Source organism: Eleutherodactylus coqui, chromosome 1 (assembly GCF_035609145.1).
Source record: "Eleutherodactylus coqui strain aEleCoq1 chromosome 1, aEleCoq1.hap1, whole genome shotgun sequence".
Taxonomy (NCBI): Eukaryota; Metazoa; Chordata; class Amphibia; order Anura; family Eleutherodactylidae; genus Eleutherodactylus; species Eleutherodactylus coqui.
Genome location: NC_089837.1, coordinates 389,964,995 through 390,037,083, shown reverse-complemented (window position 1 = coordinate 390,037,083; position 72,089 = coordinate 389,964,995).

Here is a 72,089-nt window from a genome sequence, read left to right as displayed (position 1 = left end):
CATTGGTGGATGGGGCCGAGGACAGCGGAGGTGAGGGTGTGGGTGCAGGCCAGGAGACGGTAGCGCCTGTGTCCTGAGAGGGGGGTTGGATCTCAGTGGCAGGTTGGGGCACAGGGGGAGAGGCAGTGGTGCAAACCGGAGGTGGTGAACGGCCTTCGTCCCACCTTGTGGGGTGCTTGGCCATCATATGTCTGCACATGCTGGTGGTGGTGAGGCTGGTGGTGGTGGCTCCCCGGCTGATCTTGGCGCGACAAAGGTTGCACACCACTGTTCGTCGGTCGTCTGCACTCTCAGTGAAAAACTGCCAGACATTTGAGCACCTCGGCCTCTGCAGGGTGGCATGGCGTGAGGGGGCGCTTTGGGAAACAGTTGGTGGATTATTCGGTCTGGCCCGGCCTCCACCCCTGGCCACCACACTGGCTCTTCCAACCTGCCCTGCTGCTGCACTTGCCTCCCCCTCTGAAGACCTGTCCTCAGTAGGCGTAGCAAACCAGGTGGGGTCAGTCACCTCATCGTCCTGCTGCTCTTCCTCCGAATCCTCTGTGCACTCCTCCCTCGGACTTACTCCAATTACTACTACCTGAGTGATAGACAACTGTGTCTCATCGTCATCGTCCTCCTCACCCACTGAAAGCTCTTGAGACAGTTACCGGAAGTCCCCAGCCTCATCCCCCGGACCCTGGGAACTTTCCAAAGGTTGGGCATCGGTCACGACAAACTCCTCCGGTGGGAGGGGAACCATTGCTGCCCATTCTGGGCAGGGGCCCGAGAACAGTTCCTGGGAGTCTGCCTGCTCCTCAGAATGTGTCATTGTAATGGAGTGAGGAGGCTGGGAGGAAGAAGGAGCAGCAGCCAGAGGATTCAGAGTTGCAGCAGTGGACGGCGTAGAAGTCTGGGTGGTCGATAGATTGCTGGATGCACTTTCTGCCATCCACGACAGGACCTGCTCACACTGCTCATTTTCTAATAAAGGTCTACCGCGTGGACCCATTAATTGTGAGATGAATGTGAGGACGCCAGAAACGTGCCTCTCTCCTAATCCCGCAGCAGTCGGCTGCGATACACCTGGATCAGGAGCTCAGCCTGTGCCCACACCCTGACTTGGGCCTCCGCGTCCTCGCCTGCGTCCATGTCCTCTAGGCCTACCCCTACCCCTCAGCATGGTGTATTACCAGTAGTGCAGAAACAGAACGCTGTAATTAAATGTGCCGCTTATTGGCCTGTGGTTGGAGGCTGACTTCGCTTACGGAACGCACAGCAGAGCCAGGAAAGAATTTTGCGCAAGCCTGCTGTAACACTTAGCTGGCTGCGTATTAATTAGGACTACTACCCCCAGCAGAGACGCAGTACACTGAGGACGGTCACAGGCAGCCCAAATAGATTTTTTTTCACAAATTTTTTGGAAAAAGCCCACTGCCTATATAGACAGTATATCTCTTTCACCTTTTTCACTGTCCCTGCCTCAGCACTACTGGCTCTATACTATGTAAAATTACTGCAGACTGTTTCCCTCTGGACAAGATGACAGCGGTGATGTAACGGGCAACGCAGAGCCAGGAAAGAATTTTGCACAAGCCTGCTGTAACACTTAGCTGGCTGCGTATTAATTAGGACTACTACCCCCAGCAGAGACGCAGTACACTGAGGACGGTCACAGGCAGCCCAAATAGATTTTTTTTCCCCAAATTTTTTTGAAAAAGCCCACTGCCTATATAGACAGTATATCTCTTTCACCTTTTTCACTGTCCCTGCCTCACCACTACTGGCCCTATACTATGTAAAATTACTGCAGACTGAGGACGCAATGCTCTGCACGGCCGATATACAAAAAAAAAAAAAAAGTGCAACACTGCTAAAAGCAGCGTCAACAGTACTGCACACGGTCATATGTGGCCCTAAGAAGGACTGTTGAGGTTCTTGAAGCCTAAAATCACTCCTAACCCTCTCCCTATAGCAGCTCCAGCATCAGCAGCACTTTCCCTGAGCTATGTCAGAATGCATCTGTGGCGTGCCGCGGGAGGGGCCGATTTATATACTCAGGTGACACCTGATCTCGCCAGCCACTCACTGCAGGGGGGTGGTATAGGGCTGGAACGTCGCAGGGGGAAGTTGTAATGCCTTCCCTGTCTTTCTATTGGCCAGAAAAGCGCACTAACGTCTCAGAGATGAAAGTGAAAGTAACTCGAACATCGCGTGGTGCTCATCTCTAGTAACGAGCATCTCGAACACGCTAATACTCGAACGAGTATCAAGCTCGGACAAGTACGTTCGCTCATCTCTAATTATTACTTCCAGTTCATTGGCCTCATTGGTCAGACTTCTAGCATTAGTCACCAAACAATTTAGAAGTTTTTCTTTAATCTTAATTTTAAGTGTATCCCTATTAACTGTTCTGACAGTTGTAACTGTACTAACTTTTCCCACTGCTACAGCATCATTTTTAGTCTATCATTACTTAGTCCCAGATCACTGTCTATACTGTCTTCCCATCTACCTCTTTGGTTGCCCTCCCCCACAGTCTCTAATTTGAACAATCCTCCAACCTTCTAGTCATCTTCTCCCCCAGCAAGGCTGTATCCTTTCTATTGAGATGCATTGCTATGGTAGAATCTGTAGTCAACATCAAAGTCAGCCCATTTTACCAAGAAACAAAATTGCTCCTTCCTATACCAACTCTTAAGCCACTTGTTTACCTTTGTAATCTCCCACTGTCTTTCTGGTGTGACATGTGGTACAGATAATATTTCAGAAAATACCACTTTGGAGGTCCTTGCCCTAAGATTACATCCTAGGTCCCTGAAATAATTTTTAATGACCTCCCACTTACTTCTAGCTTTGTCATTGGTGCCAATATGCACCATGACTGCTGGGTCTTCACCAGCCCCTCCCAGTAATCTGTTAATGTGATCCACAATGTGTCTAACTAGAGCGCCAGGTAGTCAACATATTGTTTGATGATTCCTGTCTGTAATCCTAATAATTGAGTCCTGCACTACCAGAACCTATCTAGCCTGCCCTGCATCCCTATTCCCCTTTTTACTGGAGCAGACATCCCCCTGGCTTTCAGAGGGCATGTCATGCTATCGCAATCTCCTAATCTGCCAATATGCACACCCTATAACTAATGCTTTGCTATTGTGCCCTTAAACTTTATGACAGGATTCAGTCTTTTTGGGTAGGTGTCTATCAGCATAGGCCATCTTGGCATGGCAATCTTTGCCCACTCTTCCTTGCAAAAGTGCTCCAAATGTGTCAGATTGTGAGGGCATCTTGTATGTACAGCACTCTTCATGTCAATTTACAAATTATCAATGGGATTCAGGTCTGGGCTCTGGCTGGACCATTCCAAAACTTTGATCTTCTTCTGGAAAAGCTATTCTTTTATTTGGAGGCATGTTTTGGGTTATTGTTGTGCTGAAAGGTAAAATTCTTCTTCATCTTCAGCTCTTCAGCAGAGGTACGAAGGTGTTGTGCCAAAATGGACTGATAATTTTTCATAATTCCCTTCACCTTGACCAAAGTCCCAGCTCCAGCAGCAGAAAAACAGCCCCAAAGCATAATGCTGCCTCCACTGTCCTTCACTGTAAGTTATTTTATTGATGCGCAGTGTTGGCTTTGTGCCAAACATATCTTTTGGAATTATGGACAAAAAGTTTAATCTTGGTCTCATGAAACCATAACAAATTATCACACATACTGTTGACAAATTTTATGTAAGTTTTGGCAAAACATAGTTTAGATGCTTTTCTTTGTTAGAAAAGGCTTCAATCTTTCCACCCTACCCCACTGCCCAGACATATGAAGAATATGAGAAATGGTTGTCACATGCACTACACAACCAGTACTTGCCAGAAATTCCTGCAGCCCCCTCGGTGTTGTTGTAGGCTTCTTGGCAGCCTCCTGGACCAATTTTGTTCTGGTCTTTTTATCAATTTTTGAGGAACGTCCAGTTCTTGGTATTGTCACTGTTGTGCCAAATGTAATCCACTTCTTGATGACCGGCTTCATTGTGTTCCATGGTATATGTAATGCCTTGGAAATGTATTGGTACGCTTCTCTTGACTGATACCTTTCAACAATCAGATGCTTTTGATTTGTTGTTAGCTCTTTACGGACTATGGCTTTTGCTGAAAAATGCAACTAAGAAAATGTCAGGAAAATCCTAGGAGAAAAGCTGAACTTTATATGGGGTAAATTAGAATCACTTGAAATAATGACAGCTGTGTACGGACTACTATTTAACATGAATTTAAATGTGATTGGCTAATTTTAAACACAACCACATCTTCAAATATAAGAGGGCGTGGATGTGTTGCAACCACATTATTTTAGTTTTGTCCTTTTTATTTTCCCACCCTAAGGCCTCATGTCCACGGGGAAAATCAGGCCCGCTACGGATTCTACATGTAGGGAGATCTGCTGCGGATCTTAAATCATATTTTGCCCGTGGACATGAGGCCTAAATGATTTCAGTTTGATTTTTAACCCCTTAAGGACATGGCCTTTTTTAGGCTTAAGGACGCAACGCTTTTTGGCGGATTTTCATCTCCTTTTTACAAAAGCCATAACTTATTAACTTTTCTGTCGACGCAGCCATATAAGGGCTTGTTTTTTGCATGGCGAACTGTAGTTTTTATTGGCGCCATTTTTGGGTACATTGACTATATTGTAAAACTTTGAATTTTTTTTTTATGATAACAGGGAGAGAAAACGCATCAATTCTGCCATAGACTTTGTTGTTTTTTTTTACAGCGTTAATCATGCAGCATAAATGACACAATAAATTTTTTCTGCGGGCTGGTACGATTACAACGATACTAAAATTCTTATTTTTTTTTTAGCTTTTTCCACTTTTCTGCAAAAAGAACCCTTTTTTTGGAAATCTTTTTTTTTTCTAAATCGCTGTATTCAAAGTCCTGAAACTTTTTTATTTTTCTATGTAGGGAGCTCTGTGAGGGCTTATTTTTTATGAGACGAGTTGTAGTTTTTATTGCTACCATTTTGGGGCACATATGGCATTTTTGATCACTTTTATTGTGTTTTTAGGGAGGTAAAATGCTAAAAATTAGCCTTTTGCCTAAGTTGTTTTGCGTTTTTTTATGTTTTTTCCGTGCAGAATAAAGAACATATGTAACTTATTGCACACGTCATTACAGACGCGACGATACCAAATATGTGGGATTTTAATTTTTTTACCTTTTGTTATACTACATTTTTATTGTCTTTTTTTACGCAATTAATGTCCCTCTGGGGGACTTACAGCACAGCACTGCAATGCCTTATCGCTTATTACAGTGATCACAGGCACTGGCAATACAGAACGCCAGTATCTGGTGTCCTGTTGCCATGTCAACCAGCCGGGCTGTCTGCGATTATATCGCAAGAGCCCGGCAACTTCACAGAGGGAGCGCAATCCCTCTGTGAACCGTTCCCATGCTGCGATCTACATAGATCGCGGCAGGGAAGGGGTTAACAGCAGGGGATGCATCTTGCGCCATCCTCAGGATGTAAGTTTACACTCTGTTGCGGGAAGTATCCCGCGGCCAGGATGTAAACTTACGCCCTGGATTGGGAAGGGGTTAATAGAATTGTACAAATAATGAGTTATTGTGGAGTTGGAAAAAATCTGAAATGATTCATCTTTGTCAATTTTCTTAACATGACAAAAATCTGACATTATGTCCTGATCACTTCCATACTACCATACATCCCCACATCTATCCAAGTGAGTATCTGCTCAGTAAGCAACAAACTCCTTTTTATGTTGTCAATGGATCTCAGTGTTGAAAGCTGCTGATTTAGATCCAAGAAATTCAATAATCCAGCAGCATCAAGGGTGCTTAAAATCCAGTAGCTGTATCCTTAAATAGACATCTTCTTTATTGTTCCAAGAAATGGGACCAGGACTTGAACTTAGGAGCTCTTGTACGCTAGGCAGTGGCTCTCCCTGCTGAGCTAATCAAGCATTCTGGATAGCTCCTCTGCTGAATCCTGTTTTTGTTCCCTGCTCCTGTCCCTGTTTGTGTGGTTGGCTCTACCCTGTTCCTTAATTGGACTCACTATTTAAGCCTGGCCTTGTACCTCCTTCCCTTGTGAGATTATTGTGCTCTCAGCCCTTAGTCAAGCTCAGCTACCAACTGTATCTCTCCCTACAATTGCTGTTTTTGTGTACTGACATCTGGCTTCTCCCTGACTATGCTACCTGACTGCTCCTTTTGTTCCACAACCGATACTACCTGTGTACCGACCTCTGGGTTTCCCTGACAATGCTATCAGCTCACAGAGGTCACAACAAGTGACTCAGAACCTGCACCTGATCAAAACAACTGGGCTTCCAAATGTGCAACAGGCTCACGTCTCGTACAGCAGATGCACTCTTGAAACTGGATAGCATTGCCAATCTTTGAGACCATTCTAAATGTGGATGGTGCAAAAAAATAATCAAATAATACATGCATGTAAAAAATAGCAGTATATAGGTATTAGTGATTCTTTTCTGAAGTCACCCAATTTTCAGTGACACACAGATAAAACATACAACACTTTAAATCAAGCGACACTCGCAAGCTCCTACACTCACATTTTGGTTAAATATCTCTCAGCAGCAGTAAGGCTGGGTTCATACAAGGCGGATTTGCCGCGGAAATTCCGTCCCAAATTTCGCCGTGGTAAATCCGCCTGCGGCAGTTAATCCTGCGATTAACCAGCCATGTGGACGAGATTTCTCAGATTTCTTGTCCACACGGGATAGTGAATCAATCGCGGCAAAGCCGACAAAAGCAGCAGTGCTCTTCTCTATGGGAGCAACGGCTGCAACGGAAAAGCGAGCAGCCAGGCCGCTTCAAAACCCACGGCTAAGTGCCGCTGGTTTTGAAGCGGCACTTTCCCGGCGTAAATCTCGCGTTTTTTCGCTCTTGCCAAACCATAAGATTTCAGCCGAGATTCCGGCGTGTGAGAACCCAGCCTAACCCCTCCAATAAATTCTCTGTTCGGAAAGGCATTTCTGTTTTAACTAAAATACCTTTCAAGTTTTTCTTAAAGTTTTTGTTTGTCAAATAGTATTTAAAGAAATGAAGCTTCAGGCCTTAGTCAGACGGGCGTTTTTTTGCGCGATTTGCGCATGCGCCCGGCGATTTTTTAAAACCATTGCTTTGCAATGGTATCGGACATGAGCGCTTTTTATGCATTCGTCCGATAAATTATAGAACAGAAATCGCAGATCGCACCTATCTGCGATCTGCGATTCCTGTTCTCTTCTCTATATGCGCTCAATGGGGCCGGCGGCAGCAGCGCCGACCCCATTGAGAACATATAGAAGACAAATCATTCTTCTCTTCCACAGCTGTAACAGCTGTGGCAGAGAAGAACGATGTTTGCCCATTGAATTCAATGGAGCCGGCAATACAGCCGGCTCCATTGAAAGCAATGGGCTGCCGGCGATCGCGGGATGAATTGTCGGGAAGGGCTTATATATTTAAGCCCTTCCCGACAATTCATCCCACGCTCGCCCGCAGCGCATTGCTTTCAATGGAGCCGGCTGTATTGCCGGCTCCATTGAATTCAATGCGCTGGACAGCTCCGGCCCGTTTCTAATGAAACGCGGCTAGGAGCAGATTTTTCGAGCGATTTTTGGGCCCCGGTCACGCGATTTGCGGATGCGCATCCGTCATGCGATCCACAAATCGCGCGAAAAAACGCCCGTGTGACTAAGGCCTTAATGTAGAAAAAATTGTTGTCGCCGTTAATGGTAGCTGAAATTGAAAGGCTCAATGCTATTTTATCGATACACTTCTGTATTGAATCCCAGCACAAGGACATCTACAAGGTAGAGATTTTTTTTTTAAGTTATTCTACTTAACTTCTGGGCATTTTGAGGAGTTTATGCTTTCAATCTCTTAATTCTCATAGATCAGAACATCAGCATGTTTTAAGTTAATCCACACTAGCGCCCATTCACATCAGTGTCACAGGTTTCGTTCAGAACCTGCGTTGTTGCATTCTGTTAAAAAGCAAGACAAAAATAAGCTTGGCTGGAATTCAAGCCAATCACATTATAGCCCACTGGGCTCATATGGTGCTGCTGGTTCCATCATACAACTGGCTGCTGTTTTCTTTCCAATGATTTTTATTGGTATTTTCAATAACATAGCATACAGGTTGTGGACATCAGTATTAATTACAAAGGATAGATTATAAGAAATAAATCTTGGTATTTGTATAGCGCCAACTTATATTGCAGCGCTTTCAGGTAATTATTATTTATTACTCCCCACCAAGCTGGGTTCTCGTTTTACCAACCTCTGAAGGATGGAAGACTGAGTCAACCTTGAGCCAGCTGCCTGAATCAGCCGGCTCAAGGTTGACTCAGCCTTGCATCCACGAGGCTCTAATTATACATTCTTATACAGCATATGTTCCAAGTATGCAGATTTTTTTTACATAAAATCACTATTAATTACAAAGTAATTAAAAAATAAATGTTGGTATAGCACCAACTTGTATCGCAGCACTTTTAGGTAATTATTATTTATTACCCCCCACCAAGCTGGGTTCTCATTTTACTGACCTCTGAAGGATGGAAGCCTGAATCATGCGGGATTGAACTTGCAACCTTCAGGTTGTAGGTGAGAGCTTACACTCTGCACCACATGAGACTCTAATTATACATTCTTATACAGCATATGGTCCAAGTATGCAGATTTTTTTACATAAATTCAACTGTAGTCTCTGATATTCAGATTATTTTATTAATAACATTGTTAACATTTGAAATAACACTTAACCAGCGTGTACCATTTTGATAATTATTGAGTCTTGGGGTATTGATGGCTGGGGGTATAAGGGGAGGGGTTGAATTTTTAGATTAATGGAGGATAATGGCTAAGCCATACTTCCATAACAGAGCAGGAAAATGGAACCCAGAAGTGCCAATGTGAATGAGCCCTTACTTATATGGGTAAAGTTTTACCCAAAATTATTTCAATCATTGATTAAAAATTTACTATACGAATGCTATCTAAAATACACTGTAACTCTTGCTGATTATAAATCTGGCGCATCTATAGTCTGTCTATTCTAAATTAATATCACCTACTAGTTAGCTTAATTTTGCGACAGTGTTTCGACAAAATTTTAGCATATTTGGCACAAAAGAGCGCATTTAGGCCATGCCCAATTCCAACAAAGCCACAACCCTTGCCCATTAAGCCACACCCTTTTTTGGCATGTGAAAGGAATGTCTAAAAACGTCTAAAACACATTAGAAATGTGTAAAGCACACAAGACATTTTCTGGTGGAATTGCATTTTAAATAGTAAATTGCTATTTCCAGTAGGTAAAGTCTAAAACTATTGTGTTGCAAAGTGATAACAAATCAAGAAGACTGAAAGTAGATCAGGAAGGGGAGGCGTGGCTATGAACTTTTTGGAATCAAAATCATGAATGGTTTTGGTTCAGGTTTGGTTTCCATCATTATTCTGTAGAAACTCAAAAGAGCAATCACTAAATGTTTTATATATTTATTTATCAATTACAAGAAACAATTGCTTTAAGAATAAAGTACATTGTCTTATAATGGGTGACAGGTTTGGAAGCATTTAATAGTCCAATACTTATAACCAATGGCCTGGTTCTTCTTGGTTCACATAGTATTGTCATCCAGCAATTTCTCAGTAAAATGAAGTTGTCATGAAGCCAGATTTTGTAGTCATTACTATTGACAGGCTTTTTTGAGCTCATACACATTTTTCTTTTCCTCTATTTAGATGGAAAGTGACCTAACTAACCTTTTCTTCTCTATCTACCAATAGTAATTTACCATCTCAGTATTCACATTGTGAATCAGAGAGTTGCAAACACTATTTGATTAGACACTATCTTTGGTATGCTTCAAGTCCAAGCTGCTTCTTATAGATTTTGAGAATGTTATCACATTGAAATCTTAATCTGAGTTCATTTGGAGTTCATAATAACGTTTTAGGATAAAACACACAAAGAATGAATAAGGACTGTTACAGCAAAACAATGTCTATCAGATGCTAATCAACTCATATCAATGTAAGCCACTGGCAAAGGCGTAAATGGGAGACTTTAATAGACATTGAGGATGCCATGTTTGGTATCTGTAATTGAATTATTCTGATTCACAAAGAGAATATTTAAGCTATTTAAAATGGGCAAATTTTGTTTTATCATCCACCACTAGTTTGCCAGAGAAGATCTTTTTTCTGCATTTGATATCAACCAAAAGTTTGAAATTCAGTTTTGACAGCCAAAGAAATATTCAGATTTTCTATTAAATCTAGGGTTCAACACCTGTGCTAGGCATGACAAAATTCATGTTATGGCTAGTATTTCTATAATTTTACCATATATAGCATTTCAGAAGAGTGATTGGGCCATAGATAAGGGAATTGAACTGGTATTAGACACATAACCAATCAGTAATTCTAGTATATTTTTGGATGCCAGCATTGCAAACATTTACAGCTATGCACAGGCAAATGCCACCACTTGATGTCTGTAGGCAAAATATACTTCTGTAGGATCTATTCTGCCACTCTTTAGGCAATATCTATAAAATTACTGTAAAATACACGTAACACCTAACTAAGGTCAGAAACGCTATCTTTTCTCTTTAGGGAGAGCACCTAGACGGCAATTGAGGAGACTCAAAAGGCCATTTATGCTCCTCTGGGTAATATGCAAATAAGGGAGATGGAATAATACCTCCTTAGTGCCACCTGTTGGAAGGCAGCATTCCTTCAAGCCAAAGTTAGACTCTTTATTCCAGCCTTGTAACAATGACTGGGAATTAGAAGCAAAACTAACTAATGCACAGTTAACTAACAGAACACAGCAGTTAGACAATGCACACTAGATGGCCAGTACATCGCAGTGGCTCATGCTGGGTGATACATTTGGTACATCTTTGTCTAACTTTATACCAGCTATTTATTTGGGTCCTTTTACACTGAGCAATTAATTTTAGGAATGAGGGGACGAGTAGTTTCAAATAATATCCTTTTATACCCACAGATAATCATTTACATTTTTGTCATCATACCTTGTTGGTCTGTAAGGGTAGTCTGGAAATGACTGGGAATAGTTTGCGAACTGCTTAACAATTGCTTTTTACATGGAATGGCTGGGAAATGTGGAATGATGAATTTTATCTCTACACAAAATGAATGGCGAGCAAATTAACATTCATTATTCAATCATTGGCCAAGTTTAAACTGACCCTGACTGTCAGAAAGCTTTTTCTAATATCTAATTTGTGTCTCCTCCCTTTCAGTTATATCCCATTGCTTTTAGTTTTTTCTTGTACAAATGAGAATAGGGCTGATCCCTCTGCACTGTGACAGCCCTTCAGATATTTGTAGACCGCTATTAAGTCTCCTCTCAGCCTTCTTTTTTGCAAGCTAAACATTCCCAGATCCTTTAACCGTTCCTCATAGGACATGATTTGCAGACCGCTCACCATCTTGGTAACTGTTTTCTGAACTTGCTCCAGTTTGTCTATGTCTTTTTTAAAGTTGAGTGCCAGAACTGGACACAGTATTCTAGATAGGGTCTGACTAAGGAAGAGTAGAGGGTGATAATTACCTCACATGATCTAGACGTCCTGCTTCTCTTAATACATCCCAGAATTGTGTTTTAACTGCTGCATCACACTGTTGACTCATGTTCAGTCTATGATCTATTAGTATACTCAAGTATTTTTCACATGTGCTGCTTAGCCCAATTCCCCCATTCTGTATGTGCTTTTTTCATTTTTCTTGCCCAGATGTAGGACTTTGTATTTTTCCTTGTTAAATACCATTCTGTTAGTCGCCGCTCACTGTTCAAGCTTTTCTAGATCTTTTTGAATACTCTCTTTCTCTTCCCTAGTGTTAGCTACACTGGGCCTAGGACAGAGCCTCGTGATACTGCACTTGATACATTCTTCCACTTGGATGTGTAGCCATGTATGACCACTCTTTGAGTACGATCACTCAGCCAGTTGTGAATCCACGTAACAGTTGCCTTGTCAATCCCATATTTAGTCATTTTTTCAATAAGTATGGTATGAGATACTTTGTCAAATGCTTTACTAACGTCAAGAAATACTATATCCAGCGCATTTTCCTGATCAACCCAGTCAGTGATTCTGTCATGGAAGGAAATTAGATTCATTTGGCATGACTTGCTTGTTACAAACCCATGCTGGCTCTGGTTAATTACTCCATTCTCATCCAAATACTTGCATACATGCTGTTTAATAATTTGTTCAAAGATCTTTCCAGGTATAGAAGTCAGGTTCACAGGCTTGTAGTTTCCTGGATCCATCTTCTTCCCTTTCTTGAAGATAGGGACAACATTTGCCCTTTTCCAATCTTCTGGGACCTCTCATTTTCTCCAGGAATTATCAAAGATTATGTCGAGTGCCTCAGCAATTACCTCAGCTGCTTCTTTTAGTATCCTAGGATGTAATTAATCTGGACCTTGAGACTTGAATTTATTTAAGTTAGCTAAGTGTTCCCTCACCATTTTTCTGCTTATAGATAGCTTGCATTCTTTTATTCCCCCAATAGTACTGGGAAGTTCAATTGATGTTCCATCTATTTTCTGAGAGAAAACAGATATAAAATAGGAATTTAAAAGTTCAGCCTTCTGAACATCATTCTTATCCAATTCACCATTTTCACCTTGTAAGCATCCGATAGCATCTTTGACTTTTCTTTTGCTTTTGACATACCCCCTCCCCAAATCCTTTTTTATTGCTTTTGGCTTCTGTTGCAAGCCTCAATTCATTATTAGCTTTTTAGTTTTTCTGACACTTGTAGTTTCTGCAGACTGCATTATATTATTCTTTAGGTATTCCCCCCTCTTTCCATTTGATCAACATATATTTTGTTTCCTTTTTAACATGTGTGCAAGTTCTGTGTTCATCCATCGTGGTCTCTTTAAATGCTTCCCATTCTTCCTTCTTTTAGGGATTGTTAATGATTGTGCTTTGAGAATCTCATTTTGCAATACCTCCCAACCTTCTTGGACATTTCTGTCCTTAAAAACATCCAGCCATTGGATTATCCCTACCCACTTTCTGAGTTCACTAAAATCTACCTTTTTTAAATCCAACATTGAGGTCTGCGTTTTATCAGGTTTTCCTCCCCTTTTTATGCAAAATTGAAGGATAGCATAATCACTGCCTCTTAAGGTCCCAGCCACCCTTACTTCCTCAACCATTTCCTCCTTGTTGGTGAGAATTAGATCCCAGATAGCAAATCCCCTTGTTTTCTCTTCAACCTTTTGGAAGATAAAGTTGTCAACAAGAGCAGATAAGAATTTCTTGTATGTAAACGAATGTGGGACCTGACAGCGAACTGAGCAAGAAATCATTCATTAGTCACTCGTCACTTCGTTTCAGCTCACTGAAATAAAGCCATTAGTGAGTGACTTCTCCTTCAGTATAAATACCGTGTTTCCTCAAAAATAAGACCCTGTCTTATATTAATTTTTGCCCAAAAAGAGGCACTGGGTTTTATTTTTGGGGGATGTCTTATTATACTTACCTAGCAGGTGCCGTCTGGGTCCCTCCCGCTGGCTCCTGGAGTTCCGGCATGCTTGCTTGCAGTCCTCAGCCGCCAACAGAAGATTTCTTCCTAGTAACAGGCTCCGTAAACCCTACCTCGAGGAAGCAATGATTCTCAAGTGCCGCAACTCTGCCAATCAATGCAGTGCTCGAAGAACCAATCACAGCCATTGCATTGGTTCATCGAGTGCTGCAGTAATTGGCTCAGCCACGGCGCTCGTGAACCAATCAGAGCCATCGCTTGCTGGAGGCAGGGTTTACGAACCCCGTTATCAGAAAGTGATTTTTTGTTGGCAGCTGAGAACTGCAAGCAAGTGTGCCGGAACCCCAGAGACCAGCGAGAGGGACCCGGACCGCGTCTGATAGGTAATGTATTGATTTTTAAATAAATATAGTGTAGCTAGGGCTTATTTTGAGGTATAGCTTATATTTTAAGACCCCCCCCCCTCACATACTCTTAGTTTACACCAGTTTTTATGCCAAAATCTTAGCAGATGTTTTGGCACATTTACAATAGTAAATTTGTCCATTGTCTGTAAGTTATCAGTTATTTGCACAATGAGAGGCAACTGTGACAACAGTCAGAATCGTACATTTCAGCAGTAGTTTAAATGGATTATCCCTAAAAATCCACAGGATAAGTGATAAATATACAATCACTGGGGGTCCAATGACTGCAAGCCTTAGAGGGGAGCCTGATTAGTAGTATTTTTATCTAAAATATATATTATGAAATTTATTATATTTTATTTTAATCCTGAGTGATGCAATGTTTGTTTGAAATGACATTGATAATTTAAATACCTGGACAACAATACCACACATATCTTTCTTTAGGCACAGCTTCAGAGGTAGTAACTATACTGCATGCAGGATAAAGAACAAAGCCATTGTATAGCTATCCTGAAAGAGTATGCCTCTGCTGTCAAATATAGTACCATTATTTATCATTAGATTTTCCATGTAGTGGTTTTGCTATAAACAACAGTTTGATCACAGTTGTATGTGGTACATAGATACAAGAGCAAAAAAGGTTAATTTAACAAATCTAAAATATACAGGGTGGACCAAAGAAAAGTAGCCCGGCACCACACTCTTGTGAAAGCTGTATAAAAGGGAAATCTGTGTTTGTTGTCCATAGCCACCAATCACAGCACAGCTTTTATTTCTTATACTGCTAAAATAAAATGAAAGCTGTGCTATGCTTGGTTGCTATGCGCTCTATTCTGTTAGTCTTAAAAAAAGCTTAACTGAATCAGCTGATTTCCTTAGCAGAGGTATACATGAGATTGACACAGTTTGGTTATTTATTTTTGCAGACAATAGTTAAGTGCAAGCTGGGAGCTTTAAGGAAGTCTTTAGGCTCATAGCAGAGTCTCTACAACAAAGCCTCATGGAGGCTAAATGCCCTCCGTTTGCTGCTGCTATATAGTACTGTATTAGGGCTTAGTCAGATGGGCGTTTTTTTGCTGTGCATGTTTTTTGCGTTTGTGATTCACATCTATTAGAACCAATGCTTTTCAAGCGGTCACATGTCCGATTTTTTTCACCTGTGCAAAAAATTTGCACCGGTAAAAAAAAGGCTAGCAAATTGCAAAACGCAACTAACTGTGGCATCAGGATTATTTGAGTGTAGCCAATGGGGCCAGTGGCAGCAGCAGTGGCCTCGTTGGCAACACACAGAGAAGATTGGGGCCAGTGGCAGCAGCAGCGGCCTCGTTGGCAACACACAGAGAAGATCGCGGTTCTCTGCCACAGCTGTGACAGCTGTGGCCGAGCATTTCTTAATCTCCGCGTGGAGTCTCTTCATCATGGAACACTGTGACAGCACCAGAGCTATCCTGTGGTATAAATACTGAAACCTATTCCAATTTTCTAATTTGTTTATACCCTGTTTCACCGGAAATAAGACATATAGCTGCCCGGACATTATTTAAATTCCCTTTTTTATTAACTGTAACTAGGGCTTAATTTTGGAGTAGGGCTTATAGTTCAAGCATCCTTAAAAATCCTGAAAAATCATTCTGCATCCTCAAAAATTCTGAAAAATCATGCTAGGGCTTATTTTAGGGGTATGTCTGTTTGCCAAAAAAAAATTTAAGGTATCAAACAAAAACAATTTAAAGAGCTTAAAACAATTTCCAAGGCAGTCTTCTTACAGCATCTTCTACTCACTGATCTTCTCCTGGCTCCTGCAGTCCCGGAATCATTCTCTTCTTTGCAGATATTTGCAATGTTTGCCTCATATGCAACCAGGATTCAGAAGAAATTGGAATACCTGTATGATTAGGGTCAAACCAACCCATGTCTAGTTCTTTGTATTGATTTATAGTGAAATATGCTGTGTAGAGCTTTGCAATATACAGCAAAAATACTGTGGTACTGTAATAGCCTACACAAATTGATTTGATGTTAGGCTGCTTTCACATCTGCGCTGGAACCACCCTTCGGAGGTTTCATCATAGATCCGGCACAAAATGCCAGAAGAAAAAGTCTTACGTGCAAGCCTTTTTCATCCAGCAAAATGCTGGTCAGCTGAATATAGTCAATGGTGGATCCAGTTGGCCAGGGGATTCCCCTTTCTTGATCTCATAATGGAGCAGAAAAACAGAACAACCAAGCGCAGATGTAAAAGCAGCCTGAAATACTCTTGCATAAAAAAGACAGAAGTATTACAGAGGTGATACCTTTATTGGTTAACCGAAAAATATATTTGGAAGCATCTGAAAGCGTGCGAATATAAATTTTCTGGTTAGCCAATGAAGACATCTCATCTGTAATACTTCTGTCTTTTTTATATGGGTATTTAACATCACATATATGTAGAGCTTTAGAAATGCTGTTTATTTCAGTTAGCCATGCACACTGTCATAGTTTATGTATTTTGTTATTTTGTTCATTATTTGTGTGCAGCATAACAATTACCAACATTTGCACATGTTCACACACTGAATTATGGTCCTCACAGAGTTATGAGAAACACATAGGAACATGGCAATAATTTTTTCAGTAATCACTTAGAATTCTTTGCTTTTGTTCATAGATGCAAGGTTTTCACAGAGATTGATTGAATGATTGTATCTAAAAAAAAAATCTGTTGCACTTAGAGATGAGCGAACGTACTCGGTTCGGGTGTTTTTGGACTCGAGCACCGCTTCTTCCGAGTAACTGACTACTCAGACGAAAAGATTCGGGGGGCACCGGGGGTGCGTGGGGGGTTGCAGAGTGGAGGGGGGGGGGAGAGAGAGAGAGATCCCCCCTGTTCCCCATTGCTACCCCCCCCCCCAGCGGCCCTCGAATCTTTTCGTCCGAGTAGTCAGTTACTCGAAAAAAGCGGTGCTCGAGTTCAAAAACACCCGAACCGAGTACGTTCGCTCATCTCTAGTTGCATTGGAGTAACTTATGGATAACTTAACCATGTAGACATTCATTTTGCACACTCTTCTGTCAGCAAGTTGATGGGTTTTAAAGGGAATATTTCATCAGAAAATGACCTGCTGTATGAATCAATTTTTTAATGCCAAAAGTTTTTTTGTGATTTTTAAAAATGTTTTATTTCACGGTCTATATTTAATAAAATCCTAAAATCCTGCAGTTTTCACACTGAAACCTAAGCCTAATCATAGGCTGACACTTCCTGTTCTGTGTAGAATACTCTGCAGCAGTCATCTCATTATCATCACAGGCAGGATTACACTGAAAGATTATATAAATACAGGTATCTTTACATGGAGTGATTATCATCCGAATAATCGCTTCAGACTACAATTTTTGGTGATAGTCGTCCTGTGTACACACAACCACCGACAAGACACTGAGTGAAGAATGAGTTAGTGGTCGCTAGCCACTTTGTTTTAGCTCACTGAAACAAAGCGACTCAGTGTAAACAAGCAACCATTCAATCTTTGAATGACTGTCTTTTCAATATGAATCAAGGCAAGTGGCCAGAGGAGATCTCTGGCATGCTCCAGCTCCATTCATTGAATGCCTTTCGCTACTGTGTAAAAGCATAGAAATAATAATTTTTGGGATAACTGTTACATCCAACAGTAGTCCTGTGCCATGGTACCTTAACACAGGATCCACCATTCACAGTAGGTGATGGTTACAGCTTATCTGCTCCTTCTTCCTGCACAATGACCTCCCATATAGGCCACAGAACATGCATAGAACAGACCCATACAAGTCGATGAGTCGATGTGAATGGCCCATGAGGCTGCTGTAAAGCATCGCTCCAAAAGCTTTAAATGCTGCTTAACCCATTCCTGCTCCAGGGCGTAAACTTACATACTAGGGATAGCGCGAGATTGTAAGTGATCTCTCGCTATCTGGCAGCAGGAGCCGGCTGGCAGTGCAACAGCGGGGGTTTATCGGAGATGCGCCCCTTGCTGTTAATCCATTTCCTGCCACGATCTATGTACATCACAGCATGGGAAGGATTCACAGAGGGAGCGCACTCCCTCTTTGAAGTTGCCGGGCTCTCGCGATATAATCGCAGAGAGCCCAGCTAGTTGCCATGGCAACAGGACGCCAGATACCAGCGTCCTGTATTGCCAGTACCTGTGATCACCATAATAAGCGATAAGGCATGCCTTATCACATCGATCATCGGTGCTGTGCTGTAAGTCCCCCAGAGGCACACAAATGGTGTAAAAAAAATACAATAAAAATGTACAAAAAAGAAAAATGTAAAAAAAACCCTTTTGGTGCTTTTTCTCATATTAGCATAAGAAAACGTTAAAAAAAAAATTAAAATCCCACGTATTTGGTATCGTCACCTCGATAACGATATGTAAAATAAGCTGCACATGCTTTTTATTCTGCACGGAAAAAAGTGTAAAAAAGCATTTTGCCTCCCTTAGGCCTTATCACACGGGCGTTTTTCCCCGCGATTTGCAGATCGCATGACGGATGCGCATCCGCAAATCGCGTGACTGGGGCTGAAAAATCGCCCGAAAAAACTGCTGCTAGCTGCGTTTCAATAGAAACGGGCTGCAGCTGTCCAGCGCATTGAATTCAATGGAGCCGGCAATACAGCCGGCTCCATTGAAAGCAATGGGTTGCGGGCGATCTCACAATGAATTTTTGGGAAGGGCTTAAAAATATAAGCTCTTCCCGGAAATTCATCCAGAAATGTGTAAAAACAAAAAAAATATATATACTCACCTGGTCCCGGCAGACGGAGTTCAGCGCGGCCGGCCGGCAGTTCTCCTGAACTGCTCTGAGTAGTATTCAGCAGCCGGGGATTTAAAATCCCCGCCTGCTGAATGAGCTGCCTCTGATTGGTCACAGCCTCACCAATCAGAGGCAGCTCTCACTTACCCATTCATGAATGGGTGAGTGAGTGCTGCCTCTGACTGGCTCAGCGCAGGGACCAATCAGGGGCAGCTCTCAGCTGAATGACAGCTGAGAGCTGCCCCTGATTGGTCCCTGTCCCTGCGCTGAGCCAATCAGAGGCAGCTCTCAGCTGAATGACAGCTGAGAGCTGCTCCTGATTGGTCCCTGCGCTGAGCCAATCAGAGGCAGCACTCACTCACCCATTCATGAATGGGTAAGTGAGAGCTGCCTCTGATTGGTGAGGCTGTGACCAATCAGAGGCAGCTCATTCAGCAGGCAGGGATTTTAAATCCCCGGCTGCTGAATACTACTCAGAGCAGTTCAGGAGAACTGCCGGCCGACCGCGGCTGAACTCCGTCTGCCGGGACCAGGTGAGTATATATATATTTTTTGTTTTTACACATTTCTGGATGAATTTCTGGGAAGGGCTTATATTTTTAAGCCCTTCCCGAAAATTCATCGTGCAATCGCCGGCAGCCCATTGCTTTCAATGGAGCCAGCTGTATTGCCGGCTCCATTGAATTCAATGGGCAAATATCATTCTTCTCTGCCACAGCTGTTACAGCTGTGGCAGAGAAGAATGATTTGTCTACTATATGTTCTCAATAGGGTCGGCGCTGCTGCCGCCGGCCCCATTGAGCGCATATAGAGAAGAGAACAGGAATCGCAGATCGCAGATAGGTGCGATCTGCAATTTCTGTTCTATAATTTATCGGACGAGCGTATAAAAAGCGCTCATGTGTCCGATACCATTGCAAAGCAATGGTTTTATAAAATCGCCGGATGCATGCGCAAATCGAGCGAAAGAACGCCCGTCTGACTGAGCCCTCAAAACGCAATAAAAGTTATCAAAAAAGCCGTATGTTCAGCAATATAGTACCAATAAAAACTACAACTTGTCTCGCAAAAAATAAGCCCTCACAGAGCTCTGTATATAGGAAAATAAAAAAAGTTATAGGACTTTGAATGCAGCGATTTAGAAAAAAAAAGATTTCTAAAAGAAGGGTTTTCATTGTAGAAAAGTGGAAAAACCTAATAAAAATATAAGAATTTTGTTATCATTGTAACCGTACCGACCCGCAGAAAAAAATGTATTGTGTCATTTATACTGCATGATTTAACGCTGTAAAAAAAACAAAACAAATCTATGGCAGAATTGATGTGTTTTCTCTCCCTGTTATCATAAAAAACATTATAAAAGTTTTACAATATAGTCTATGTACCCACAAATAGCACCATCAAAAACTACAGCTCGCCACACAAAAAACAAGCCCTCATACGGCCGTGTCGACTGAAAAGTAAAAAAAGTTATGGATTTTGAAAAATAGAGATGAAAATCCGCCAAAAATCGTTGCGTCCTTAAGACCAAAATAGGCCATGTCCTTAAGGGGTTAAAGCAGTTCAGTCAAAGTATCAGCTTGCATAGTCATGTTCAGATAATAGAATTAAAAAATTAGAAAAATTGAAGGTGTGTCATTATCTGGTTTTAACCCCTTAACGTTACAGGATGTAAGTTTATATCTTGGCTGCAGGGTACCTTAACGCAACAGGAGGTTAACTTACGTCATGTGGATGGCCCGGGATCAGAAGATGAGCTTGTGTCATCCCACAGCGGGAGCCAGCTGTTACCAATAGTAAGGCCTCCCACTGCAAGAGCAGGAATACATAAGGATAGTGTTCCCAGCTGTTAACCCCATACTTGCCGCTAGGGAGGGAACTCAGAGGGCCGACGGGTTGCCATGGCAACAGGAAGCCAGGACTGCCTATGATTGCTATTGTAAGTGATAGGGCATAGCAAGACAGAAGTCCTGCAAGGCATTATCATAGCGATCATAGTTGTTATGGTTCAAATCCCCTGCAGGAATCTAAAAAGTAAAAAAAAAATTTAAATTAGTATGAAAAAATAACAAGAAAATTTTTGTTGTGCATTTTCCCCTATTTGTATAATAAAATACATAGAATAAAAAACAAACACATATTTCATATCATCGTTTCCGTAATAACCTGTACAATAAATTGAAAACACTATTTATCCTGCATGGTAAAAAGAGTTTAAAAAAACCCCTACAAAATGAAGGCAAATTCTTATTTTGTTTGTTTTGCCTCTCAAAAACATGATCAAAAAAGCTGAGTGTACCCCAAAATGGTGCAAATAAAAACTACAGCTTGTCACGCAAAATTCATGCCCTGACATAGCTCCCATCATGGAAAAATAAAAATGTTATGGGACTTTGAATGCAGCAATGTAATAATAGCAATAATTTCCAGAAGGAAAGGTTTCTTTGTTGTGGAAAAGCCTGAAAAATTATAGTATTTCTGGTATTTTTGTAATCATACCAACCTACAGAAAAAAGTTATGATGTTATTTATGCTGTATGATTAAAGTTGTAAAAAAATGGTACCAATATAAACAGTTCGCCTTGCAAAAAACAAGCCCTTATATGTACATATCAATAGAAAAATAATGTTATGGCTTTGGAAAAGTGGAGATGAAAATTCCCCAAAAAATCATTACGTCCTCATGGCCAAAATAGGTAGTGTACTTAAGGAGTTAAAGAAGTTATATATTCCTCTTTAGGGTCTTTAAAATGGAGCAAATGTCCCCAATCATTGTTCAATGTAAACACGTGAAGCAACTGCAGGAAATGAGAGATTTTGCTTGTTTGTTGTTTAGTGAACCTTTTATGATAACCTACATTTCCCAGCATTACAGAATACCCCTTCATGTAAACAGGTATCTGACAGTTATTAGCTTAGCAAACAGGTAGAAAGACAAGCAACCTAAAAAAGAGATCAAAATTATGAAAAAACACACTGTGATTGTTACATAGTTACAAATAAATGCATGTTTTTCAGATCATAAATCTCTATATTGTTGATTGTTGCTCATTTCTACAAATCATCTTCATGTATAAATCCCCCCCTAAGGCCCTTTTATGTTTCAAAAGCTTTTATTGAATTTAAACTTAAAGTTGGCAACACTCTGCCTCGGTTACCCCACGCAGGGGGATATAGACAATTCACATTCTGAGAGTACAGAGATCCCGTACTTCAGACGGGTATGCATCGTTAGTAATGATGAAATATGAGGGTAGGGGTAGGAGAAGAAAAGGAGCAAAGATTTCTTAGAAATTTAGTAGTTCTGATGGGGGGGGGGGGGGGGGCAGGAAGGGGGGAAAAGAAGAGGGGAAGAAAACAAAGGGGGAACAATAAACAATGAAACAACAATAAACAGGGTACAGTTTTCAATTGTATGTTTAAGGATATCACCATCTCATTTTACCTCATTTTTGTAGGGAAGGAACTGATCTCGATGTCTCTCGCCCATTGTTGTATTATAGATTAGGGACTGAGTGGGGGTGTGGGGTAGCTCTTAGGTCTGTCTTATTATTTTTGAGGTGTGTCTTGTTCATTTTCCGCCTATAGTCTTACAAAGTAGGTTAAGTTCGGTACATTGGTGTAGGTTATCCAGGGGCTCCACACCTTTTTGAATTGCTGGACCTTGTCCTGACGTATGGCAACGAGCTTCTCATTTAAAAGGGATTTGTTAATGTGGATTTCTAGGCGTTCATAAGGGAGTGTCGGTTTGCGCCACTGCTGCACTATTAAAATTCGTGCTGCCATTGTAATATATTGTAGAAGTTTGAAGGGGGTGTTACACATTCCAGCTGGTTTGTTTCCTAGCAGTAACACAAAGGGGTCGGGTCTGAGGGTCGTCCCGATCACTGAGGCTATGAGGTGGGAGACTCTTTTCCAAAAGGCCTGCGCCACTGGGCATGACCACCGGATGTGGAGTTGGGAGCCTACATCGTTACATCCTCAGAAGCACTGACTGGAGGTCTCCGGGTAGACTGCGTTTATTCTTTCGGGTACTAGGTATGTCCTACGTAGAACCCTTATGGACGCCTCTGTCAAGAAGACTTGCCAGCTGTTCTTGCTTATGGTCTCGCAGCAGTGGTGCCACCGTTCTAATGATATAGATGAGTGTAGGTCAGATTCCCACTGTAACATGAAGGGGTGTTTGGCATCTTGTAGTGACTTACTCAGCATGTTATAGAAGTGGGAAAGAGTGCCTGGGTGAGTGGGGCAGAATTTACACACTGCCTCCATATGGGTCATTTCAGTCTTGGTTGAGGAGGGTAAAATAGAGGACCAGTAGTGAAAGACTTGAATTTTTCTCCACCATTCTTGTGGAGGTGGCGTATGTTGATTAGTGAAGGCAGACATCAAGATCAGTTTGTCATGTATTAAAAAATCATACAAAGACGTCAGGTTGTTTGTTTTCCACCACGTAAACTGAGTCACATCTAGGCCTGGTGAGAACTCTGGGTTGTGTAGTAAGAGGGTGAGTGGGGAAGGGCTATTTGTGGGGTTGAGCTTGAATCTGACTTGTCTCTATAGTAAAATGGAGAAGAAAGTGAAGGGCAAACTCGATCTGAAACGGGACGGGAGAGGGGCTTTTGTCCAGAGTAGGGCTGGCCAGGTGTGCGGAGAGAACTGGGTTTCTTTGATTGAGGTCCACAATAAGGATTGGTGACCGGCGTAGACTGCACCAGGCGGGCGGCTTTGTAATATTTCAGAATGCAAGGTACTGACAGGCCACCATATTTCTTGTGCAGACACATAATGGATTTGGGGATTCTGGGTCGTTTATGTGCCCATATAAAGGTAAATGTTTTTTTTGAAACGCTTGGAGGTCTTAGGCTGGGACAGGGATGGGAAGAGTTCTGAATAGGTAAAGCATTTTAGGTAGTAGGGTCATCTTGATGCTGTGGATACGGCCAATCCATGAGAGATATGAGCAATCCCATCTCTCTAGATCTAGTCCTAGTTGGCGAAAGAGCGGATCGTAGTTACACTTGTATAGTGAGTCTAGAGTATTTGTGAGCTAGATCCCCAGATAGGGTAGATATTGGCGCTGAGTTTTAAATTGAAAATTGGTTTAAATTAGTTTTTGTGTGCTGAGAGGGGTATTGCAGTGGAGGATTTCTGACTTTGTCTGGTTGATTTTAAGTCCCGAGATGAGGCTGAATTTTTAAAATAATTCTATCATAATCTATGTTAGGTAGGGATGTTAGTGGCTTAGTTAAAGTTAGGAGTAGGTCATCGGCAAATAGACTCAGCTTATTGTTGGTGGTGCCTACTTGAATTACCGTGATGTTGGGATTTTCTCATATGGCAATTGCCAGTGGTTCCATTGCCAGCACGATTAGAGCGGGTGAAAGTGGGCATCCTTGTTGGGTGCCTCTCAGGATTTGTATTGGGGCTGGCTGGGTCGATGGAATTTTAAGGTATGCTGCAGGTTTCGAGTATAATGCTGAGATTATTTTTAAGAATGGGCCTGTAAATTCCACTTTGTTAAGGACTAGTTGGAGGTAGGACTATGAAAGGCAGTCGAAGGCTTTCTGTTTGTCTAATGCTAATAACGACATGGGGGTTTTAGTATTGTTTGCGATATGAATGAGATTGAGAATTTTTCTTACATTGTTGGGGGCCTGTCTACCTGGAATGAAGCCTACCTGATTCAGGTGCACTAGTGAGGGGAGTAGCCTGTTAATCCTATTAGCTATTATGGAGGTAAATAGTTTTAGGTCTATATTGAGGAGGGAAATGGGCCTATAATTAGAGGGAAGAGTATGATCTTTTCCTGGTTTTGGGATGGTTGTGATCAGGGCTTGTAAAAAGTCTGGATGGATGTGACCTTTACGGAGAATGTAATTAAAGAGTGTGGTTAGGTGGGATTTTAACCCCTTAGTGACAGCCCTATCGTAAAACTACGTCCTGCTGTTGCAGGACGTGTATGGAGGGAGGTAGCGGCGCTATCTCCCTCCATACAGCGCGGGCATCAGCTGTTTATTACAGCTGACACCTGCGGGCAATAGCCGCGCTCGGCCGTTCGGCCGATTGCGGCTATTAACCCTTTAAATGCCGCTGTCAATTCTGACAGCGGCATTTAAATCCCCCGAACGCTGTTCGGGGGTCCCGCACGGCCCCCCCGCGGTGAGATCGGGGGATCCGTGCAGGTGTCATGGCAGCCGGGGGCCTAATGAATGGCCCCAGGGCTGCCTTAGCAGACTGCCTATCAAGCCATCCACACAGGGTGGCTTGAAAGACTGCCTGTAAAAAAGCAGTATGACGTAATGCTATAGCATTACGTCATACTGCAGGAGCGATCAAAGCATCGCATGTTAAAGTCCCCCAGGGGGACTTCAAAGTAATGTAAAAAAAATAATCAATAAAGTTTTTTTAATTGTTAAAAAAAAGTTATAAAAGTTTAAATCACCCCCCTTTTGCCATATCCATTATTAAAAAATCAAAATCATAAAATAAAAATATGTATTTGATATCGGCGCGTCCGTAAAAGTCAGATCTATCAAAGTAGTGCATTATTTTTCCCGCACGGTGAAGGTCATCTGAAAAAAAAAATAAAGAACACCAGAAATACACTTTTTTAGTTACCCTGTCTCCCAGAAAAAACGCAATAAAAAGCGATCAAAAAGTCGTATGTATTCCAAATTAATACTATCATATACTATAATAACTTCAGGACATCCCGCAAAAAATGAGCCCTTGCTCAACTACGTCGACAAAAAAATAAAAAAAGGTATTGCGCGCACAAAATGACCGCAGAAAATAATTGAAAAAAATTAAATATCTTTAAAAAAAAATTAAAGTACTACAGCAAAAAAAATACTATACAAGTTTGGTATCGTAGCAATCATACTGACCCATAGAATAAAAATATCAGGTCTTTTTTGTTGCAATTTGTGTGCTGTAGAAACAGGACGCACCGAAAGATGGTGGAATGCCGTTTTTTTTTCCATTTCTCTCCGCTAAGAATTTTTTAAAAGTTTTTCAGTAAATTATATGGTACAATAAATAGTGCCATTGAAAAATACAAGTCATCCCGCAAAAAACAAGCCCACATACAGCGACGTCGATGGATAAATTAAGGAGCTATGATTTTTTTAAAGGGAGTAGGAAAAAACAAAAATGGAAAAAAGCAAAAAAGCTCCGTCACTAAGGGGTTAATATTGGGGCAAATTTTTTATAATATAGGGGCGTAAAACCGTACGTTCCTGGGGCCTTGCCTCGTTTGAGGCGTTTAATTGCCCAATCAATATCTTCCTCAGTTATGTTGGCGTTAAGGTCTGATAAGTCGGATTCTGATAAATGGGGTAATTTGAGTTGGGAGAAGAAGTTGGTGATGTGATTCTCTGCAGGGGTTTGCTGGTCTTTATATAATTTTTGATAGTATTGGTGGAAGGTTTTGTAGATCTTGTCGGGGTTCGACGTGAACTGGCCTTGCTTTGTCTGAATTTTATGGATTGTATTAATGGTTTGTTTTTCCCTGAGTTTTTTCGCTAAGAGTCTGTCCGGTTTGTTCGCGTATTGAAAGTATGTTGCCTGCGTCCCGGCCAATGCTCTTTCTGTTTTGTGGGACAGTAATATGTTTCCCTAAGGCCCTTTTATGTGGGCTGAAATCAGGCACAAACATTAGTTAGAAGCTCATTTGCCTCATCATCCAGCCATGTAAGGCCTTAGTCAGACGGGCGTTTTTTCGCGCGATTTGCGGATCGCATGACGGATGCGCATCCGCAAATCGCGTGACCGGTGCGCGCAAGTTGTCCGCAAATCGCCCGAAAATCTGCTCCTAGCCGCGTTTCATTAGAAACGGGCCGGAGCTGTCCAGCGCATTGCATTCAATGGAGACGGCAATAGAGCCGCCTCCATTTAAAGCAATGCGCTGCGGACGAGCCCGGGATGAATTGTCGGTAAGGGCTTAAATATATAAGCCCTTCCCTGCAATTCATCCTAAAATGTGTTAAAATAAAGAAAAATTGTATACTCACCTTCTCCCGGCAGCCGGAGCTCCGAGCGGCCGTCCTGCAGTGGGTGTGAAGGGGGTGTGAGTCACACCTGCCCCCTGATTGGCTCAGCGCTGAGCCAATCAGAGGCATGCCTCACTCACACCCATTCATGAATTCATGAATGGATGTGAGTCAGACCTGCCCCTGATTGGCTCAGCGCTGAGAGGCAGCAGTCACTCACCCATTCATGAATTCATGAATGGGTGTGTGAGTGAAACCGGCCTCTGATTGGTCAGGGCTGTGACCAATCAGAGGCAGATCATTCAGCAGGCGGGGATTTTAAAGCCCCGCCGGCTGAATAGTGCCGAGAAGCAGTTCAGGAGAACTGACAGCGGCCGCGGCTGGACTCCGGCTGCAGCGGAAAGGTGAGTATACAATTTTTTTTTATTTTAACACATTTTAGGATGAATTGCAGGGAAGGGCTTATATATTTAAGCCCTTCCCGACAATTCACCCCGCGCACGCCGGCAGCCCATTGCTTTCAATGGAGCGGCTGTATTGCCGGCTCCATTGAATTCAATGGGCAAACATCGTTCTTCTCTGCCACAGCTGTTACAGCTGTGGCAGAGAAGAATGATTTGTCTTCTATATGTTCTCAATGGGGTCGGCGCTGCTGCCGCTGGCCCCATTGAGCGCATATAGAGAAGAGAACAGGAATCGCAGATCGCAGATAGGTGCGATCTGCGATTTTTTGTTCTATAATTTATCGGACGAGCGCATAAAAAGCGCTCATGTGTCCGATACCATTGCAAAGCAATGGTTTTATAAAATCGCCGGACGCATGCGCATGCGCAAATCGCGGCTAAAAACGCCCGGCTGACTAAGGCCTAAAGCTGCACTTTAGCACCCGTTAAACAAGCAAAGGAGCAAGTTCAGAGAAGAGTTACCAAGATGATGAGCGGTCTGCAAATCATGTCCTATGAAGAATGGTTAAAGGTTCTGGGAATGTTTAGCTTGCAAAAAGGAAGGCTGAGAGGAGACTTAAAGGGGTTGTCTCGCGCCGAAACGGGTTGTTTTTTTTTTCAATAGGCCCCCCGTTCGGCGCAAGACAAACCCAAGGGATGGGTTAAAAAAAATATATATATATTACTTACCCGAATCCCCGCTCTGCGACGACTTCTTTCTTCCTTCTCCAAGATGGCCACCGGGATCTTCACCCACGATGCACCGCAGGTCTTCTCCCATGGTGCATCGTGGGCTCTGTGCGGTCCATTGCTGATTCCAGCCTCCTGATTGGCTGGAATCGGCACACGTGACGGGGCGGAGCTACGATTACGACGCGGGACCAGCTCTCTGGCACGAGCAGCCCCATTCACCAGGCAGAAGACCGGACTGCGCAAGCGCGTCTAAAAACGCCAGAATACAGCGAATTTAGACGGATCCATGGCGACGGGGACGCTAGCAACGGAGCAGGTAAGTGAATAACTTCTGTATGGCTCATAATTAATGCACGATGTATATTACAAAGTGCATTAATATGGCCATACAGAAGTGTATGACCCCACTTGCTGCCGTGAGACTACCCCTTTAATAGCTGTCTACAAATATCTGATGAATGTCACAGTGCAGAGGGATCAGCCCTATTCTCATTTGTACGAGGAAAGACTAGAAGCAATGGGATGAAACTGAAAGGGAGGAGACACAGATTAGATATTAGATAGTGAAGGTGATCAATGAGTGGAACTGGTTGCCAGCGGGAGGTGGTGAGTTCTCCTTTAATGGAAGGGTTCAAACAAAGGCTGGACAGACATCTGCCTGGGATGATTTAGTGATCCTGCACTGAGCAGGGGGTTGGACCTGATGACCCTGGAGGTTCCTTTCAACTGTACCATTCTATGATTGCATCTTTTTGGCAGCCAACAAAAATGATCATTCTCAACATCACATCTCTCCTTGGAAATGGGGGATGTGCTGCCAACAGCTTTCAATCTCTATAGGTCATGGAGGATGAAAGATTATTCATACCATATGAACTCTGAATTGGGCCATGTAAAAATCAGGCAAACAGATGCCTAACAGCACTTGTTTAAACATCTAGATCGGTCTGTGTAAAAGTGCTCTTAGGTAGGCTCTGTTTGGGAGGCAGCTTGCTAAGAAAGACACCCCACTCACTGCTTTTTTTTTTTTTTGCAATGAAGACCAAGTAAAGATATGTTTTGCGCATTGTTCTAAGCCGAATCACTTGTACTGCATAGGTTATTACTAGAGATGAGCGAACGTACTCGTCCGAGCTTGATACTCGTTCGAGTATTAGCGTGTTCGAGATGCTCGTTACTCGTGACGAGTACCACGCGATGTTCGAGTTACTTTCACTTTCATCTCTGAGACGTTAGCGCGCTTTTCTGGCCAATAGAAAGACAAGGAAGGCATTACAACTTCCCCCTGCGACGTTCAAGCCCTATACCACCCCCCTGCAGTGAGTGGCTGGCGAGATCAGGTGTCACCTGAGTATAAAAACCGGCCCCTCCCGCGGCTCGCCACAGATGCGTTCTGACATACTTTAGGGAAAGTGCTGTCTTGGTGGAGCTGCTATAGGGAGAGCGTTAGGAGTATTTTAGGCTTCAAGAACCCCAACGGTCCTTCTTACGGCCACATCTAACCGTGTGCAGTACTGTGGAGGCTGCTTTTTGCAGTGTTGCACTTTTTTTTTTTTTTTTGGTATATCGGCCGTGCAGAGCATTGCGCCCTGCAGTAATACTCCAGGGCCAGAAGTGGTGGTTAGGCAGGGACAGAAGACATATTTATTGAATATAGGCAGTGGGCCTTTGCAAAAACATTTGGGGAAAAAAATCTATTTGGGCTGCCTGTGACTGTCCTCAGTGTTCTGGGTCTCTGCTGGGTGTAGTAGTCCTCCAAATTCATACGCAGCCAGCTAAGTGTTACAGCAGGCTTGCGCAAAATTATTTCCTGGCTCTGTCTGGGCTGTTAAATCACCGCTGTATTGCAGTCCACAGTGCAACACTCTGCAGTTCTTTGACATACTCCAGGGCCAGTAGCGGTGAGGCAGGGACAGAAGACATATTGATTGAATATAGTCAGTGGGCCTTTGCAAAAACATTTGGGGAAAAAATCTATTTGGGCTGCCTGTGAATGTCCTCAGTGTTCTGGGTCTCTGCTGCGTGTAGTAGTCCTCCTAATTCATACGCAGCCAGCTAAGTGTTACAGCAGGCTTGCGCAAAATTATTTCCTGACGTTCCGTAAGCGAAGTCAGCCTCCAACCACAGGCCAATAAGCGGCACATTTAATTACAGCGTTCTGTTTCTGCACTGCTGGTAATACACCATGCTGAGGGGTAGGGGTAGGCCTATAGGACGTGGACGCGGGCGAAGACACGGAGGCCCAAGTCAGGGTGTGGGCACAGGCCAAGCCAGTGCGGTGGCGAGGGGTAGAGGCAGGGCCAGACCGAATAATCCACCAACTGTTTCCCAAAGCGCCCCCTCGCGCCATGCCACCCTGCAGAGGTCAAGGTGCTCAACGGTGTGGCAGTTTTTCACAGAGATGCCTGACGACCGACGAACAGTGGTGTGCAACCTTTGTCGCGCCAAGATCAGCTGGGGAGCCACCACCACCAGCATGCGCAGGCATATGATGGCCAAGCACCCCACAAGGTGGGACGAAGGCCGTTCACCGCCTCCGGTTTGCACCACTGCCTCTCCCCCTGTGCCCCAACCTGCCACTGAGATCCAACCCCCCTCTGAGGACACAGGCACTACCGTCTCCTGGCCTGCACCCACACCCTCACCTCCGCTGTCCTCGGCTCCATCCACCAATGTCTCTCAGCGCAGCGCCCAGACGTCGCTAGCGCCACTGTTTGAGCGCGAGCGCAAGTACGCCGACACGCACCCGCACGCTCAAGCGTTAAAGTGCACATAGCCAAATTGATCAGCCTGGAGATGCTGCCGTATAGGCTTGTGGAAACGGAGGCTTTCAAAAGCATGATGGCGGCGGCGGCCCCGCGCTACTCTGTTCCCAGTCGCCACTACTTTCCCCGATGTGCCGTCCCAGGCCTGCACGACCACGTCTCCTGCAACATTGTACGCGCCCTCACCAACGCGGTTACTGCCAAGGTCCACTTAACAACAGACACGTGGACAAGCACAGGCGGGCAGGGCCACTATATCTCCCTGACGGCACATTGGGTGAATTTAGTGGAGGCTGGGACAGAGTCAGAGCCTGGGACCGCTCACGTTCCAAACCCACCCCCCCGAATTGTGTGCCCCAGCTCGGTGGTGGTATCTGCGGCGGTGTATGCTTCCTCCACTAAACCACCCTCCTCCTCCTCCTACACAACCTCTGTCTCGCAATCAAGATGTGTCAGCAGCAGCAGCACGTCACCAGCAGTCGGTGTCGTGCGGCATGGCAGCACAGCGGTGGGCAAGCGTCAGCAGGCCGTGCTGAAACTACTCAGCTTAGGAGAGAAGAGGCACGCGGCCCACGAACTGCTGCAGGGTCTGACAGAGCAGACCGACCGCTGGCTTGCGCCGCTGAGCCTCCAACCGGGCATGGTCGTGTGTGACAATGGCCGTAACCTGGTGGCGGCTCTGCAGCTCGGCAGCCTCATGCACGTGCCATGCCTGGCCCATGTCTTTAATTTGGTGGTTCAGCGCTTTCTGAAAAGCTACCCACACTTGTCATACCTGCTCGGAAAGGTGTGCCGGGTCAGCGCATATTTCCGCAACTCCAAGACGGACGCTGCCACCCTGCGGACCCTGCAACATCGGTTTCATCTGCCAGTGCACCGATTGCTGTGCGACGTGCCCACACAGTGGAACTCTACGCTCCACATGTTGGCCAGACTCTATGAGCAGCATAGAGCTATTGCGGAATACCAACTCCAACATGGGCGGCGTAGTGGGAGTCAGCCTCCTCAATTATTTACAGAAGAGTGGGCCTGGTTGGCAGCCATCTGCCAGGTCCTTGGAAACTTTGAGGAGTCTACCCAGATGCTGAGCGGGGATGCTGCAATCATTAGCGTCACCATTCCTCTGCTATGCCTCTTGAGAAATTCCCTGCAAAGCATAAAGGCAGACGCTTTGCACTCGGAAACGGAGGCGGGGGAAGACAGTATGTCGCTGGATAGTCAGAGCACCCTCATGTCTATATCTCAGCGCATTGAGGAGGAAGAGGAGGGGGAGGAGCATGAGGAGGAGGGGGAAGAGACAGCTTGCCCCACTGCTGAGGGTACACATGCTGCTTGCCTGTCATCCTTTCAGCGTATATGGCCAGAGGAGGAGGAGGAGGAGGGGGAGGAGCATGAGGAGGAGGGGGAAGAGACAGCTTGGCCCACTGCTGAGGGTACACATGCTGCTTGCCTGTCATCCTTTCAGCGTGTATGGCCAGAGGAGGAGGAGGAGGAGGAGGAGGATCCTGCAAGTGATCTTCCTAGTGAGGACAGCCATGTGTTGCGTACAGGTACCCTGGCACACATGGCTGACTTCATGTTAGGATGCCTTTCTCGTGACCCTCGCGTTACACGCATTCTGGCCACTACGGATTACTGGGTGTACACACTGCTCGACCCACGGTATAAGGAGAACCTTTCCACTCTCATTCCCGAAGAGGAAAGGGGTTCCAGAATGATGCTATACCACAGGGCACTGGTGGACAAACTGATGGTAAACTTCCCATCCGACAGCGCTAGTGGCCGAAGGCGCAGTTCCGAGGGCCAGGTAGCAGGGGAGGCGCAGAGATCAGGCAGCATGTACAGCGCAGGCAGGGGACCATTCTCCAAGGCCTTTGCAAGCTTTCTGGCTCCCCAGCAAGACTGTGTCACCGGTCCCCAGTCAAGGCTGAGTTGGCGGGAGCACTGTAAAAGGATGGTGAGGGAGTACGTAGCCGATAGCACGACCGTCATCGGTGACGCCTCTGCCCCCTACAACTACTGGGTCTCGAAGCTCGACACGTGGCCTGAACTCGCGCTATATGCCCTGGAGGTGCTTGCTTATCCTGCGGCTAGCGTCTTGTCAGAGAGTGTGTTTAGTGTGGCTGGGGGAATCATCACGGATAAGCGTACCCACCTGTCAACCGACAGTGCCGACAGGCTTACACTCATCAGGATGAACAAAGCCTGGATTTCCCTAGACTTCTCTTCTTCACCAGCGGACAGCAGCGATACCTAAGCAATACGTAGGTTGCACCCGCGGATGGAAGAATCGTTCTCTATCACCATCAAAAACGGGGACCTTTTTGCTTCATCAATCTGTGTCTAATATTCCTCCTCCTCCTCTTCCTGCAACCTCACATAATCACGCCGAACGGGCAATTTTTCTTAGGCCCACAAGGCTCAGTCATATAATTTTTCGAAACAATTTTTATACGTTTCAATGCTCATTAAAGCGTTGAAACTTTCACCTCAACCAATTTTTATTTTAACTGGGCTGCCTCCAGGCCTAGTTACCAATTAAGCCACATTAACCAAAGCGATTAGTGGTTTTCACCTGCCCTCTTGGTTGGGCATGGGCAATTTTTCTCAGGTACATTAGTACTGTTGCTACACCAATTTTTGGGGGCCCTCGCCTACAGTGTAATCAAATGAATTTTTAGCCCACCTGCATTACAGCTGACGTTACATCAGCTGTGTTGGGCACTACAATGGGATATATTTATTCCTGGCACCCACCCATGCTGTGGGTCCACAGGGAGTTGTAAATGCATCTGTGTCCACTTCTAAAGAACCCCAGTCTGACTGGGGCATGCAGTGTGGGCCGAAGCCCACCTGCATTAAGCACGACATTACCTCAGCTGTGATGGGCAATGCAATGGGATACATTTATGTACCGCCGGTGGGTTCCAGGGAGCCACCCATGCTGTGGGTCCACAGGGAGTTGTAACTGCATGTGTCCACTTCTAAAGAACCCCAGTCTGACTGGGGCATGCAGTGTGGGCCGAAGCCCACCTGCATTAAGCACGACATTACCTCAGCTGTGATGGGCAATGCAATGGGATACATTTATGTACTGCCGGTGGGTTCCAGGGAGCCACCCATGCTGTGGGTGCACACGGAATTCCCATTGCGGAGTTGTACCTGCCTGTGACTATTTATAAAAAACCGCGATCTGACTGGGGCATGCAGACACCTTGACAGAATGAATAGTGTGTGGCACATAGGTTCCCCATTGCTATGCCCACGTGTGCAGCTCCAGATGGAGGTGGCACAGGATTGGATTTCTCATTGCTTCTGTACAGCATTGTGGACTATCGCCCCGCCCCTTTTAAAGAGGGTCGCTGCCTAGCCATGCCAACCCTCTGCAGTGTGTGTCTGCGGTTCCTCTGGCAGACGCACTTATAAATAGACATGAGGGTGGCGTGGCATGAGGGCAGCTGAAGGCTGCGCAGGGACACTTTGGTGTGCGCTGTGGACACTGGGTCGTGCGGGGGGGTTGGTCAGCATGTAACCCAGGAGAAGTGGCAGCGGAGTGTCATGCAGGCAGTGATTGTGCTTTGTTGGAGGTAGTGTGGTGCTTAGCTAAGGTATGCATTGCTAATGAGGGCTTTTCAGAAGTAAAAATTGTTGGGAGGGGGGGGGGGGGGCCCACTCTTGCCGCTATTGTGGCTTAATAGTGGGACCTGGGAACTTGAGATTCAGCCCAACATGTAGCCCCTCGCCTGCCCTATCCGTTGCTGTGTCGTTCCCATCACTTTCTTGAATTGCCCAGATTTTCACAAATGAAAACCTTAGCGAGCATCGGCGATATACAAAAATGCTCGGGTCACCCATTGACTTCAATGGGGTTTGTTACTCGAAACGAACCCTCGAGCATCGCGATAATTTCGTCCCGAGTAACGAGCACCCGAGCATTTTGGTGCTCGCTGATCTCTAGTTATAACCCTTTTTTGCTGTTCAGAATATTTTTAGAATTCCTTTTTAACAGACAGAACATTTTTCTCATATCAATGACCTCTTAAAGTACATTTCTGCATAAAGATTGCTTAAAATCTGTGACCTATTGAAAGCTACAAATGTGTGGAATTTTGAATAACATACAACTTAGGAATATGTACTTTATAAAAAATGTTCATCGTATTCCAAATCTTTCTATGCACAAAAATGTATACAGTGCTGATTTACATTGTAATCAATGAGAACAGCACATCACTGACCAGTACAGAATAAATTTGGCCATGCAACTGGTCATAATGCAGAAGTGGTACTTGGGCGGGAGTTAGGTAGGATGGCTTCTTCGGTGCCACATACATAATGGGGCTCACCTGGCGCTATAGGAAAGCCCTACACTCAACTGTATCAGTCTGCAAACCTATGGCAGAGCCAGGAGACATAAGTTCCTACAGGATGCCGAGCTATAGACTGAGTGTCAGTGTACTTACACAGGCAGCAAGGTGATGTAACTGCATCGCACCACCTATGCCGGGTGAGAAAAGGATTCATCATGGATAGATAAGTATGTTTTACTTTTTTATTGTATGGACTTCTGTTTGGTGGCACTCAGTGGACACTATTATGTTTAAGGTGGAACTAGGAGGCATCATAACTTTAATGAGGCCACTATTACATTCAAGAAGGGACTTAGGGGTACTCTACCTTTTAAGGGGCACTCGGGCATTATTACCATCTGCGGCAAACAGAGGACATTATTATATAATAGCGAGCAAAAAGGGGGCATCATTATTTTGTAAGAGACTCATTATGAGCATTGTTACCATGTGGGGCCACAAAAAGAGTATTTTAACTGTGCATAAACATAAAGGGGACCTGAAAGTGACACTTCCACAAAAATGAGCCCTTGCATGATTTTTCATGATTTTTGAGGATGATTAAGGATTTTTCAGGATGCTTGAACTATAATCGCTATTCCAAAAATAAACCCTAATTACAGGTTTTAAAAAAGGCAATTTAAATAGTGTCCAGGCAGCCTATAAGACCCTGTCTTATTTTCAGGGAAACAGGATATTACTGGATGGGTCACTAATAGGAGCATTATTACTGGGTGAGGGAAAGTTCTAAAAAGTAAAATAAACTTAAAATATCACCATCCCTCATGGGTTAGATCCAAGAGGGGAGGTGAAAATACTCACCCCTGTCCTCTGCGTAACCTGTGGCGATATGGTCCTTCCAGGACCTTATGTCGCAATCTGCACATGTGCGCCCAACGTTTCCGTGCACAGAAGGGCCCGCTCCCTGGGAAATTTAAAATCCCTCTGCTCCCGGCCAGCATGTGCAGCCTGGAGCAGAGAGATGTCACCAGTGACCGCTATAAACGGTTCCCGGTCACAAGATCACTGTAATCCAATCAACTGTTATAAACAAAAAAAAAAGTTTAAAAAAGTGTAAAAAAAAAGAAAGAAAAAAAAACTTTTAAAGTTAAAAGATCATATCCGTAAGGGAGGATGGAATTCCATAACTAAGGCCCCCAGATTTATCCATGGACCTAACCTGGCTTCTGCGCACCCGCCCATCGCCAAAGTGGCGGACGCATGCGCAAAAGCCACAGATTGCCCAGGTAATTTAAATTTTCCCTGCTCCTGGCCACCAAACATAGCCGAGAGCCTGGAGATTTCATGGGGTGCCGCGGCAAATCACCTTTAAGCAAAATGTCTGTTGTGAAAGCCACCGGCTACTCCTTTTGGTTTGGGCTCCGTTGTGCATACAGACATAAGACTAGGGCACAATGGATATGTTTCTAAACACAGGACAAACAGGTATCCATTTTGGGGTGTACATCCTCATTTTCCTGTGTACCATAGGAAAAAAATATGTCTTTAAAATGACATTTGCAAAAATTTGAAATTTTATTAATTGCACTAAATTGCATTAATTCCTAAAAAGAATTAATGCAATTTAGTGCAATGGTGGTGTCAAAATACTCATGACACCCCTCAGTGTATACATTAAGGGGTGTAGTTTTTAAAATGACATCATTGTGGGGGTATCTATCATTCTGACACGTATGAGCCTTTGCAATCTTGGCTTCGTGTAAGAAAACAAAGTGTTCCTCAAAATGTTGATCAATGTTAAATTTTTACATCTCCTAAATGGTTAAAAAACCCAAAGTTTCCCAAATAAAGTAAACAGATGGAAATATATATCTTAGCAAAAATGTGTACAGTATGTTTGCACATATTTGAGATATTATAGTTGAAATTGTGAAAAAAAAATTTTTTTTCCAAAATGTTCCCAATTTTTGCATTTTTAATAAATATTCACAAATTCTATCGGTCTATCTTTATCACCTAAATGAGGTACAATATGTGGCGAAAAAACAATGTCAGAATCACTTGGATATGCAAAACTTTTACGGAGTTATTCTAAGTTAAAGTGACACATGTCAGATTTCCAATATTTGGCTCTGTCACTAAGGCGCAAACAGGCTTCGTCACTAAGGGGTTAAGAGACTTGGTAACTGGGAGAGACCAGAAAGTGAGATGCTGCAAGGGGTGCTGATACAGAAGCCAAGAAGGAATGCTATTTCTGTCCTGGGATTGATTTCTGAAGCATAGCAGAGTGCTTAGGACACTGTCCAAGATGGTTTAGGCCGCTTGCCCACGGGTGTTGCGTTTTAACACTCCTGATTACCGCTGCGGGAGAACACTAAAGTCACCGTGATTTTCCGCAATGAACCTATCATTATGATAGGTTCACCACGGAAAATTGCAGCATGCCGCAATTTTTATACGCATGCGGAAAATCGTGGTGGATTTCTGCTCATGTGCATCGGACTGCGCTTTCCATAGTTATCCTATTGAAAGTGTTTCATGCGTTATCCATATGCGGATTATTGCCATGGATAACGCAATGAAATAGCGACCGTGGACAGGAGGCCTTAAGAATATAGCATTTGCAGTGGAGGAACTTCTGGTGCTGTGTGGAGTCTGCTGGTGTCATGAAACATAGAAGGACAGACAGACTGCAGAGGGGGATACAAGTGCTGAAGCAAATGGGCCCTGTGATAGTGGATTGAGAAATGAAGATTAACTAGGGAATATTTGAACAATGTTTACTTCAACTTGTACTTGTACAAACCGGGAGTGAGGTCGATCTCTTTCGAGATAGTTGGTGTGCATCCTAGGGATTCAGTCAGCCTTACAGGCCTGTTATATAAATCTATATAGGAACACTGCAGCTGTTATTTATAAAAGGGACATTGCTCACTGAGTTGGTACAGAAGGCACAAGGCTGATATAAAGTGATAGTCAGATTGCTTGTTTATTCTCATACTAGGACTTATTTCAATTCTGTCTTCAAAATAGTTTATGTACTCCATCCATGGTCTGTATCGTATTCCTTTAACCTGAGTTGCATCTGCCATGATAGATTGGTAAAATAGTAGGGTGCTGGAAAAGTGAAGAGACAAAGATGTGTGTGTTGAAATCTTTGCAGAGAGATGTTGCTGCTCAAAGAAGTCATCATGGACATCTGGGCCAGATAGAAGAAAGAGAAAGCGAATAACTCCAATCAGAGGGGACGTTGCCTGTGAGTCACTGGATATAACTGTACTGTAATCACTTATGCAGCTTGCAGAGTGCCTATGTAGATGTGGTATTTACAAATATATAGTATGTTCACTATGTGGGGGTAATATTGGTCTTTAAAATGACTCTGTCGGCAACTTTGAGCGTCATAAACTACGTTATGCGGCTCAAAGTTGAAAGAACGGGGAGTCCAGGGAGGTATGTTTCATACTTATTGAACGCCCTCACTCCAGCGTTGCGTCCCCGTGAAGTCAGCACGTGTCAACAGCTTGACTCTTTCATGCATTACCTAGGTTGAATGCCCACTCAGTATGTTTTGATGCTTAGTTGAAAATGGCAACAAAGGCAACACATCGGGATTTAGCTATGGATTTTGGTGCAGATTATCAATCTGGTTTCACGTCTTGTATTTTATTCTATGTGTAAATTAAAGCAAACAAGGTGATTTTACAGGCAAACCATAGTAGCCCTTTTCCTAAGAAGTTCATGCAATATCACTGCATAGAAGCCGACTGTTACCTAAAATCTGTACATGATTAGACCCAGTTGAGTAAGATTTGGGGAATGAAAGTTTGGTGTTAAAGAGATATTCAGAATTAGGCAAATATGTTTGTTTTCTTCCAGAAACAGCACCACAGCTGTCTATGGGTTATGGCTGGTTTTTCAGTTCATCTGCATTGGAGTGAATAGAGCCACACACACATTGTGGACTTTGCTGCTGCTGTGATACACTGCTGAAGGTCTACAGTATATCTGCCTTGTGTGAACTTGCCCTTAACACCTTAAGAACCAGCTCTTTTGGTCCTAAAGGACCAGACAGTTTTTAGAGATTTTACCCATCTGGTGGTTTTACTCCCCGATTTTTTTTCCTTCACCTACCAAAATTACTTTTGCTGTGCTATTTTTCTGTGATATGTAAGGCCATTTTTATATATATTTTCTCACTGACTTTTTCCACGTTTTTTAGTTTTATTGGGAGTAAGAGGCTAAAGAAAAAGATTTCTTTTGAAGTTCTAGTTTTTTTAAAAATCAGTATATTTATGCTAAAATCAAGTATTGGAATGAGTTCCTTATTTTGATATAGAATTTGTATAGTTTTGGATTATAGGGAGTATATGGTAACTGTTTTGGTTGGCGGTGGGTCGTTTTCTTTTTTATACATATATTTTCATTTTATTCTGTGATTTTTTTTAACTTATTTTTGTAACTATTTTGCTTATCATCTATGACCCCCATATAAGACCTCTGGAGGTCATCCACATTGTCTTTTTCTTTTATCTCACTTTTCCACTGTATCCATAGGAGCACCAGTTACGAGGAAAATATCCTCCTGTAGTGACAATAGTCACTGGCAGAGCTGATCAGGGTCTGCTAGGACTCTGCAGCTCTGCCGTGCCAGGGGATCCGGGCGGCTACAGGAACGCCAGGTCATATAGTGGAAGTAATACTTCCAATTTCCCTTTTTAGTCTATAGCGCTCATTGAGCACTATTTAGCCTGGAAAGAGAAGTGGTTAAAAACGGCTTCTCCTTACTTCTCTGGGTCCTCTGCTGTGTCTGACAGCTGAAAACCCAACCTGCTCCATTGTAGGAAAGCAGAAGCTTTAATCTCGAGCTGTAAATCTGCTATCAGTGGGGATTAAAGCCCAGGACCAAGCACCGTATATTTATGACGCTTAGTCCTTAGGGCTCAGTCACACGGGTGCAACCAGGCCGTTACTGAGCCCTGAAGGGGTTATGGTGTTTTTGTGACCTTTGTGGTGTGCATTTTTAAAGTTACAAATCAGTGAGGCAGATCTTAAAGTGATATTCCCAAAGACAGACCTTTATCAGCTATCCATAGTCTGAGCGGTGCAGGTCTCACTGCTGAGACTCCCATGATCCTGATAATGGGGGTCCCATTTTCCTCTCTCCTCCACGCTCTGGACTCACTGCACCACACACAGTTAGGAGGAGATTAAATGGAGTGAAAATTAGAAAAGTAAAAAATTTAGAGATGAATATAAAGTTTGAATAACCCTTTTTACACACACATTCATTTTTTTGTAAAAAAAAACAAGCCAAAAACATATTTGGTATTAATGCATCATTAAAGACCTGTAAATATATTGAACACACGTTTATCCTGCATTGTGAACTCTTTACAGAAGAAATAGTTATAAAAAGTCAAAATACGTTTGTTTTTTTCTCCCCTAAAAAAAACACAATTAAAAAGATCAAAAATGGTAGCAATAAAAATTACAGCTCCTCACACAGAAAATTAAAAAGGGTTATCAGTTTTGGAATCCAGCAAAGCTGAATATAAATTATTTTTCCAAAAAATGTTTTTTATTGTGTGAAAGGGGAAAAACCTAAAAGACAATATAATATCCAAAGTTTTTTAAGAATATCCTTGAAGAAGTTTTCAAGGATGAACTATAGATGACCTAACTTCAGGCAAACATCACACGCCTCTTCAAGCAAAGGAAAAACCATACAGCTGCATGAGGCCCCCTGGAAACATCAAGCCTTCTGGCAGCAGCACCACGTTGTATCTGCATCCTGAGGCCTTAGTCAGACGGGCGTTTTTTTTTTGCGCGATTTGCGGATCGTATGACGGATGCGCATGCGCAAATCGCGTGACCGGGGGCGAAAAATTGCAGGAAAAATCTGCACCTAGCCGTGTTTATCGTCGCAGCAAAACGCCCGTCTGACCGGAGTAAAATTGCTGTGCACATCAAAATGCGCATGAAACTTAGACTGGTCGGAACTTAGTTTTGCGGGACTTTTTCGCACCATTTTCGCCGTGCATGGATAAGATGTTGCCTCCATATTACGAGCACCTTGTCAGCCTTTGCCATTTCATTCAAGCTCTCACATCCTAGAAGACTATGCACTCGCCAGATGACGGTAGTACAGTGCGGTGTGCTCGCCAGCGAAAAAACGCAGCTAGCTGCAGTAAATGATTTTGGTGCTCACATAAAACGCAGAACGCAGATAGGCGCAATCTGCGATTCGTCGTGTCCTATGATTTATCGCATATCCGCATAAAAAGCGGACATGTGACCGATACCATAGCGAACCATTGGTTCTATATATGTGCGAATCGCATATCACGCGAAAAAACGCCCGTCTGACTAAGGCCTGAGGGTAGTTGAAAAATACTCAAGAGCTTAAAAAATAATATAACAAGATATATCCACCTTTTGCAGTTAATATAGGGGAAGATTTGAGAGAAAATGGTGAGAGTGGGTCCATTTTACTATCCATGTACTTTGACCACTAGAGTATTAAAATGGCCCTACGGATCGGCATCTTGAAATTCCTTATCTTTCACATCAAACTAAAACAAAATGAACCATGGGTCATATGTAGAGATGAGCAAGCGTACTCGCTAAGGCAAATTACTCGAGCGAGTATTGCCATTTTTGAGTACATGCCCACTCGTGCCAAAAGATTCGGGGGCCAGCGGGGGGCGGTGGGGGAGAGCGGGGAGGAACAGGGGGGAGATCTCTCTCTCCCCCATGCTCACTCCCGCAACTCACCACTAACCCCCGCCGGCCCCCGAATCTTTTGGCACGGGCGGGCATGTACTCGAAAATGGCAATACTCGCTTGAGTAATTTGCCTTAGCGAGTACGCTCGCTCATCTCTAGTCATATGTGATCTTAATTCCCATTATGACATAAATAAGATTAATCACTTCAGCCTCTTTCTCAATTCTATATTCTTTTCACATTGTAGGGGTTGTCTGGTTACTGGACAACATACCCTCTTTAGTGCCCTTTGTACTAAAATAAGAAGAGGACTTACCTTTCAGTTCACATCTATCCCATGATGAATCAGTTAAGGTTATACCATTCTGCCTGCTGGGGGACAGTTTAATTATCATTACCTTCATATTCACCTAAATAAGCTACAGACCATAAGTATAAAGTCAGGAGGATGAGCTGTGATCTACTTGATTATATGGCTTTTTTCACACGGGTGATTTGTTTTTCGGCCAGCTGCATCATGCCCGAAAATTGCATGAGCGAGGGAAAGCTGTGACCAAATCACAGCTAAAATTTGCGTTTTCTTGTCCATTCACATGGCTGGGTTCGGCGTATAGCTGCTGCAGCCCAGAATCCCTTCGGCCGGCATAAATACTCAGCGTGGCTTCTATTATTTAAATAAAGCCAGCTGACATAGTTTAGCAGCTCTAGCTACTAAACTCCCTCCCCTTGCTGGCAGCTCCCATAGAAGCCTATGGGTGCTGTCAGCTGATTGAGGACGAAAGATAGGGCAAGACCTATCTTTTCTGGCCTCGTCAAAACATCAGCCAGCATATTCAGCCGCCAATGTCCTATCTTCGCCAGGCGGACATTTTTACTAAGCTAATAATCGTCCATCTGAATGAATGCATTGGAATCCAATACTTTCATTTGTTGCGATTTTTTATCATGGCTAAATTAGCAAATGCTTGAGTGAAAGTGGGGTGGCTGTGTAACAAAAGCTGTGTAAGGAAGGTGCAATCCGCTGCTTAGAGGGACATTCGAGACCTGGAATAAATTTAGAGACTCCCTAGCTCCCTGCCCTTCCCCTCTCACTCCATTGTGCGCATTGCATAGAACTCTAGGACTTAGGTTGGACGCTTGCTCAGTCAGCACATGGCTGCTATTTAAAAACAAGACTATCTCGGAAGTCCACGCATTGGCCCACGAACCGACCTCTGCAATAATTGCGGAGCCGCTCCCCAACCACAATCTCACATTTCTAGCTCTAGCACATGTGAACAAAACGATTACGGACTTCTTGAAGGTGCACAAAACATCTAGACCCACCACCTTATTTGAGACTGCACTAGCTGAAAGAAACCCAAACAAAAGGAAGGTGGCGTATATTCGCAAACAATTTATTGCTCCCCCAACTCATACAAAACCCACCTTTGTTACTTCCTGGGAAAAAGAGCTAGGGATCTCCCTCACCCCCAGCGAAACGCAGCTCATACTGAGAACATCATATGGGTTATCCCCTTGTGTCACCTCACAGGAGTCGCATTACAAGTTATTGGTGAGGTGGTATAGAACCCCTCAATGGTTATACGATCACAAACTGGCCTCGCAGGACAAGTGTTGGAGATGTGACTCGCACACCGGGTCATTCCTCCATATCTGGTGGGACTGCCCCTCTCTGCGACCTTTCTGGAACAATGTCGGATGTGTGCTGAAAAAGCTATCTCCAGGTTTAGCCCTTTCCCCCAAAGTGGCTCTCCTTTGGAAGCCTACAGCGGCTTTCCATCCCCTAAAACACAAATTAATAGCGTTCCTCATTGACGTAGCTAAGTCTCTCATCCCACTTAAGTGGCGCCAACAAGACCCACCCACTATGATTATGTGGAAGGATAAAGTAGATCTTCTCATGAATTTAGAAGAACTCTCAAGTTGGTCGAGGGGTTCTCATGAGACTTTCCTAAAAATTCGGTACCCCTGGAGGTTAATTAGAGACGAAATTGGTTAAACATGCAGATAATATGCCTCCCTTCTCGGTAGGGTAACAGAAGTGTGATGTCGAAGCCCTGGGGGCCACTGAGACAAATCCGGTGCCAGTGCACATTCCGTACTCACAATAGCAGACAGGGCCAGTGGTCGGAGTATCTTTCGGACTCAGTTGGGAGATGCTCTCCCCCCCCACCTTTGAGCAATACAACTTGCTAACTTCCCCTCCCCCTCCCCCTTTTCCCTCACCCCTCCCCCCTTCACCCCCCCCCCCCCCCAGTATGTCTTGTCTACACTTTAGGTCGCCTTTATTTTGTCCAGGGTTAAGCTCGCTCCACGGGCTGCCCCGCGGGTGGAGCTGACCCAATCGATATGCAGTATTATGTTTGTTTTCCATCGGGGCGAGGAGACTTGGGTATTACTATGTGAGTAATGATATGTAGTATACTGTCAATACCTGTACCTTTGTCTGCCCTCCTTAATGGATTTTGTTTGTAATGAATCCAAAAATTTTTCAATAAAAATTGATTGAAAAAATAAAAAAAAAATAAAAAAAAAGCTGTGTAATCACCATCAGTAACTGTGATAAGAGTGCCTGTGCCTCCTGCAGGCAGTTTCAGTGGTAGATCCATTAACAGCATCACCCAAACTAAGAATCTAACTAGAAAATTAATACATAACCCAAAGTAGATCTGAGCTGCTCAGAACTGGCATCACATGACAATCTGAGAAAAAAGGGCTGGGAGGTTCAGGCAGAAATAACTAACTAACCAAGATAATACTAGTCTCTATAGTATATATTGGGAGATAGCTACATAATTAATTAATTTTTAAAAAATCATCAGAGTGGCCCTTTAAGTAAATAACATCTTTAGTTTTCTTTTGTTTAAACTGAGTGTTCTGAAAATTTCCAAGAAATTACAGCAATAGCTAAAGGTTTAGGGCAACTGTGCATTCTTGGCTTGTGACTATGAATTTTAAGACTTGCACCCATGGCTTTATTATTTTCCAGAACTGTCCTTGGGCGGATTTCCAAAATACACAGTTTAGACAGAAATGTGTTTGCTGTGGCTGCACAACAGAAGTAAAAGCTATCTGTACTTCACTCTGTGTTGTTTATTAATGTGTAATGCTAGACAGACAGCAGACAGCAAAATATGCCTATTTAAGAGTTTTACTGATATTTAGATTTAGCTATTTATCAAAAAACGATTTCATTACCAAACTTTACTTTAAAAAGCAAAGTTTAGAAACCCACTATATGTCCTGTTCTTCATTGACTTACACAAATAGATGATAATGTGTTGTGTGTGCTTTCACTTGGGAATTACTTGTGCTAGTTACAAATGGCATCCAAATGACCCTACTGGCATAAGGTGCTTTCACCTTAGGGCTGATCCTTCAACTTACATCTGATTATCAGAGCAATTTAAAAGAAATTGCCTATTACCACAATTATTTGTATCTTATCAAGCGGCTCTATATTACAAGGACTTTTATTGAACCAGCACAAAAGCAGGGCAAGCCGTGGCATCCTGCCAAATAAAAGAGTAATGTTCTGGTGAATTTAGCCTAAATAAATTTACTGCAGAATAACAGTGAGAAAGTGGGAGGTAAACCCCTTTGACCAATAAATCTCTTCTGCATGTGAAACCCTTATCTTGTCCCCTCCAATATATCCCACACTAGGAAGCCATCATCATTGGCTCTGGTTTGTTATTTGTAAACCTTGATCTTCTGCACTTGGTGTCCTAAATATGGATAATTAGCATCGGTTTATCACGTCTCTGCATATTTCCTCTGCTCTCCAAACATGCAATGCTTCTATTGGCTGCCATTCTGTCACAGAAGATTATGGAGACAGATTGCACAGAATGAATGTGCTAAACGAGATTAGAAAGGAGTAGAAATAGCAACTTGGCCAATAAATACCTCGTGAGAGCCTTATCATACAATTACACGTTGACTTGTTTCACACTCTCCCAGCCTCTTAATCCAGCACCCCACCACGTATGAAAATTCACTAATTTCTGAATTACTGCATATCCATGCGACTTGTCACTGAGAATATTTGGAAAAGGTAATATTGACACAAATGAAAAATACACAATCTAGATTGCCATCCTGCAATGGGTTTTGTGTATTTTAGCTCAACATACAGAAAAACATTTGCATTTATATAACTTGTTACAGAGAATCACTGGTTAACAGTCAGCTTTGCAACATCGGTAAACAATGTATCTCTTTGCAAACTACTCAGTTCTTTGCTACAATTAAATAATGTTAAATAAATAACAGCATTAAATGGATCAATGGTAATAAGTCCTTGAGGGGAAATACTGATACTAGTGAAAGCTACAACTAGGATTTAAGAGTCTCAGATGTAAATGAATATAAATTATCCAGGGGGAGGGGGGAAAGGACCTTAAATGAAGGTGAATTGTATCCGACGAAGCTTCTAAAAATATTCAATTCTCATTTCAGGAGTTTTGACCATTTATCTTATTAGATGGAGTGATTCGTTATATCGCCCACATTGAATTATGTCTCATTTCTGAGACAAATGGGATGTGAGTAACCCTTTTCTTCCCAGATCACTCTTTGCATGGACATTTAATTATGTCTGATCCCAACACTGAGTTAACCGCTCTCATGTTTGCATCAGCAATGCTGGTTGACCATTAATATGGGAACCAACTGCTAACCTCAGGGATTGGTATTTTAGCTTTTCTTTTCTAACTTTTCTTAGTGTGGGGAAGCAGTGCAGCTTGTGTGGAGTGATTGTAAGGGGCTCTGCTGGAATTTGGCAGGCCAGAGGCTTGGAGAGCAGCCCCATGCTGACTCCTATTCACAGGGCCGGTTCTGTGTGAGCTTTGCAAGTTTCACTCAGCCATGCACTCAATAGCTTCACAAAGCTGATTACAAGCTTCAGCGAATTCCTGAAGGAGCCAAAAGCGACGCAGGTGCAAACGAGCCGAGGGAGCCCGTGATCCCAGTGACAGAATGAGACGAGCCGGGAAAGGCTTGGACCACACAAATCCAAGCTTCTGCTCACCAGGCAGCAACAAACCTTGGGAACTTAGGGTCATTATCCATTCCATTCACAGAAGAACAGACTGTAAGTATCCAGTATCTCACAGGGAGCTCCATCAGTTACCTCAACCAAGTGCATCTCGTGCTCTGGGAGGAGGGGGACCTGTCTACTTTTTACCCCCTGCGTTACACCCAACTATAGTGTTCATTGTCTCTAAGCTCATCTGTATAACTTAATCACCTTGTTCAATCTCATGGAATCAAACAGCTACAATAGCCATAACTTTCTATGCTTTTGACAGTCTGCAACTGCCACAGACCTAGCACTTTTTTTCTTAAAATGATTAAAAAATACAATTAGGGAGATTTACTAGGCAAGACTTGACAGAATTTTGGCAACCTTGCGCCAAAAAAAGTGGCGTACATGTTGTGAGTTAAATCGATTATGTATTTTAGACACTATTTGTACCTCACCAGACAGTTTTAAAATGTGACTAGGAATAAGGGTGTAGCACCATGTTTATTAACAGTTTATCATTCCCATGGTGAAGCGTTTTGGTGCAAAGTAAGACACTCATGAGGTGGCATAAAAAGATGCGCCAAAATTATCATACAGTGATAAATGTCTAACAGTTTCTATCTGCCTTGGTAAGTTTTATGTTGTCGCAGTATGCTCTATTTTTGTGCACATTTGCGCAACAAAGGTCCCCATAGCAGTTTATGGCAGGTGCGCAAATGCACACAAAAAAGGTGCACAAATGCTCAATATGCTACACAATTCTACGGGAAAAAGAACACATTTGAAACTGATTAATCTATAAAATCATGGCAGGGGTGTGTTCCTCGCCCATGTGAACCTGCCGTGTGGGTGCAAAAAGTACAGTAATATGCGTGCAAAAGTGCATAGTTTATGGCGCAGATGTGTTGCGCTTTTGCGTGTGTTTCGACATATGCTTGTGCGAAGGAGCCCTTAGAAGAGTATTAATAATGACATGGTCAAAGTGTCCAATAAGCTACTAATTCTAATGCTGCAAACACATTCAAGCATTTTATGTTTTTCAGCATATACTGAGTGTGTGCAACCAGAATGCCCCTCATACAGCCACTGCGCTGTCAGATTGGAACGATATACAAGTAGGAAGTTCATATTTTATGAAGAAAGTTCCTTATTTGCATTATTTAATTTTTAACTTTAGTCACTACCACAATGGGCACACAAAACAATTTGCTATTAACAGAGTCTACCACCAAAGGAGTACAATATTTGATATGTTCTATTCCAACACTTGATTAAGGGAGATACTTGTTAACTCTGGAATATATATAATTTTGAATATTATTTTTAAAGACTCTGTTTCTGTGTCCTATTATCAGTTCTGGACACACTTGTATAATTCAGGTCTGTCATTAACTGGTAACGTGCTTTGTACTGCTGTCTGTCCATTGTTACTTCTTGCAATCCTTGCCTTCTCCTTGGTGATGAATGAAGGAGTAAGGAGGGGTTGGGTTTACCATTATTTGCCCCCTTCCTCCTCCGGCATTCTACATTTAATATTGTACATGACATAGGACTAATTCCTCATGCCACTTTCTTTTTCTATTGAGATCTACTAGTGTTCATACAATTCAATATGTATTACAAACATGGCAAAAAAAAACTAGAATTAAGTGCACTTTACCAGAGATGGTCATAGTTGTGTGAATAGGAATAAAGTTGTAATGAAGGGACATTTGCTTGATATGTGTATGTCAGGTATATATGTCTATGTGCTAAGAAAATGCATACACATTTATATTATAAGGGCTCCTGCAGAGGAGCGCGGGCTCAGAAATGCTCACTCCTGCGCAATATATTGATGCAGTGAAGAAGTCTTTTTTGTGTGTGTGTGCCTGCGTAAATACTATTAAAAAAAAGGTTTGGTACGGTGTTAGCCAGTAGAGTAAAGTGTGATTGTTCTCAGTAAGAGAAACCAAGTAACCTTGTAGATATGATAGCTTTTAATGGCTAACAAAAATACATGATGTTGCAGCAAGCTTTCAGGATATCCCCTTCCCCAGGAATTAGCAGCATGTTGCAGCAAGCTTTTGGGATATCCCAAAAGCTTGCTGCAACATCATGTATTTTTGTTAGCCATTAAAAGGTATCACGTCTACAAGATTATTTGGTTTCTCTTACGGAGAACAATCATACTTTGCGTAAATACCATGCGCATTTGTGTAGGCACCGTTGGTTGACATGGGCGGGGGAATCACTTCCGCATGGATTTAAATGGCTATTAAGCTAATTAGGTGCTGATGTTCATGGATATGTGCAGTGTTTTGCGCATACCTGCGTGTAAAATGTGTGCATTTGCACTCTCCCATAAACTCCTATGGGTTCCTTTGGTGCACAAGTGTGCACAAAAATAGAGTATGCCATGTTTTTTTTTTTTGGTCAAGCTAAACGCGGGCGTAAAAGAGAACAGTGAGCAGGAACCAATTGAAAACCATGGGGTCTGTTCTTTGCGGATTGTGCGTGCAAACATGCCTGTGTAAATAAGCCTTAACACCTGTAGAGTGTCAATGCAACATACTTTTGACAAATTTATGTTATTGTTTTTTTTTTGCAATGAAAATAAATTGTCGTCACACTATTGCGTAGATGTAGATATATTTGCGTTACTTTTAACAGCATATATTTTTCTTAACTTTTTTGTTGCTTTACAAATGTTTACAAACTAACATCAATTTGTATCAGTTTTCAAATCCATTTGAGATAACAACATACAATACAGAGTGCGACACATGAACACGTATTTATTATTGGCTTGTTAAGGTTCCCATATGTCTGGTATTCTGATGTACTTTGCCTATGGTGTGGTACAGGACCCAGAGAGAAAAACTGATGTCAGAACTGAGCCCATTGCTTTCTATGTCGGATGTCTCCTTGCATCAGACAGAAAAACTTGTCATGTGTTGTTTTTCAGTATGAATATATCGGACTGTGGACACCAGGCCAGCACAGAAAGTACACAGAAATGTCATCAGTCGTGTTTGACTTAGGCATAAAACAATTGCCTGAACACAACCAATATATGAGTACTATGCCTTAGCCAGAGAGCACTTCACCTTCTCAAGTAGTGTCAATATTACACTGGGTGCACACATTACATAGTTTTGAAGCCTAATTTTTTTAAATAACATCAAAATAAAGGAATAAAGTTATTTAACAGACTCAGGCCTCCTTCACACAACCATATGTGTTTTTACGTTCACCCGAGCGCACCGTATTATCGCATAAATGAATAATTGCCACGATGAGTCCCAAACTTTAGGCATGTATTTTTAGCTATTCACACAGGCGGATGCTGCGTATCAGCAAAGAAATATGCAGTAATGATGAAAACCATTGATCACTGTAAAATGCTTGGAATGACCAATAATGGTTAAATCGGGCCAACTGTCTTCTTTTCCCAGCATTGTACGCAGGGTAACTCCCTCCACCTCCCTTTTTCCCCCCAGATTCCAATAAAGTCTATGGGAGCTTCTTGCGTATATCGGCAAAAGATAGAGCTAGACCTATCTTTTGACATGGCATATAAAATTGGCGACTACAAACGGACGCGTATGTGCTATTTTTCCCAGCTAGATTTTTTTTTGCGTGCCCAAAAATCATTTATTTGAATGAATACATTGTAATTAGAGATGAGCAAACGTACTTGGTAAGGCTGATTTCGCAATCGAGCACCGCAATTTTCGAGTACTTCACTACTCGGGTGAAAAGTACTCGGGGGCGCTGTGGGGCGGGGCGTGGCATGGTGGAGCGGGGGGTAGCAGCGCGGAACAGGTGGGAGCTCTCTCTCACTCCCTCTCCCCCCCACTCCCCTCTGCAACCCCCCGCTCACCCACAGCGTCCCCGAGTACTTTTCACCCGAGTAGTGAAGTACTCGAAAATCGCGGTGCTCGATTGCGAAATCGGCCTTACCGAGTACGTTTGCTCATCTCTAATTGTAATACAATGCTTCGGATGGTTGCGATTTTTGGGCGACTTTTTTTTTTTACGTGGCTAAATACCTGCATAAATATGGTCATGTGAATAAGGCCTTAGGGTGGATTCACTTGGGCATATATAGTCACAACATATTAGACGCATGAGTTTGTACCAACTTCCCACAGGCAGCCATGTTGCGTGCAAGAAAAACCACCGCATGTTCTACTTGGCATGTATTACACGCACACACACGCTAAGATAGTACATGGTGATTGGTGGAATTTAGCAAGTATGCGGGTCTCTCATGGGCGACTCACAGGGAGATACGCTTGTGTGGGCCTAGGCTAGAGTGGGCAGATATGATAACATAGCATAACATACCTCTGAGGGCACAGTATATTGGGGCAGATGTGAGATATATATCTTAAGATATTTCACATGGAGCTGGTACATGATTGGGAGTGTATTGAGTAGTTTCTTATAAGACTCAGCAATTTCTAATTTAACAGTCATAGATGGATAGATCAAAAGATATATCTATCTCTCATATCTATCTATCTATCTATCTATCTATCTCATATCTATCTATCCATCTATCTATCTATCTCATATCAATCTATCTATCTATCTATCTCATATCTATCTATCTATCCATCTCATATTTATCTATCTATCTATCTATCTCATATCTTTCTATCTATCTCATATCTATCTATCCATCTCATATTTATCTATCTATCCATCTCATATTTATCTATCTATCTATCTCATATCTTTCTATCTATCTCATATCTATCTATCCATCTCATATTTATCTATCTATCTATCTCATATCTATCTATCTATCTATCCATCTCATATCTATCTATCTATCTATCTGTGTGTCTATATGTCTGTGCGTCTATCTATCTGTCTGTGTCTATCTAATCATGTCATCTAGTTGTTAATAAATATAACTCTACCTGTTAATCCATCATTTATCTGTTTCACAGCTATCTGTCTATCATTCATCTAGCTCATCTCTATCTAACCATACCTCTGTTCCTAAACACCCTACACGTGCCTGTTCTGCATAGCAATGACACTGAGGCTCTTAATAGAATGCAAATGTTATGCAATGTTAATAGTTTTAGCAGATTGTGAGATCCTCCCAGATCTGCTGCTAAAATGAGCATAATTAATAGAGCATCTCATGAAGACAATCCATTGCCTCCGTGTTTACCTTGGGAGATGACACACTGTGAGCTGCTTACAGCTTTAATCAGTCATACTCATGCAAAAAAACAAACATTATTCTGTTTAATGGCATCCTAAAATACCTTCATTATATCAATGGAATATCTTATTCTATTATGCTTAAAAATAGATGCACGCAGCCATGATTCTCTAGTAACTCCTAAGTCATTGATTGTAAATAAGTTTAGGGATCTATTTGAAAACATAGTGAGATTTAAGTACTGCAAAGTACAGTCCTGGGTATTACGACTGATGATTGTTTACTCCAGAATGTAGCATCTCTCTGGTTAATATTTACTTATCTAGACACACCAAATGTTCCCCAAATAAGCAGTGTAGAGAGTAATTGTTGCAAAGTAACAGCAGCTATTGAAAATAGTGCATGCACTGTAATGTACTTGTGTCTGTCTGTCATAGATGAATGATTGCCACTTTATACAGGCCGATTGTCATTTGATTTTTATGCCTGTATGATACGAACCACGAACAAATGTACACTGAACAATTATCGTTTAGTTTCCCATGATCTGGCAAGAATCGGAATGATGATTGTTCAGTGTAAAACAGCCTTTATAGTACCTTTATGGTATGGGATAGGGTACTTCAACTATACTTTATGTTAACATATAATTATGCTTACTCTAAAATCTACTTTTACCTGGTCCCCCCCATCCCAGAGATAAAGTTCTGCCCACCATTAAACCACAGCTAAATCCTGACTTAGCTAAGACAATGGAACAGTGCTTTCATTAGCCACCTAGGTGTTTGGAAAGTAGATATTCTGCAATTACCAGTGGCCATAAAGTTTCAGCAGGAAGCATAAAGACTTGCTAAAAACAGAAGTTTTACCGTTTCCAATAATAACCAATTAAATTCCAGCTTGTCTTTTTCCAGAACTGGTTTTAGAATTACAGAATTAATTTAACTGGTTGCTATGGGCAACAATGACACTTTTTCTTAGTTTTATTCCAGAGACAGACCCATTTTGTCTGTTATATGGATAGTCAGTATGGTCACCGATACAGGAAGTCATATCACTTGAGAGAACGAGGCACCAAAGCATGTAGAAGTGGGGCGCTGAGAGATAAATGACTAATGGCATGTAGCTGTTTATTTTATTGTTATTAGAGTACTGAAAAGTGATTTTGCAAATGAAGTTAGGCTTTAATAAAGTTCTATGAAGTGTGTGTGTCCGTACTGTGCTAGTTGCTGCCTTGGCACCAAGGTGCAGCTTTCCGATGTTCTTTTGTCTGATAACTAATTCAAGTTAATGCGATCTTTATGTAAAGCTAACAGTGGATAATTGTCTATTTTCTCGCCAACAATCTCCATCACAATCACTTATCTGGAAACGTGCGGCTGTATTAATCATTATATTCCCGGAGAGAAGGGTTTCTTGAATTTATCAGTAAACACACACTGGAGGTGGGGGACAGAAGTAGCACAGGATGTCACCCTGTGTCCCATACTGTGCCAGTGCAGGGACCCAGAGAAGAAACCTGGCAGATGTCCCATTTCTTGTTCATGGACCAAGAGGCTTAAATGTTGCTATTCCTGGGCTGGATGTTACTATCTCCTAACATGCTTGATATGATATGATGGATGGATAAATAGATAATGAACATTTTAAGGTGTTCTTTAGTTACTATCAGTTAAGATACCTGTATTAACATACTTGTAGCTTGATTTGAATCTGGTTGGTACATCATCAGGAATATGCTCATGACAGGGACTGCTAATATTTATACATTTTGCAGTAGGAAGTACATTATTCATAATATAAAATACCTAAGAACTAGAGATCTTTTGCCTTGAAAAGTGTTTACTGAAAACTGCATTGCCAATCAGTAAAGTCTTGTTTCATTAATCACAGTGATGTACACCTACAGCATACAACTAGCACAATGTATCATTGATTCCATCAATGTATTCGATATATTTGTACCAAACAGTTTATGTAAATCCCACAGGACACTCAACATTTGCTTCTAAAAATCACAGCTCCGACACTCTCACTTTTGATGTTATTAGGTGTAAAATATTCCAAATTGTGTAAAGACATCTCTAGGGAAGGCAATGTAAAACTGAGCAATTTTGTCTTTTTGAAGTAGAGTCAAAACATCAGCATTAAATAAGAACAGAATTTAAAGCTTGTTTGTGCTTGGATGTCAATTGAGCAAGAAATTTGACTTTAGTATTTCTCATGAAGCCTTTTAAGCATAGTTTTGAATGGGTGTTAAGAAACCAGTATTAATGAAGTACTCCCATGAAGTCAAAGACCAGACTTTCACCCAACTTTGGACTGGCCCACTGGAGGACCAGAGGATCCTCCAATGGACCTCAGCCTGACACTCAATGATCATGCCATTGTGTGCTGCTTAGTGATTAGTGGGTTCCAAGCAGTGTGCAGTAGTGCAAAGCATGACTCCTCCGCCATTTCTTCTGTCTGGTCACATTTACTTCTCAGGGGCACAAAGTGTGCATTACTACCTTGTTGAGGTACAAAGGGAAATTCTATCTATTATTACTAGGAGTTATTACTAGGTGGTGCATAGAGGGGTATTATTATTGTGTGGGGTACAAAGGAGACATTATTTCTTGGTGGACACAATGGGGAAATTATTACTGTGTAGGGACACTTACTTTGTGGGTAAAATGGGCACTAGTATTGTGTGAGGCACATAAGACAGACTAGTACTGTGTAGAGGGCACCTAGAGGGTTGAAGATGGCAGGATGGGGAGTTTGTTTGCAGAGATGAGTTATGGCCGAAAGAAGTCTTTGGTTCAATAAGTTTTTATTGGAATATGAAGGCATACAATAAGTCATACTGACAAAAGGTGCATATCAGACAATGAAACCTTTGTAATGTGAGCATAGTTATGTTGCATCCACTAACTGCTCCACTCCCACACCCCTGTGGAGAATGCGGCTTATCCGCCTCCATTCCGAATTTTCTTTAACAGACAGAATCTTTCCCCACCTCCGGGTAGGGGTCCAGGAGGTGGAGATAAGAGAAAATAGAAAAAGAGAGAAAGAGTGAAAGGGGAGTTATCCAAGAGAATAGCTCTGACGAGCTAAGTGGGGGTAAGGGGGGATAGGGGTGGGGGAAGGATGTGGATACTTCAGGGAGAGGTAGTGACCTCCCTTTTGTAGGTTCGGTTACTTGGTCTGCGAGCTAAGTATTGTGTCCCTCTAGGGTGGGTGTGCTCCAACGCAGGTTGGTCTGCTGACCTCGGCCCCCAGGGACGGCCTGCGTTCCCTATCCTCCATATGAGGTGCTGTCGGAAAGCCTCGAGACTGTGTCAAATTTGCCTGCCGGGTGGTCCACTCCCCCAGTCCAGGTGATAATCTGAAGTCCAGCCAAGGTCGCCACATTGCGTAAAACCTCTCTACCATTACCTCCTCCTCTGCCCTCATTTCCTCAAATCTGGCCAAGGTGTTTACAGCCTCCACCCAGTGGGTCCTTGTGGGCCCCGAGGTGGCTCGCCAGAATCTTGGAATCATTTGCCGTACGGCCAGTATGAAAAATCTTAGGAGCCCTTTTCTTACCTGGGTCGTGGGTTCCTGAAATATGGATAGCAGGGCCATCTCGCACGTGAACCCAACGTCCATTCCGCACAACCTGTTGTATAAAGCCTCTACATCTCTCCATAATGTCGCTACGAAAGAAGTCTTTATGGTGGTCTGACCCTAGATAAAAAATAAAAATAATAGTAGACATCACTAATCAGAGGAGATGTCACCTGTGATCACTAGAGGTACTGTAACTGCACTCTTATGACTGTATATAGAACTGGTATAAGACGATTATTTAGTGACTGCATTATCCAGATATACTAGAGGTTAGTCATTCTATCTATGTCTGCTGTGTTATAAAAGCGTTTAATAGACATGCTGTATATATATATATAATATTTTTTAAAAATTTTGAGGGGTGGGGTAGGAGTGGTCCCCCCACTGGTTTCTTTTTAAGGCAGGCAGCTATGTCATTTGGTACTGTGGGTACTGCTCCAGCCAATCAGTGGCCACAGTGGTCATACTCCTGGCATCATGCCTCACATCAGGCTGTTATGCTAATAGTATGGCTTGTGATCACTGTGGCCATTGATTGGCTGCAGTAGTCACTTGCTGATGGCTTGTAAACAAAGAAATAGCTGACTGCAGGAGTGAAGGATCACCAGGAGAAACAAGTGGTGAGTTGTGTTTCTTTTGTTTTATGTTAATGGCAGTAGTTTTAATTATTTTTTTTTGTTTGGTTTTATTTTATTTGGATAACCCCTTTGCCGTCTTTCTTTACCTTTGTAGTTTGGATCAGCATGTGTCTTTTTCTTCCAAAAAGAGTCAAGACCATTCTATAAACAAGCACTGTCCCTGTACATAGGGCTAAAAAGAAAAACATTATGTACCGTGTTAGCCAGAGAAACAAAATCTTGTAGATGGCTAACAAAAATAAATTATGTTACAAGGTTTTTAGATTATTATACAAATAATGTGTATGCGTGTGTCTTCATATATACATTAAATATATACACATGCAGACGTAAAATTGAAGTAATCATACATGGTGGGATTAATTGACATTCCAAATAACAAAACGAGCTTCAAAAGTAAAGGTTCTTTTACATGTGCCGATTATCAGGGCTGAACTTTCCTCTGAAAATTTGTTAGCTCCACAAACAAGCTATGTAAAGGGAGTAATAATCAGCTGATAAACAAGCAAAAACTAATTCGTTGGCTGACCTTTCAGTTTCAGTGAGCATAAAAAATGCTTGCTGATTAGTGATGAATCTCCCATGTGAACAGGGAGATGTAGAGACAACATATGGGAATGAACAATTACAGTAGTGATAATTCATCCCCATGCACTGTTTCTCATGACTCATAGAGAAGACACAAGAATATCAGAATGACCTCTATATATGTTTTATTGACTATACAAAGGCCTTTAACTATATTGAGCATGAAAAGCTATGGACCTGCCTTCTAGAAATGCTGACACCTACTCACCTTGTCCAGCTCATCAGATTACTTTATGTTGACCAAGAAGCTACAGTGAGATCTGTATATTGTGATACAGAGAGGCTCAGGATCAGGAAAGAAATAAGACGATGCAATCATTAGAAAAGCAATAACAGAGGACATAAAAACTGGAGTTGAGATTGATGGCAGAAACATCAACAATCTCCAATATTCCGACGATACTGCTCTACTGGCTGAAAGCAGAAAAAGATTTCGATCAACTCATCCTGAGAGTTTACGAAGAAAGAGAGAAGATATGGCTGCAAATGAACATTTAGAAAATGAAGGTGATGACAACCTCCAAAAATGGAATATGCAGCAAAAAGATCCACAATGAAGAAATTCATACAACTAGGACTTTGTTTTCCTGGGTTACAAGATTGACAGAAATGGGGACACAACATGAAATCAAGAGACAGATTATCCCTTGGATGGAAAGCAATGGTGAGCATGAATTCCATCTGAAAAAGTAAACATATTAGCATTGTAATTAAAACCAGGCTAGTCTCTGTGATTGTATTTCCCATAGCTACATGTGGCTGCGAGATTTGGATAATCAAGAAGACAGACAGAAAAAGATTAACATCTGTGAGTTGTGGTTTTGGAGGACACTGTTGTGCATCCCTTGGACAGCAAGAATCACTAACAAAGACTTTTTGGATTGCATCATGCCAAAGGCCTTGATAGAAGATAAGATCACCAACCACAAACTATCCTACTTCGGACAGCAATTCACTTGAAAAGCACTTCATGCTGGGAATGGTCAATGTAAGTAGCAGGAAAGGCCACCAAAGAACATCGGCATGACCCTGAGTGAACTCAGGGAAGGAGTAATCTCTAGATCTGTATGGAGAAGAAAGATTCACAAAATGACCGAAAATCAATGCCGATTGAATCAACAATTGAAGTGTGAGTGGAAAGTGGAATAGCTGGAGGAAACATGGATAGATCAAGCAAACTCTGTGTGGATGTTGACCTTGGTCAGAACTGCTGCAAGGCAACAGTGCTAACTACTGAACCACTGTTCTGCCCCTTGGTGGTCTTGCCACTGTTTTACTGCAATTGTAGTTTTCTAAATCTATTAGAACTTAATCATGCTATTATAACTTAATTATGCTATACTATGAGATTTTCCCATTTAAACGCAACCAGTGGATCTTAAATTGAGAAAAATTATAAAGGGTACACTTCACTTTTTTAACTAGTGATGATTTAAACACAGACACAAACTACACCAAAACAACACAACATGAGGAAGGTCTTTTAATGTATGGCTGCTATGCAAAATCTTACTTTTATCATGAACTGCGCAGCCTTTTTTCCAACTCAAATACTAACGTTCAACAATTTGCTATGTGCAGTAAATTCATGAACTTCAGTGGAAACTGTGATTTCCTTGCACAATTCAAGGCGCAAAAAGGCAGAAAAATTCTGTCCGTTAACATTGAGTTTGTCACTATGAATGTGCTACGAATTTGCAAACTCTCCAATTTATTAGAAAAATTCCACATAGATTTTCACCTCTGGTACACACACCAATCACTAGAGATGCAATCTCCTAATTATTTGCTTTTTTTTTTTTTTTTGGTGTGGAGGTGGGGGGGGGGGGGTTCTTTTGACCACAAATACCTTTTTTTCACTATAGGGTGAACGCCAGAAAAAAAGTGTCCTATCCAGGACATGCTATGATTTGACACTGACACCGTGGACCAAAAATAAAGGACTAATTGATGGTTTGAAAGTAGATAAAAGTGTGTAAATGTACTTTATCATCCAGCATTAGCCACTGTGATACATTTCGCCCATTTTTAGACTGCCTGGTCCAAGTTTACACCTTCTAAATATTAGGCAGTTTTTGTAAATCTGCCCCAAAGCCTATAAAAAAGTTGCAGAAATTTTCACTATGCAATTCATAAGCTTTATTAGTGAAGCACAAATTGACAACTCTTTTTTTACAGCTCCAATATCTCAATACAGTCAATAATTATTAATGTGGAATAAAGCAAATAGCCACAGGCATTATTATTTGGTTTTGATTTTGAAATATAGATAAGTTGATTTATTTCCCTTCACATATTATATGTGTGTTTCATTTCCTTCTCAGATCATCCAGTATGCACTGCAACTCATTCAGATGTGATTAAATAAGGGGAAGGGGGTTTCAGGGAGTTAATAACTTTTGGTGTTTACATGTTTGTCACTCCAAGTGACTAAAGTTCCCAGAATTGTTTCCATGTTTTCTAGAACTGGTAAAGCAGAACCGTCCCACTTCATCTCTCACCTGAATCTTGTCATCCCTGCCATATTTAAGTCATCAGAGGACAATAGTTGTCCCATGAACAGAAGAAGCTGGGCATTCAGGCAGAACAGACTATGTAAATGGGATGGCGAGGAAAAGCAATGGAAAACACTGCTTTCTATTGTCCTGGGAATTTCAAAGGGAAGCCCAGCTGCAAGGGTATGGATGTCTACGACCTCAGCCAGCCTCACAAATGTTACAGTGGCACAACACGGCACGTCAAAAACTTTACTATCCGAATTCATCACTATGCCCTTTAATAACATTCACCATTTTTTGTGGCAGGCCCAACTGCTTATGTTGAGGCTCATTGCTTTCAACTGGTTGCATGATCATCAATGGCTCCAAATACTTTTAATAAACCTTAGATGCAAGCTTTTCTAAAATAGGAAATAATAGACAGCAATTATTTCATGCCATTAAGAGTGAAAATTCTGGCATGATACCGTGCATGAGATTTTATATAGAGGTTTCCGTCAAAAATAAAATACCACACTCCCTATTAAACGGCTGTTTTTAGCATTTTATAAAGAAGTCCCTGAAACTAGGAATATCCATATCTGAACATAGTCTCTTGCAGATTTACACTAGTAATTCAATGAAATGTCAGAGTAATGCAAGTGCCATTTGTACAGCAACAGTCTCCTCTAAATTATTATTATAATACTTACGTCTGATATAAAATGCATTTATAAGAACATTTGCCTCAGTAAATGAAGTGCCTTCTAGGAGAAACTTTTCATTGTTCATCATGCCAGCCTCATTATATTTAATATCGGTTATTAGCCATTAGAAGATATTCTCTTAATATTGAATGTTTGATGTTATCATTATAACCCAAGCAATTCATTGATCTGCATCCAAATGTATTCATACTGCTACTATTAGTGTATTGTTAATGTTGCTATTATTGAAAAAGTTTCATTGTCATTGAACGACAATGTTATAAATGTTAGAACTCAAGAAATACTATAAAAGATATAGCAATAGTATACAGGAGAGCAAATGCAATATAAGTGTTATAGAAATTACCAATTTGCTAAAGTACATATGCTTTTGATCAGGAGTAGTGATAACTTTACAATATGGAAAATTTAGAGTTTTCTGAGACATTGCTTTAGCTTCATAATAACTGCTATGAATAGATTCGGGGAGAATAAAATCACCTTTTCAATGAAACTCCTAGGTAGATAAATGCAAAAAAAGACTAAAATCTCTATGAAAAGTCTTTTTGAAATAAATCTTGGTTTATTATGAAGAAAAATGTATATGTTCTTATAAATCAATTTTTTTTGGCAAATCTCTTCATTTGAGGAAATCGGTGTTTCTCAACTCCAGTCCTCAGGGACCCCCAACAAGTCATGTTTTCAGGATCTCCTATAGTACGAAAACCTGTGACAATGTCTCAGGCACTGACAATAATTACATCACCTGGGCAATACTGAGGAAATCCAGAAAACATGACCTGTTGGGGATTCCTGAGGACTGGAGTTGAGAAGCACTGATATAACTTACCAGACATTAGATATATGACAGAAGGTGGTCATGCAGGTCCTCAGTATTCCTCAGGACTGGAAAGTGTTTATATTACCTGTTCTTCTTCTTTCCCATGGTTCCTCCAATACGCTGATTCCAGGCCCCATTAGGCCATTCTAGAGGGCCACTGCAATTCTTTAACTATGTAATGCACACTGCACTACTCTATGGTTGGCTAGCACTGATCAGAGAGTAGCTAGTTTAACACTACCAATGCACTGCAGGGATTAGAATAGTCTAAATTTTGGATTAGCCACCTTGAACAACCAAAAATGTTACCTGGAACAGGCAGGTCAGAGAGACATCAGCAGATGTTCCTGGACTAAAGAGTCACTGTAAGTACTAAAGTGTAGCAGGGATAGGCAAGCTGGGGTCTCTTAGCAGCTTAGTCTTTCATAATGAGAAAGTTACTAAATTAAAGTTAAGTTAGATGTACACATTTATAAAGAGTGGTGATAAGCATGTTTTCAAGTCGTCAGTCAATTAGATTGAACCAGGAGAAGTGTAACTAATGGGCTTTAGTGGCTGAAGATTTGAACCTTTTGGAGGATTAGAAAGGTAACCAAGGTCCCCACATAGCATTGAAGTGAGAGAAAAAAATGATTTTGGATGCCACTGTAGCTCCATAGCTAATTACTTTAACTAATTTTCACCTACTCAAATTAACATATATTATACATACATTACTACTAATTTTAACTTTTTTAAATGTGCCTTTAAAAATTCCCTTTTGTATATTCAAAATGAATTGTGTTTTAAGAACAGAATAATGGAAATAAGGTAAATGACTATACAAATGAGTTAACATCACTCGTATGCATGGAGAAGGCAGCTAGTTGTGTTTTTTTTCTTGCAAATATATATTTAGTTATATTAAATTAACAAATTCATAAAACTTTAAATACTATTGATATTTCAGTAAACAATCCAGCTGCTGGGTGTCACAATTGGCAGGTGACTATTATAGATTTCCATGAGCCTGAGGAGTACCTAATATAATGCAGACGTTCTGTCGGTATGTACAGTAATAATAACGAGAGATGAGCGAACCTACTCGTTTCGAGTAATTACTCGATCGAGCACCGCAATTTTCGAGTACTTCAGTACTCGAGTGAAAAGATTCGGGGGGCGCCGGGGGGCGGGGGGAGGCGTGGCGGCACAGGGGTAGCAGCGGGGAACAGGGGGGAGCCCTCTCTCCCTCTCCCCCCACTCCGCGCTGAAACCCCCCACTCACCCACGGCGCCCCCCGAATCTTTTCGCCAGAGTACGGAAGTACAAGAAAATCGCGGTACTCGGGCGAAAAAGGGGCGTGGCCGAGTAGACTCACTGATCTCTAATAATAACACATCCTCAGCCCTATGCCTATGACTCCTTCATAGAGGAAGGTCATCAATGCCAGGCAATTTGTTTCTTACTTTTTATCAGCATTAATTGAAAGTGCGCAGAAAAACAAACAGCAGCAGTGTTTTTGTCTACCCACCTACATAGAGTAGGTAGGGACACTAAAACGAAGTATGGGGTACTGTTAAAGATATGTAAATTGGGCATTTTGGTCACTTGAATAGGCTGTGCTATACTAATAGTAAACTCAGACTGTCACAGCTAATTTTATCTAACTTAATATGATTTGAATGTAGTATAATTATTTTAAGCTCCCATGCTTGCGTGTTTTTAGTATGTGAAAAAAATAAAGTAAAACACGCACAGGTATGTGCAAGAACACAATTCCCATCGCTCAAAGGCGCACTAAGCGCTGGCCTTACTGCTTGTTTAAAATACTGTCTACACACGGAACTTGATCTGTACAGCCATGCATTAAGGGCTTATTCACAGGAGCATATATTGGCCGCCGTTGTCATGGCCAGCTACCATCCGACCTGTCTTCCCCCTTCCCTCCCCCTCACCGGCTCTCTGCCTCTCTCTTCCCCTCCGGCTGTTTGCAATAGGAAGGGGTGGAACAGGGCTGCCCCCTCCCATTGGTGGCTGCAGACAAGGGTCGAGAAGGGATTGGGAGCTTAGCTCCACCCCAGGCCCGCCCCCTCCCATTGCAAACAGCCGAAGGGGAGGAGAGGGGCAGAAAGCTGGCAAGGGGAAGGGAAGGGGGAAAACAGCTCAGGTAGTAGCCTATATCAGCCAGCCGTAAAAAACAGCGGATGATATATGCTCCTGTGAATAAGCCCTAAGGCTGTATTTACACAGGCAATTTTCATGAGCAAGTTCTGTCTGAGTTGGATTAATTTAGACCGATAGACTGAGTTTGAAAAATTGTTGCATGTCCTATTTTTCTATAATTTTCTATGGTAGCGTTTAAAATAATTGATCACACTTACAATCCGTGAGTGCAATCCGTTTTTTACACATGTTACTATTGGGACCACATAAAAAAACAACCAGCAGAGCACCAAAAACGTGTGTGAAAAATCAATGTGAATTGCACATAAAAGTGCATAGCAAACACATTGAAATCGTACAGAAAATGGTCAGTTTTTCACTGACCAAAATCCTACTTGCCCGTGTGAACACAGCCGTAGGATAAATTCCTTATTCATAGCCTATAAACCCCTGCAAAACTCTCGCTTTTTAAAACACCTGTAAAGATCACACTATCATGTCCCAGGATGTAAAGGGAAGAAACTATTGCCAATGTTACAAAAATACTAAAAATTATATTACAACAGATATACAGTAAAGCTAGCATTAATAAATCAGTTCTTTAAATTCCAACACTCATCGTTTCATCTCTAGGGTAAGCTTCCTGAAGGTTCCCTTATTTATAAGCTTCCTTCTGTAATCCCTCATAGGTTCATAGACACTCTTTCAATGTCGGTGAAAGAAAATGAATTTATATCACCAGTATGTTCTTCTTTAAAATGACAAGACAATACAGAAATATTAACCCTTTCCAATCCACTGTCTCCCGTCTGAAGACATTATAATTTAAGGCTGTACAGCTCCGATGTTGGAAGACGTCCATCGGGGTTCTCAAACTGTATATGGCCAGCCTCTCTGCTGTCGGAGTCTATCCAATGTGTCACCTCATGCAGTACTGGCTTTAGCCAACAGATAGCGCTGTTGTATAACGGCAGAAAAAGAGTAAGCCCCCCTAGGAAAACCAGGATATAAATTGGGTTGTAAAGGTATTAACAGCATTGGGTCTGCTGACATTCTAAAGTTGTGTTCACTTTCAGTGGGACTGAAGTACGACCTTCATACTATTTTATTTTTTACAAGTACTGCATGCAGCTAAATATACTATGTGATGTGTTGTAATTAATGTAGCTGCAGATGTTATACTCTATTAGCAAAATAAAAAAGACAACCAAAGTAGTAGTATAAATAGAAGAACAGAATTTACATTCGTAATGTCCATACTTTCATCAACATCCTTTAAATGACAGCCAAGTGGGTTTAGAATGACCACCTTCATCTAAATATAAACTCGCAGACAAAAGCATACCCAAGGTGGAAGCTTTCTTGGAAAATTCTTCTGATTCAAGCAGAGAGATATTGTTTAAAGTCTCATCTTGTTGCAGAACATGAATGAATTTATGGATAATGTATTAAATGTGCCTAAACTGACTACTTCGGGTGGTCCCATTCTGTTTAGTAAAATTCTTGTCTTTTAACTACAATTCAAGGTGCTAGCGCTCTGAAATGCATTATGCAATGACGATTTGCTATAGTGTCTAGCACTTATAATACATATAAGAATGCATTCTATATACTGTTTACTGCAGTTTTATTAGATTCCACATTAGGGTTCATTTAGACGATGCCCGACACTCTTCCCTGTGGGTCCTCACTCCCATGCTATTACACGGGAACTAGTATCACTGGCTTGCTCACAGAGCGGCCAGCAGGGGGGCGGGAAGGCTGCTGGAGATTTCTCTCCTCTCGCTCCCCCGCCCCTCTCTATTGACTTAGCATAGCAGCCATTCAGTCCTGAACAGCTGCTATTTACACTGAGTGATCAGCAATCTGCTCATTGTCCATCGTTTATGCTGCATGAACGATGAGCTAAACTATGATCGTTCAGTGTAAATAGGAGCCATTTAGTATTGAACGTCCGCTATGTTAAGTCAATAGAGAGGGGCGGGGGAACGCGAGTAGAGAAATATCCTCCAGCCGCCCCGCTGTGAGCCAGCGATACTAGCTATGTGCAGCAGCATGAGAGCAAGTATGTGGAGGGATGAGTGTCGGGTATAGTTTGCCTGACATTCGTCTCCTCTAAATGGGGCATTATGCAGAGGTAGAAGTTGTAGCTGGTTCAAGAATTTGAGGGACTTGTCTTCCCCATAAGCATTACGAATGTCACTACACCTTTGTTTACAAATGATAATTTTCAGCTATGCAGAGGAATTGTGAATCTTCATTCAAATATTTTCTTGAATGAAACTGACTCCGAGTGTCTGATCTTAAAAAGGATTCATGAACATACAGAATATTTCATAATGTGCTGTTTAAGATTGTTTAATTGAATGTAATGTGTGCCTTTAAATGTATTCATGTTTTTGCCTGCAGGAGTCTCTGTTGCTTTTGTTGTCTACTGAAATCAATTGTCAGATGTCATTCTAGAAACATTAAACTCACTGATTCTCAATTTTTGGAAAACTTTTTGAGTGATTTATCCAACAGCATTTGTATGTTTATGAATAAGGGAGCAAATTAACAGATGTAGATTTGGAAACAAACGGTGTCCCTGAATTTAAACGGCAATTTGAAGTCCACATGACTAGATTACCACATCTAGTGATAATTGCAGCATGCAAATTGCAATAATTGTTGCCAATCGTAATTTTAAATTAATCTGACATGCTAAAAAAATTTGTGGAGTTAGATGTTTCTCCGGTGGAGACTGACATGCATATACAGGAGTCGTTAGCAATCTTTTGATTATTATTAGTGCTGTCTGGCCTTCCAATATTAGCAATTGATATTATAAAAGATTTTTTTTTAAATCACTGAGTGCACATTGACTGTTTTTTGAAACATTGGAAATTTAACAAAAATGAAACTCAGTACTTCCTACAAATGAATTAAATGCACAGGTGCAGGTATGCCAGGGCTGCCACAATACAGTACAAGCAAAGCATGTAATATTGGAAATAAAATTACATAACTGTTATATTTATATGTTTATTGTTTGGTATGCACCTTGGCTAATAGAAAGTACAATCTTGTTTAGTGATTACAGTTGAATTATGCTGTTTGCATGCAATGTTAGGTTTCTGACCCCCTTCCCTATTTTTCAATGAAAATTGTGCAATTTATAGGAAAAATGTCATTGTTACCAGTAGCTTTATATATATATATATATATATATATATATATATATATAAATAATTCTTTTAATTAAAGCTACAGTATGTAAGTTTCCATCACCTCTGATGGACTTCTGAAGCAATATTATGATGAACACTGTTTGATTATCTAGTAAGAGCAACCATATCATTGAAGCAGGAAAAAGAAGACCAGCCATAGCTGGTCCTATTATTCTTGCTAATGGTTCAGTTTCAAAGGAACTGCACTGTCAGTAACCAAGGGCGCAGGAATAGGCCCAAGGTTCATGGATGCAGTGTGAAAGGGGAAAAACACAATGGGGCTTATTTACTAATACTGTCTAAAAGTTAGACAGTACAGACGTAGGCCTCCTCCACACATGTGTTGCGTGCAGCGCCGCGATTTAAATCACGTTGCTTTGTCGTGTTCTACTTTTGGTTTCGTCCGCAATGATGCTGCGTTTAGCATTCCTCAAGATTGATGAGGAGCATTAAACGCTCAAAAATAGGACAGACTCCGCTCAAAAATCGCGACACTTTTCAAGCGGCTGCCTGCGGCTGTGTGAGAAGCTCCATTGAAAACAATGGGAGCCTCTGACAGCATTTAGCGCTGCGCTGAAAGAGCAGTGCTAAACTCAGTAAAAAGCGGTGTGTGTGAGGGAGGCCTTAGACTTGACAGTTTTAATATGCTTCGGATTTATCATTTGAATGATAAATCTGTTGAATTTTAAGACCATCTAGTCTACGTTTAGACTATAAAATAGTAAAAAAGGTCAGGTGCTCATAGGGATAAGTACCACAGGCTTGAGGAATAACACTAGTGGGGTGGTCTCTCTGAAGTAATATAATATTTTAGACATAAATTTTTGTCCCCTTAGATCTGCATTATATTTCCATGTTTTATATGAAATTTCTCTAAATATCTATCATACGGAACCTTTCTTAAGAATCAATAACATTCAAAGGAATTTGCCCTTCTTGTTTGAGTGTAACACGTTCTGTTCCTCTTTGTTTTCAGCTTTTTACAGCTGGAAAGCATTTTGGAACGCAACATTACGTTCCAGTGAAATGAGCAGATCTCTGGTACCTCCCTTGTAGGAAGCATCCTAAACTCCACACCATTTGATGACACGCAGCGCTCCACGTGATTCTGTCATTACGCCTTAGAGTTTATCCTGTCACCCACAGGTTTCCCCTCTTTGAAGCAATTGTAGATCCCTCTATGTAATAAACTGGAGATACCATTAACATGATCGTCATCCGGCATTGAGAGGGGGGTTTATATACATCTACCATGGGGCTTGATCACTCCAGTGATGACGTCATTTCCAGGGGGAGGCGCGTTTGCACATTCTTTCACTGTTCTAACTTTGTTCAACTATTGGAAGATTAAAACTCTTGGTTTGAAGTCCTTTGGATAAGAATCTTCTCTCCTCGGCTCAGTCGTTTATGGGAGGTCTCCAGGAGAAAGACCTCCCCACTAGAGGTGTTATTCCTCAAGCCTTTTTGTACTTATCTCTATGAGCACCTGACCTTTGTTCCATTTTATTGCCTTCTTTTCCTGGATCACTGTTGTGCTGTCTGGTGTCTCCTTGGTCTGTTTTTGCTCTCTACCTATGGTGGATATGGGAAGTACCATGATCTAAACCATCAAAGAATATCTTTCACCGCTTCTGGGACATCATCTTAGTTTGCGGTCAATTCCCTAACTAGGGAGAGACTGCAAGCGCTAGGTGAGTCCTCACTCATTAGTGTTTCATCACATATAGAGGTCTGCACTTTCAGAATGCTGTTCCTTTTTTTGTACATTCCTTCTTTTTAGTCTAAGTTTAGACCACCTATTGGTTGGTTCAGTTTACACCAAAAAATGCACTAACAATTGGCGCTATTTAGACCACACCCTTTTTTCAGAAAAGTCAGATAAACTGTCTGAAAGTGTCTAAAAACTCATAGTAAATGTGGCACAAAGCACATAAGACATTTCCTGGCGTACTTTGCTCCAGAATGGTGTTGTATTTTGAATATTAAATAAGCTTGAATGTCTTTCTGTCCTGACAAAACCTGTCACCATAATAAGGGCTCCTTTTTATCATGCAATCCTGGAGAAACAGAAAATGTTAATATATATCTTAAAACAAAGGTATAGGGGGAAATTGGCTTCTGTTAGCTTTCTGACGCGAAAAAAAAGTTGCTACTTTTTGTACATGGCTATTTTGCAGAAAAAAATTGCAGCTTTTTTGATTTTTACATTGGCTCTGGAACAATTTTAAAATGTGGGTGGAACTTCTAGCAGGGTGCGTTACTGCCTGTAACCCATCAGATTTACTATAATTTACCTAAGAAACTGATATAAATTACAGCTGAAATCTATGCCAGTTCATAGCTGCCATAAATTTCACAGTCCAGTGCAAAGAGATGCCAAATTTATTATTAGCCTCTCCTTTCACTCCACGGAACGCTTTAGTTGGATTTGTCTATAAAACTCCAGTCTAAGTCAATTTTTATCTATAGATTTCTAAAAATGATACAGTACAAAAGTATGAAACAAATTATTAAATAGGCAGATTTGCATTGATAAGTATTATTGCTTCTGATGTGATGGACACACTGACATGGTAGATACTTACTGTATCTGTGCATTTTCAATTACAATGGTGGAAAACCAAGAATCGGTAATAACATACAGTCAATTCTTAGCTCAACATCTTTTCTAAGAGTTCACCAAGCTCCTGATCACGTTTCTTACATTAATATTATTAATTCCCGTCTTCTCTTGTAGGTGGAGGTAAACTGAAAGAATTGGATTGTCTGTTCGATACAAGCCTTAGAATTGCCAAGGACATAACTGCTGATTTCTGGGCAGTCCTCGAAGAGATTTAGTATAGCATTAAGTTGTACTTTGTCCTTTGGTTTCTCAAACGTATACAACAATTATAAGATAAAAATAAGAAGACAAGACTGGATTAAGAAAAAAACTCCAAGTGCACCACAAGTAAACCTTTTTCATCATACTATATTTTGTACCAGTGTTCCTTTCTATCTTATGTACCACATGCTTGTTCTGAAATAAATGGTTTAAGTTGCAGCTAAAATAAATCGGACTCAAATCCTTTCCAGAAATAGAATCCATCAACTCTTAACTAAAAGATACTGTAAAATGCTAGTGTGTATTTTCACTACTTAAATAGAGTCAATTGAATGGTGAATTTTAGGATGATTTGAAAGTTCTGTTAGCATCATACCAAGCCAACTACACTTACCAAGCAATTTTATATTTGTAGATGGCAGATGATTTTTGTTCATAAGCAATTACCTAGGCCTACATATGCAGCAAACTTAGCAATATATTTTTAGGCTGTATAATTTATTTATGAAGCTCTTGCACCACCACGTTTGCCATTACTTTTAAAGGTTTAGGAATAGTGTAACAAACAGTTAAGCAATGATACGTCACCCCAGACCAGACCCCAAGATAATATCACATAACGTATATACAAGTTACAAATATTATTATCACTAAAAGAAATGCACTATACCAAGACCATTACCAATAATAACACTGCGTAAGGCAAAATAATACTGTCACACCATGATGACATACTACCACCATATAGTAAATGATAACACCATGCTATTACTGAAAAAGACCACCGCTAAGATAAATATTACCAGTAATAACACCATATGTAGCTCAAATAATACCCCCAGCCTGTGACCCCATATTACTATCACATAGTAACTAAATAATACCGCCATACTGTTACTGAAAAAAAGCTCAATACAAAAGCTCTCCCATACAGTGACCATATAGTAGTAGATACTTGCTCTACACAGGCACTCAGCAGACTGTATAAGTGATTGCAATACCATTATATCAAGTGATATCAGTGATATATCAGTCCAGACTACCCTGACAATTTCTCCCAGGCACAATTTGTCTCTGCAGAATTTGACATACAAACATTTATTTGGCTCCTTGCTTTTCTAGCGCCCTCCTACATTTTCCACACCTCTACATAATCTCCCCATATTTAGTGCCCTAGATAGTAATTATACTTCCCACAGTAAGCGCCTTATTTAGTGCCCTTCACATAATGAAAGGTCCACCCTATTCTCTGCTAGTAATAATTCTCCCCCTTATTCCCCATCTTAATAATGATGTCCCTTAAAGGGGTTGTCTCGCGAAATCAAGTGGGGTTATACACTTCCGTATGGCCATATTAATGCACTTTGTAATATACATCGTGCATTAAATATGAGCCATACAGAAGTTATTCACTTACCTGCTCCGTTGCTAGCGTCCCCGTCTCCATGGTTCCGTCTAATTTCGGTGTCTTCTTGCTTTTTTAGACGCGCTTGCGCAGATGGATCTTCTCCATTCGGCTCAGCTCGGAAGCATTGGCGTTTTGGCTCCGCCCCCTTGTACGCGTCATCGCGTAACTCCGCCCCCGTCATATGCCGATTCCAGCCAATCAGGAGGCTGGAACCGGCACACGTCATGGGGCGGAGCTACATGATGACTGGTTGTTTGACGATGATTTGTGTTCAGAGCTGTAAACTACTGTGGGTTTTCGGTGTGGCAACCTGTGACATCAGCAGCCGCTGCGCTGCCTACTGTCAGTGAATGGAGTCATTCATTTTCATTCAGCAGTGAAAGGGTTCATCCTGCGTGTTGCGCCGCTTCCTGCTGGTGCTGCAGTTCTCCGAAGCTGTAAAATGAGTGTTAGGGGCAGAGTGACCGTCCTGAGCTCATTGCCATCATAGTCTGGGATGGGCAGCAGCGTTACCTGCCTGTAACCTGCTGCATAGCCACACATAGTGCCCAGATCATAAGGGCTGCCACAGCTGCTACAGCTGAGGGCTTGGATGTCCAGTACTGAGGCGGAGGGGTATATGTCAGAAACACAGTGACCAATACAGCACCAACCGCCTGGTACCTAGTGGTACAGCAGTCCTGTGCCAGCATCTACAACCTGGTAGCGCGTCTAAAAAAGCAAGAAGACACCGAAATTAGACGGAACCATGGCGACGGGGACGCTAGCAACGGAGCAGGTAAGTGAATAACTTCTGTATGGCTCATATTTAATGCACGATGTATATTACAAAGTGCATTAATATGGCCATACAGAAGTGTATAACCCCACTTGATTTCGCGAGACAACCCCTTTAAGCCCCAATTACCAATATTGCTCCTCATTTTCCACCAAACAATAATAATGCTGCCTCTTATGCCCCTATCTCTGTTAATGCTCCCCTTTATGCCTATATCAGCTACAATATCCCTTTAATCCCTACCAGTAATAATAGTTTTCCTTATGCCCACATCACTATTAATGCTCCCTCCTCTGCCCTATCCCTCCCACTTGTGCCCAGTCAGCAATAATGTCCCCTAATCCCCACCAGTAATAATGCTTCCCCTTATGTCCCTATCACTAATAAGGCTTCCCTCATGTACCCCATCACTATTAAGACTTCCCCTTTGTGTCCCCATTACTATTAAGGCTCCCCCTTACATCCCAATGAGCAACATGGTTTTCTTTTTTGCTGCAAAACAAAAACAGTATATTCACTAACTCTTTTGCACCCCTCTTTACTTTGCTTTAATCCCATCTTTTACTTCCTGGTAGTGCAGTCACGTGCACATGTGACTGCTATGGCCAATCCCTGACCTAAGACACTGAGGCCAGGGATTGGTTGCAGATATCACTTGCTACTTAGTAAGTGACCACACTAACAGAAGTGAAGGACAGAATGGGAGTGGAACAGCGTGGCAGTAAAAGAGTTAAAAACTTTTACATTATTTTAATTTTTTTTCTAGCCTATCCCTTAATTAATATATCCTCATTCTCAGGGGGGGGGGGGGGAGAGACATTGGCCCTGTAGCAGCCACTGTGGCTGTTTCGGGAGTAGTTATGCCCCTGCATTTGTCTGAAAAAGCAAGCGAGGCTTCAGAGTTGCACCAAGTGCCACATTGTCAACATTTTCAATAACTCGTTTACTTTGAGCCAAATCAAAAGTCATTTCTAATTGCACTTCATGGGATTCATTCCCA